General features: G+C 39.8%; 1 long non-coding RNA gene across 2 annotated transcripts; it reads left to right on the forward strand.

Moving 5' to 3' along the window:
* Window positions 1-16,536: 16,536 nt before the first annotated feature.
* Window positions 16,537-52,986, forward strand: LOC122459691. Of its 2 annotated transcripts, XR_006280536.1 has the most exons (5): window positions 16,537-16,709; window positions 23,178-23,241; window positions 23,345-23,462; window positions 40,950-41,049; window positions 52,957-52,986. It is a non-coding gene; the product is annotated as an uncharacterized LOC122459691 (long non-coding RNA). The 2 variants fall into 2 exon arrangements; XR_006280535.1 differs by lacking the exons at window positions 40,950-41,049; window positions 52,957-52,986 and adding an exon at window positions 28,734-29,600.
* The last annotated feature ends 19,103 nt before the right edge of the window (window positions 52,987-72,089 follow it).

Here is a 72,089-nt window from a genome sequence, read left to right on the forward strand (position 1 = left end):
ACCAAAAGAAAGCAGTTCGATCATATAGTCTGATCTCCCGTGTAGCACAGGCCATAGAGCTTCCCCAAAATAATTTCTAGAACAGATCTATTTAAAAAAACATCAAAACTTGATTTAAAAATTGTCAGTGATGGGGAATCCACCATGACCCTTGCTAAATTGTTCTGATGCTTAATTACTCTCATAGTTAAAAATGTATGCTTTATTTCCAGTCTGAATTTATCTCGTTTCAATTTCCAGCCATTGCATTAATTAAACCTTTCTTTGCTAGATTGAAGAGTAATGTATTAAATATTTGTTCGCTGGGTAGATACTTTCAGAATCTAATTGTCACCCCTTAACCATCTGTTTGTTAAGATAAATAGATTGAGCTCCTTGAGTCTGTTTGACATGTTCTTTAATCCTTTAATCATTCTCATAACTCTTCTTTGAACCACTGTCCAATTTATCAACATCTTTTTAAAATTGTGGGCACCAGAACTGGACACAGTATTCCAGCAGCAGTTGCACTAGTGCCAAATAAAGAGGTAAAATAACCTCTCTAATCCTACTCAAGATTCCCGTTTATACATCCCAGGATCACATTAACTTTTTTTGGCCGCAGCAACACACCAGGAGCTCATGTTCATCTGATTATCTACTACAACCTCCAAATCTTTTCCAGAGTCACTGCTTCCCAGGATAGAGTCCCCTATCCTGTAAGTATGGCTACATTTTTGTTCCCAGGTGTAGACATTTACATTCAGCCATATTAAAATCCATATTGTCTGCATGTGCCTAGTTTACCAAACAATCCAGATCTCTCTGAATCAGTGATCCATCTTCTTCACTATTTACAACTCCCCCAATTTTTGTGTCATTTGTAAATTTTAACAGTGATGATTTTTTGTTTTTTTTTTCAGGTGATTGTAAAAATGCTAAATAATGTAGGGCCAAGAACTGATCTCTGCGGGACCCCTCTGGAAACAGACTTACTTGATGACAATTCCCCATTTACAGTTACTTTTTTGAGACCTATCAGTTAGCCAGTTTTTAATCTATTTAATGTGTGCATGTTAATTTTATATCATTCTAATTTTTTAATCAAAATTTTAGTGGTACCAAGACACTATTCCTTTAATCAACCAAACTTATAATCACATAAAAAGATATCAAGATAGTTTGACATGATACATATTCCATACACGCATGTTGATTTGCATTAATTACATTACCCACCATTGTTCTTTATTAATCAAATTCCATATCAGCCACTCCATTATCTTGCATAGGATTGATGTCATGCTGACAGGACTATAATTACCTGGGTTATCCCTTTTTAAAAATTGGCACAACATTTCTTCCAGTCTTCTGGAACTTCTTCAGTGCTCCAAGATTAATGGTCAGGTGAACTCCTCATCCAGCTCTTTTAATACTCTTGTATGAAAGTTATCTAGACCAGCTGATTTTTAAATTTCTAACTTTAGTAGCTTCTGGTTAACATGATACTAGTGGTAAATGTCCATATATACTGGAATAAAGAGTGTTATCACCATATGATAAGACTATATCATCTGTTTCTTTCCCAAATATAGAAAAGAAATATTTATTGAACACTTCTGTGTTTTCTGCATTATTATTGTTAATTCTACCATTTCCATCTAGTAATGGACTAATACCATTGTTAGGACTCTTTTTATTTCTAATGTATTTTAAGAAACTCTTTATTATTGTCCTTAACTCTGCTGCTTCCCTTATCAATTTTCTATAGTTCCTAACTTCTTATATATATTCATTACTACCAACTTCCCCTTTCTTTCATTAGCTATATTATAGCTGCCTTCACTTCCCCTCAAAATCAGAATGGTTTAACCAGTACAGCCTTCTTCCTTGATTGTGATTTTTTGTGGATCCTTAAATGATTCCCAAAAAGAAAAGGAGTACTTGTGGCACCTTAGAGACTAACAAATTTATTAGAGCATAAGCTTTCGTGAGCTACAGCTCACTTCATCGGATGCATTTGGTGGAAAAAACAGAGGAGAGATTTATATACACACACACACAGAGAACATGAAACAATGGGTTTATCATACACACTGTAAGGAGAGTGATCACTTAAGATAAGCCATCACCAACAGCAGGGGGGGGAAGGAGGAAAACCTTTCATGGTGACAAGCAGGTAGGCTAATTCCAGCAGTTAACAAGAATATCAGAGGAACAGTGGGGGGTGTGGGGGGAGAAATACCATGGGGAAATAGTTTTACTTTGTGTAATGACTCATCCATTCCCAGTCTCTATTCAAGCCTAAGTTAATTGTATCCAGTTTGCAAATTAATTCCAATTCAGCAGTCTCTCGTTGGAGTCTGTTTTTGAAGCTTTTTTGTTGAAGTATAGCCACTCTTAGGTCTGTGATCGAGTGACCAGAGAGATTGAAGTGTTCTCCAACTGGTTTTTGAATGTTATAATTCTTGACGTCTGATTTGTGTCCATTCATTCTTTTACGTAGAGACTGTCCAGTTTGGCCAATGTACATGGCAGAGGGGCATTGCTGGCACATGATGGCATATATCACATTGGTAGATACGCAGGTGAACGAGCCTCTGATAGTGTGGCTGATGTGATTAGGCCCTATGATGGTATCCCCTGAATAGATATGTGGACAGAGTTGGCAACGGGCTTTGTTGCAAGGATAGTATCCCCGATACTGTCACGGCTAACCTGGTGGCAGAACTTTGTGACTTTGTCCTGACCCATAACTATTTCACATTTGGTGACAATGTATACCTTCAAATCAGCGGCACTGCGATGGGTACCCGCATGGCCCCACAGTATGCCAACATTTTTATGGCTGACTTAGAACAACGCTTCCTCAGCTCTCGTCCCCTAATGCCCCTACTCTACTTGCGCTACATTGATGACATCTTCATCATCTGGACCCATGGAAAAGAAGCTCTTGAGGAATTCCACCATGATTTCAACAATTTCCATCCCACCATCAACCTCAGCCTGGACCAGTCCACACAAGAGATCCACTTCCTGGACACTACGGTGCTAATAAGCGATGGTCACATAAACACCACCCTATATCGGAAACCTACTGACCGCTATTCCTACCTACATGCCTCTAGCTTTCATCCAGATCATACCACTCGATCCATTGTCTACAGCCAAGCGCTACGATATAACCGCATTTGCTCCAACCCCTCAGACAGAGACAAACACCTACAAGATCTCTATCATGCATTCCTACAACTACAGTACCCACCTGCTGAAGTGAAGAAACAGATTGACAGAGCCAGAAGAGTACCCAGAAGTCACCTACTACAGGACAGGCCCAACAAAGAAAACAACAGAACGCCACTAGCCATCACCTTCAGCCCCCAACTAAAACCCCTCCAACGCATCATCAAGGATCTACAACCTATCCTGAAGGACGAGCCATCGCTCTCTCAGATCTTGGGAGACAGACCAGTCCTTGCTTACAGACAGCCCCCCAATCTGAAGCAAATACTCACCAGCAACCACACACCACACAACAGAACCACTAACCCAGGAACCTATCCTTGCAACAAAGCCCGTTGCCAACTCTGTCCACATATCTATTCAGGGGATACCATCATAGGGCCTAATCACATCAGCCACACTATCAGAGGCTCGTTCACCTGCGCATCTACCAATGTGATATATACCATCATGTGCCAGCAATGCCCCTCTGCCATGTACATTGGCCAAACTGGACAGTCTCTACGTAAAAGAATGAATGGACACAAATCAGACGTCAAGAATTATAACATTCAAAAACCAGTTGGAGAACACTTCAATCTCTCTGGTCACTCGATCACAGACCTAAGAGTGGCTATACTTCAACAAAAAAGCTTCAAAAACAGACTCCAACGAGAGACTGCTGAATTGGAATTAATTTGCAAACTGGATACAATTAACTTAGGCTTGAATAGAGACTGGGAATGGATGAGTCATTACACAAAGTAAAACTATTTCCCCATGGTATTTCTCCCTCCCACCCCACCCCCCACTGTTCCTCTGATATTCTTGTTAACTGCTGGAATTAGCCTACCTGCTTGTCACCATGAAAGGTTTTCCTCCTTTCCCCCCCCTGCTGTGGGTGATGGCTTATCTTAAGTGATCACTCTCCTTACAGTGTGTATGATAAACCCATTGTTTCATGTTCTCTGTGTGTGTGTATATAAATCTCTCCTCTGTTTATTCCACCAAATGCATCCGATGAAGTGAGCTGTAGCTCACGAAAGCTTATGCTCTAATAAATTTGTTAGTCTCTAAGGTGCCACAAGTACTCCTTTTCTTTTTGCGAATACAGACTAACACGGCTGCTACTCTGAAATAAATGATTCCCAGTTATCATTCAGATTTTTCAAATTAAATTCTTCCTGCTGGCTGATTTGGCTGATAATTGTTTTCAGCTTTGTGAAATTGGCCCAATTTAAGCACCAAGTATATATATATCTGGTCTGGACTTTATTCTACTTAGCAAGGAGGTTGAGATAATATCTTTTATTAGACCAACTTGTGTTGGTGAAAGAGACAAGCTTTCAAGATACACAGAACTCTTTTTGGGTCTGCTTGCAAATTAGTAAAATCTGTTGTCTTTGTCTCAGTCTCCTTCCAACTAATTAATTTTGTAGGTGACCTTCCTTTACGTCATACCCATGCAAATAAAAAAAATAATATGGTGTCAGAAGTCCTCTAAGGACTTAAGCATCCTAAAAAAGGACAATGAGCCCAATTTATGGAGTCAGTTAGAGTCCTGATACCCTGATTGAACTGGGAGAACATGAACCTTTCTTAGACATGGAAGAATTTCAGTCATGTCTGCATGCTGCTTGAAATTCTTCAGTGACCCCCCTAGAATTGAAAAATGAGGAGGAACTATGATGTTCTCATTCAGCTCTGAACTGCAGAGAAAGACCTATTTAATACCTAGATAGATATGTCAGCTAGGAAACAAAAAAACCCAACAACAATACAGAATTGAAGGTGATGAATACATCACTCCAAAAGCTAAGCCTATGCTTGCACACTATCCATTTTATAAAAAGTGCAAGGTTAAACTAAAACCCACGTGTGACGACGTATACCTAGCCCTTCTAGGCTCAGGCTGGAGGCTCCCCGGTCCTACCACACCCTGCCAGAGAAAGAAGCAGCGAAGGTGGGTCCTCCAGAAACAGCCTATCAGAGCCCATCAGGCTCAGATAAAAGGAGCCACAGAGCCTGAGTAGCTCAGTTCCTGGCTGGGGGAACAAGAGGAGCAAGGAAGGGTGTTCCTTGCTGGTCACAAGAGTTTGAGAGAGAACCAGAAGATGGGTTCTGGGATATTTTACACTCAGAAAGGAGGAAGAGGCTCTGAGAACTTCAGCTCTGAGATAAGGGTGAAGAGAAGGGAGCTATGTGGGGAAATTCCCAAGGAATAGCATCAGAAAACAGGAGGGAGCAGTATACAGCAGCTGTGTATAGAGTCCCTGTGTTGTGATCTAGAGTAGTTGGTAGTCCTGAGTTTCCCCATCTCCTAGTGCTGGATTGGCCTAAGCTTCAGGAAGGGGACACAACTAGTTTTATAAAGTCTAAGAAAAGGGCTAGATTTAAAGAACCCAGAGACAGGACTGAAGACAGAGGGGGCAGACAGTTTCATTGAAATATTTCCTACCTTCCGGAAGGGGTTCATTCAATTCTGATTGTGTGACTTAGTCCGAGGGCTGAATCACTGAAGACCCACCTAGTAAGGTCAACAACCTGCAGGAGGTGCCGATGGCAGGAGAGCTTGCAGCATCATACCCAGCAGACAGGAGGTACTCCTGAGAGATGATTGTCCCCATCACGCCATAGAACAGTTTGTGAAAGAGTTAAAATTATTTGAAAAGAAAATCCCAGTTATGCTGCAATCTCCTTCTCTGGTTTGTATTTGTTCCCAGCAGGGCATGACAATATGGCGGAATCACTTGAGGCAGAAGTTTGCTTAGTCTTGTGCAGTTTGATTGTGTCAGAAATTAACAGAACTAAGAGTTGTGGCAAAGCAAGCTCTCCAGTTATCTGAGTCAGTATAAACTAGCCTTACTGGTTCGTCAAAAGAATTAAAAAAAGGTCTGCTACAAGTAACAGAAGGACATTCTGAGAGCAGTTAATGATCTCATCTTTGCTGAGGAAAGACTAGTTCTTTGGTGATTATTAAATAAAGAAGAAAGACCAGAGTCAGTAAAAACAAAACACTTTGATTTTACTCTTGTCATGTTAAAAAAATGACTGAGCCACTTTCATTCATACTTGATCAAAAATGTATTCTTAATCAAGGACACACATCAGTTCTTGAGACCTAATATTGGGTGGCATTACGTGTCCTGATAAGGGTTTGTCAGTACTCTCCATCCATGTTAAATAGATCATCATAAGTCTGACACTGTAATTAGCATGTCAAATTCATTTAATGAGCAGTACTCTTTTGCTAGGATTTTTCCTAACAGAAAGAAAACATTCCTGGACTGTCTTTCTTGTCTGGCACAGACGCCAAAGCAGAAATGTTCTGTTTTTCAACAAATTCTCACTGTTACTTTAAGGGGCAAAAGTAAATGTGTTTCTGAAACACTTTACCGCTTTTAAAGTGCTCCTGCATTTTAACTTGCCTCAGTATGACAAAATAAGAGGATATCTTTAAGTTTAGTAAGTCTCCTTTTCCTGTGTACATTAAGTTATTTTACAGTCATTTAAAAGTGACTGTGTGGCACTCTATATATTGTAAAAAAAAAAAAAAAAAGATCACTTCTGGTCATGTCAAAAGTGAGAATAATTGACCCTGACAGAGAGGGAAGTAGTAATTGGAATGAGATTTGTTTAAATAACTGTTTAAATTTTCTTTCCTTACTCTCCCGATTATATGCACTATAAAGCAGGATTTCTTTTTCCTTGGTTGTTTCACAGAATACTTTCTGTATGCAGCATGCCCAGTAGCATAACTCAAGTAGGGAGCTCAGCTACATTTTGAATTATAATGTGAATGTAGCTCCCCAACATACAAATATGCCATTCAGTTGGTACTAACACCATGACTTTAAATATGCAGTAGTATGAAACAGGACATGCTTAAAGCATCATAAAATATTTTTAAGTTATTATCATCCCTTTATTCTGAATGGTGGAAAGGAAAATCGGATGCAACACTTAAGGAGGAAAAACATACTTGGAAACTCAAGGTATGAATGCAGTTCATGTTCTGCTAAACACTCTCTACACTGTTAGCATCCACAAACGAGTCAAGTTACTATTTTTTCTCAGCCATTTCCCTCTCTGATATGTGTTGTTCTCAAAGATTACTTTGTTCCAGGCCATAACAGGTGTTCTAAATGATCTTAGGATATAACTCTGCTCATTACTCTACTTGGTATTTTCCCACTGGTTACAGCTACATTATACAAAGAGTAACATCTCTGTGACACTAGTACCACAAATCACATCTGTCTTAAGGTCATAGTGCTTGATTCTGATTCAGGGCCAGCACTACAGTTTTTGCCACCCCAAGCAGTGAAAAAAACTGCCGCCACGGACGGCAAAAGGGAGAAGATGCCGCCAATTTGCCACCACCGCAGAAACTCTGCCACCCCTTTTTGACTGCCGCCCCAAGCACCTCCTTGGAACGCTGGTGCCTGGAGCCGGCCCTGCTCTGATTGCACTTACACAGGAGTAAAGCTGCTGATTTCAGTGGAGTTACTCATGATTTATGCAGGGGTAACTGACAGTAAAATCAGGCGTAATGAATTTACATCAATGTAATTCCAGGTTAAGTACGATTAGAATTAGACCAATAGAATCTAGAGATGGAAGAGACATTTTATATTTTTTTCTTTCTTCTAATGCTGGATGGGTTCCTTGTTGAACACTTGTTAGCATTTTGTCTGGTCTAGTTTTAAATATATCAGTATATGAGAAGGCTTATACCATGTCACTTACGTGATTATTCCACAGACTGGTAGATCTCATTCTTAGGAAGATTTCCTGAATTTTATCCTAATTATAACTAATCAAAGTGTGTTATATTTCAACAAAATTTCAAATTTCAAACAAAACAGAATAAATGTTTACATTTTCATTATTTCTCCCTTTCCCTCTAATTTTTCAACCAACTTTAAAACTAGTTTAAAATGTTTCACATTTTAAAATTTTAGAGAAATTTTGATGTTAAAAAGGGGAAACATATTTAAAAACACTGATTTCTCTCTGTCTTTTGATGACCACCTCTAATCCTATATTTTTCTTTCCGTATTTTATCCCATTGCTCCTACATAATGTCTCTCCTACATTTGTGTTTCACACTCTTCAAACATGTATAGATTGAGAACGTCCCTCCGTTAGTCACTGCTCAGTTAAGTATATGGTAGATATTTAACACTTTTCATCTTAAATCACAATTCATTCCCTCCATAGTCCTGAATATAGCCAACTTGTTTTATGTTTTTCTAGTAATGACGAGGCAGGTACTACTCTAACTACTTGCTGTGCAACTCCTCAAGTGGTATAAATAATCATCATAGCTCCATTGATTTGATTGTCACTGTAGCAATTTACACCAGCTGATGATCTTCCCCATTGACTTCAAAAGTCTTGCAGGGATGTAAATCAGGCAGGATTTGACCTGAGATGCCTAGAAAGATCAAGTGACATTTGCTCTGAAATAATGTGAAATCAAACTTTTCTTCATTGTCACTGAAATCTAGGCCCACATTTCCAGAATAGCATGTGCAAAAATTCCCACAGAGTTTGCGGGTATTATTACCATTGGTGGACTTCAGAAATGTGGGCCTCCAATGTCCTGGTATTTATTTTACACAGCAACAAATAAAATTAGGCAATGAAGTCAAGTGAACAGAGATTAGGAGTAAAAGCAAAGAACTGCTGTGTGCCCTTGTGAACATTTTTTGAGGACTTGCTATGTGCCTGAGTCAAAATTTTCAAACTGATTTAGGTCACCTCAGTTTTTGGGTTCCCAAGCTGAGACATGGGCCCACTGAAGCCAGTGGTAAAATTCCCATTGATGTAAACAGTTAGTTCCACTATTCATATCTCAGGTTTTAACTAGATATCTGAATGCAAAATAAATTTAGTGAGGAGTACATGAACATAGGAATTGCAGTACCAAATCAGAACCCAGCAATGTCTGAGTTGCTACAACTCTCTTCCAATGTGCATTACCTTGCATTAGTCGTCATTGAATTTCATCTGCTTTCATAGTGCCCATTTACCTGGCTTTGTTAGGTCCCTCTGAAGTTCCTCATGGTTTTATCTGGTTTTGTGTCTTGTGAAAATGTTGCCATCTTGTTACCCAGGGTTTTCAGAACCCAAAGCAATGGTAACTTAATTGTTTCTCTCCAGGCAGTGCCAGTAATAAATCAAGGGGGATACAGTTCCTCCATCTGATAATGATTGGTACAAACGAGTTCTTTTACCTAAAACTACTTTTTATTAGGTCTCGAACATGCACACACATATATGCTATAGCAGTAGGTTCAGAGCACACAAAACATTGATAATTATCCAAAGTCTGAGATGGTTTTGAGAGATCAGCAGCCAGGCTTCTGGGAGCTCTCCTTCCATCCAGCTGCTGGGGAGCTTAGGTGTCAGATCTTTGCCCAAAGAAAAGCTTCTTCAGACTGCTCTGAGGTATTTACTTTTACCTAATCTTTTTTATAGCTAACTTAAGCAAAGCACATAACTCATAGTGACTCCTAGTGGGTCGCTATAGTAACCCCTAGTAGGTCACCAATCCTCCTAAGTTCAGCAAATAACTGATTATCTCCTATCAAAGCGTTTCTAGTCATAACAATAAAACTTATGTGTCAGGGGCACTTAAAACCAAGGTTAGCTGTCCAAACATTCCTTCGAGTCTCATAGTACATTAAGTTTTTGTCCCATCCTCCCATTCTGATTAGCAGGACTGCAAGCAGGCAGCTTTTTGGCCTTGCATCTCAGAGCCCTAAGATATTTCTAGCTATGTGGTATTTGGTTTTCCTCTAGCAGTGGCTGGACAAACAAAATGGCTAATGGCAGTAATGTCAAGTTCTGAGGTTACAGGAAGTAATGTCAAGTTCTGGGGTTATAATCTCACGGCTCACCCTCTTTTTCATGTCATGAATAAATATTAGAGCTTGTCAGAAAAATGGGAAGTAGTTTCTATGAAAAATGTTGACTTTCAAAAAAAGTTGAGAAACAATCGTGTGTGGCCAAAGAATGAAAAACGTTAATTTAGTTTCAATTTTAGCTCAGAAATGCCTCCACTGTGCCTCATGGAAGTTATTGTTCAGGAGCCTCATGCTCTTATTCGTCCTCTATGGGCCGGGCTCCCCAGCTGTAGTACCCCTCCCATGATACACAATGGTTTCTCTCGATGAAGCACTGTGGTGCATCAAGGGAGTTCCTGCCATAGGGCATTATGGGAGATGTTCTCCAGCTGCAGAAACCTGCACCATAGAGGAGAATCTGGGTATGAGGCACCTCTACTACAACTACTATGAATGTCAGCCTCCCAAGAGGTTCTTAGCTTCCCTTCTCATAGCATTATAAGAAATGGCTTGATTGGCACTGGTGTGTTGCATAGGTTCTGTCCCTCTTAAAAGCTGAAGTAAGCCCTGAAATTCAGGAGCTGCTGGCTTATTTGGGCCAAGGTGCCCAGATGTTTGAATGTTTCCAATTTGGACTAAATATGTCTGGTGTTTTCTGTACTACAGATTGAGAATTCAAGTATAAAATGACACTGTGATTTAAATGGGTAGTTGCAGCGTAAGCAGCAATTGCAAGTGCAAGAAGCAATGATATTGTCTAACAGTCATAACTATTTGGAAGTCTCATTTGTTTTTCATTAGTTACCACAACAGTTTGAGTAAAATCCTGTTCAATCTCAGGAAAGAGTACTTTGGAAATGTTAGTCTGTTATTCTTTAAACAAAGTTCAATGGCTATTAACAGAGTACTTGTTTATGATCTTCTATAAATATTATGTTTCTGTACTTCTTTGAAAATGTGGGCTTTTTAATTTCATTTTTATTTTAGTTAAACCTGTAAAATTGTGACTCACTAGCAGCAGAGAGCCAAGACAGGATATTTCTCAATATATGGGCAAACAACATTTTTATGTATTTTTGTTACCAATCATATAAAAACAGATTATTTTTGTAAATGGCTCCATAGGCCTGTGCCATAAAAGTTATATATAATTTTATCACAGTTTTGTGGGATTCTGGTGCCCATTACTTAGGAAATGTGAACTCTCATATTCCTGAGCAAAGTATGCATTTTAGTGTTCAACAACCCACCCTTTTTCATACACAAGTGACCACCTTTCTTCGACCCAGACAAGGGCTTACAACCAAGAAAAAAGGCTGAATTGGATGAAAAGAGAGCATGTGCTGCGATAAGGTTCAGATTCAACAGCCAAAAGGGAAGTTGCAAAATTAGCCTGGGACAAGTTATAATGTTTTTTCTATGGGAAATACTTGAGTGAATATTCAGGTACAATAACCAATGAGGGAGTCTACCTCCCCATCTATTTAAATACTCCACACATACTAGTGCCATAAATTTAGATTTTGTGAGGGCCTGTAGTGTTTTATTTGGATTATGAAGTGTATAATATATATGTCTGTAGACCTCAATAAGCTTTGTAAAAGAGAGATTTACTTGTTTGTGTAGGGGTGTTGTCAGGTACCTTAAGCCCAAAATGTAAGCTTGTTCAAATTTTTTTTTTTACCAACTCTTATACAGCTCTTAATTGAGAAACTGCCATTGAAGTCTCTGGGAATTTGTTCAGTAACGGAGCTCACCATTTGATGCAAAACTGTATGCTAATTATTTATCTTTTGGAAATTGGGTTTATACGTTATGTTCTAAACTGGATTCAAAGAGTGACAATATAAAATGAAAAAGAGATAATGTAGCAGAAAGTATAAGGAAGTCCCTAAGATAGGGATGGGCAAGCTACATCCTGCGGGCCAGATCCGGCCCACCCGCCATTTTAAGTGGGCCTTCGAGCTCCCGCTGGGAAGCGGGGTCTGGGCTTGCCCCACTCCAGCTCTCCAGCCGGGAAGCAGGGTTGGGGGCAGTTCCACACGGCTCGCAGAAGCAGCCACAAGGCCCACTCTGGCGCTCTAGCTGGGGAGCAGGGTCAGGGATCACTCCATATGGCTCCCAGTAGCCGTGGCATGGCCCCCCTCTGGCTCCTCCATGCTCCAATGACCCCACGTCACTGCTTCTGGGAGCTGCTTGCAGTAAGTGCTGCCTGAAACCTGACCCCTGAGCCTCTCCCCACGCCCCAACCCCCTGCCCTAGCCCTGATCCCTCTCCTGTCCTCCGAACCCCTTGATCCCAGCCCGGCACAATCCTGCACTCTAAACCCCTCATCCCCAGTCCCATCCCAGAGCCCACACCCCCAGCCAGAGCCTGCACTCCTTCCCACACCCCAACCCCCTGCCCCATCCCTGATCCCCCTCCTGCCCTCTGAACCCCTCAGTCCTAGCCCAGAGCACCCTCCTATACCCCAAACTCCTCATTCCCAGCCAGAGTCCTCACCCTTCCCTCTCTGCCCCCTCACCCCGCATCCCACTCCCCTGCCCCAGCCCGGAGCCCCCTCCCGCACCCTGAATTCCTCAGTTCTGGCCTCACCCTGCACCCCCAACCAGAGCCCTCACCCTCACCCCCTCCTGCACCCCAACCCCAATTTTGTGAGCATTCATGGCCCCCATACAATTTCTATTCCTAGATGTGGTCCTCAGGCCAAAATGTTTGCCCACCTCTGCCCTAAGAGCTTGTATGCAAATGCTAAGAGCATGGGAAAGACCCAAGAAAGTCAGAGGAGTGGTAAAAAAAAATGGAGAAGAGTGATGGGTGAGCAGCTAAGCAAAATATGCCTGAGGAATTTGTCTTGGAGGAAGAAATGAGGTATATGTTGATTGACTAATTTTTTCATCCACTCATATATGAAATTGCTTTTATTGCTGAGTCTCTGAATAGGTCAGGTTTAAAAATTATGGTCTTAATAAATACACTAGATTTATGACTTATTATAAGAATCTGTTCACTAACTCCCCTTCTTTTGTCCTATGACCACTTCACCTTGAATGGTCCCTTACAATATGTGTACTTATGCTAAACTATCTGTTCAATCCTGTGACATTCTGATTACCTTTCCCAGACCTGAATAAGAGCTCTGTGTATCTTGAAAGCTTGTCTCTCTCACCAACAAAAGTTGGTCCAATAAAATATATTTCCCACCTTGTCTCTCAGGTTTAAAGAAAGTGAGACAGTCTATTACAGTAGTATTTGCAACATCAGTACATGTCCTAGAATAGAAATATATCTTTAAAAGTCAGTTAGCTGGATAAGATGCAATGAGTGATCTGGGGTATTAACCAAAGGGAAATCAGCTATAGGAGATAAGACCACTATCTATCTAGAGTCAGAAAGGGTTTGTATCTGATCATAGTAATGCATGAACTAGTGAGGTGTTAAAGGTGGGGAATTGATTAGGTATAAGAAGAAGCTTCTAGTATGTCACCTGAGTGCCACATCTGGAAGGGCAGACTAGAGCCACCACTGACCAAAGTCAATCAAAATACCAAATGATCTAAAAAGGATGGTTCAAGAAGATGTGCAATGTTCATATCTCTACAGGAGAGCTATATCTGCATGAAGTACAAGGTAGCTGTCCCTCTGTAGCAGAAGTACAAAGACTTGAGTGTGAGTTGAAGACAATGAGAGTCATCACACTGTTGAACTCCTCTGGTTACGTGATCTAAGAGTCACTGGCAGGAGTCACACAACAGATGGAGACTGTGAAGAAAAATGATGGAGATTGAGAGAGGTTCAGAAACAGGATAGGTAGGAAGCAAAAGAAGAGAACTTGATGCTTTGTTTCACCATGGCATTTTGGAGAGATTTAAACCTTGTCTACACTTAAAAGTTTTGCCACTTTCATTGTGCTCATGTAGTTTAAGTGGCAAAATTCCCGTTATACCAGTATAAAAGTGCTTTTATCAGTATAGTTCATTCCAGTTTAGCAAAGTGAAATAAACTATACCAGTACATTACAGTACTCTAGGGCTTTTACCAGCACTGCCATGTGAACAAAATATCAAACCAGTAACTGACATAGTGATGCTGGTAAAACTTCTAAGTGTAGACCAGGCTTTAGTCCTAGGTGATCATGGAGAGAAGAGCTGCAAGAAATGGAAGTAGGAAATGAATGCACTAGGCTTTGTAAATGCTAGCTTCATATCAGTATTTTCCACTGAATGCATCCAATGAAGTGAGCTGTAGCTCACAAAAGCTTATGCTCAAATAAATTTGGTAGTCTCTAAGGTGCCACAAGTCCTCCTTTTCTTATATCCAACACTGACTCACTGCATTGCTTAGCTATTCCCCCCCCCCATATGTAAAATAGGAATGATAGTAATATAGTACCCACCTGTGGCTTGGAACACTTAGAAGACTGGAAACATTAAATCAGAGCTATTTATTATTAAATCATAAGGTTTTCTAGAGCCACAATAAGTTCATATAAGAAATAGAAGATCTCCACACAGGCTGAAATTCAATTCAGTACAGGAAGCTCACAGAGGCGCTAGTTATGCCCATGTTAGGTGGGGCTTAAGTGTTGCCTAGATTTGTGTGAATCGTCTGGGCTGGGCTGAATTTCACCCCAAATGAATTGATAAAGTTGAAGTTAATTTAATTTTGAGACCCGGCTCATTTTATGACCTTTCACTGTCACCCCATTCAAGTCACCACTGTCAGAAGACAGGATACTGGGCTAGATGGACCATAGGTCTGACCCAGTATGGCCGTTTTTATGTTACAAGTTAATTGCATATAGCAGTACCCTACCCCTTGAAGGGTGCTCATGGCATTTTTTTTTGTTAAACTACGAAATGTTGCTATGCCTAGCACCCACTCTTTGTCCGGCACCTTACAAGCCAGATATTATAGAAGTATGAACTTTCTTAAATATGTAATGAATGCATCTTTATTTTTCTCTTGCTATGTTAATAAAACAGGATGTAAAACATTAAAATTCAGTTTGGTTTTAAAAACTTTTTGAAAATCATGAAGCACCCATTCAGACACTCATTAAATTATAATTATTCCATTGCAAGATACAGTACTGTGCATGATTAGTTCAAATTACATTTGGCTTCAGTGTCTGACTCACGCACTGGATAATCTGATAGCCAGTTCTGGGACTAATCTTCATGTCCTAACAAATGGAAAATGTTTTGCTGTTCAATTCTGTTTAATGTTGCTGGAAATTACTTCCAGAACATATGATGCTACTGAAGTTTTCACCGGGTTTTTTGTAGCTGCAAACGTTTCTGCTTTCTATATTTTGTTACTTATTCCTATAGGAGCCCTGCCCCTTTTAATGTCTTAATGTTGGAATGAAACTTAAGCTGGCTGGATCATGAAAAAGTCTGTTCACAATCAGCTTGCTGAATTTAGAAAATAGATTTTGATGCAGCTTGTTTGTATCCTGTATTATTTAGTATTCACAAATATATGTGTGGCTGAAGTTTGGTCCAATATACAGATCATAGCAGAGATTCACTTAAACAGGAACAGAAATTGATTTAGAATGAAATTCCCGTATGTGCTGAGAGCCAGCAGAAGGCCTAAGAATCATTTAAAATAGAGTGCAAGTGGTGCATAGGTTTGTATTAGCTCTCTGCAGAGGGGTTATTTTTCACCTTTACTGAATTGAAATATGTTTCAGACAAAAGTAGGAGTACTTTATAAAGGTTAAGTCATCCAATGAGAACAGAAAGAGTACCATGAGGCATAGATTACAAAACTCAAGGAACAATTCCCTAATTTAAAATAGTCAGCTGAAAAATAACTATGGATGGTTCATGAACAATCCATAGCTCAGATATGTTCATTGAAACAAGCATAGAACATACCAATTAAAGGACTTAAGATGCATTTTAGGCTATAACTCTGGTATGTACTTCTGAACTTGATGTTTTTATAAATAAGTTCAAATTTTCCTATGCATTTCTCTGCTAATAATTGTAACACAGCTCATGCATGTTGGACTTTTTGTATTGTTTTTCTATCTTATATTTAATGGATACCTGAGATGCACTGGGTTTGAGAGACTTTTGTTTTGTGTAGCATGGTACTGTTTAAACAATTAGTGGTGATTTTCAGCTTGTCTGAGCAGAATATTCTGTGTCATTGATAAGTTATTTCTCCATATGGATAGCTGCAATTATTCAAAAAATCTGAATACAAGCTCATCTTCCTTTTACAGAGACCAATTAAAAGTGGTGAATTGGAGAGAAAAAAATGGGGAAATGCAAAAACATTCAGGGACACTTAATTGGCTGAAGGGAATTCCCATCTTTTAAGAGCAGACAGATCCCATGATAGACCCTTTAACTTTTTTCTTGATCCCACTAACAATTGCCATGCTGCTGCTTGACTGGTAGGTATATGCTTCCACAGAGTCAGAACTGAGCTTTTTCTTTGGGCTTCTCTTCACTACTGGGGAGATCGATGCTGCTGTTATCGATGCAGGAGGTGTCAATTTAGCAAGTCTAGTGAAGACCCGCTAAATCAATGGCAGAGCACTCTGCGGTCGACCCCGTTAATTTACTCTTCTTGGGGAGCTGGAGTAAGTCCACTAGAGAGCGTCTCCTGTCGATGCAGCACAGTGAAGACATCGGGGTAAGTGAACCGAAACTACGTCGACTCCAGCTACATTATTCACATAACTGGAGTATCATAACTTAGATTGACTTACCTAAGTAGTGAAGACAAGCGCTTTCATGCAATCACATTTGCCCTCCTTTTTAATACATTCTGGCTTCAAGAAGAGGGCAAGGTGATGGCTGAAAGGATTCAGTGGCACAATTATCATATGGCAGGATACAAGTAAGGTCTGTTGGAATCTTTTGGACTTATTGGATCATGTAGCAGGAGAATAGTGCCAGAAGCTTCGGCTCTCTCCAGTAACTCAAGAGGATCTGCATGTGGTAGTGCTACAGTCTGAGGCAGTGATCGGCTCTTACAGAGCAAAAGACAAAGATAAATAGATCATTGTAGCAATGATTACATGGCTATGAAATAGATCTTCAGAAATTGTCCTGATTGACCCAGAATCAATCCCCCCTCAGTTCTCACATTCAGTCTTTTCTGAGTTCATTCTTAATCTCAGAGTCAGCGGTGGTTCTTTAAGTTTTGTTTGTGTTCACCCACTTCCATATGTGTTTTATGCATACTTCCCCCCACCTTTGGGAAGAAGGGTATAAAGCAGTCAGAAGTCCATTTCATGTATAAATATAGTATTTCATTTTTAGAGATGATAAAAATAAATAATTAGTCTAATAAACATCAGATAAGTTATACATATAGCCCCCACTTCTACAGAGACAGCTTTACACTGTAAGGGAATTCTTCTTTTAGTAAATCCTGAGCTGAGCTCAGAACTGACTCCTACATTGACTCATAAGTAAGGCTATGATTCTGTCACAGAGGACAGAAATTCCATGATTTTAAGAGATGTCTGTGATTTTGGGCCTCTACCCCAGGCAGCAGGGCATGAACTAGGCTTCAGCCCTGAGCAGTGGGGCTCGGGGAGGAAGTGCTACCTTCACTCCCTGACTCACCTCAGTGGTCCTCTCAGCCTGTGTGGCAGTGTCAATGCCTCCGTGTTACACTGTAATATTTTATTGTTAAATTGTTACACATTTCGTTGCTATTTCTAGACCTTAATTTTGTACATTTTTAGCATGACTGTTCCATGAATTTTGCCTAATTTTACCATGACTAAATTGTATTGATACTCATAAGTAATGGATCCAACTTTATAGACCTCTTGGCTTCACCTCCCTTTCATATGTAGCCATTTAGCTCTCTTCAACCTTCAATACTTCTCTCCCCCGCCACAAATTCTCCAATAGTTTGTTTTCTCTTAAACATTACAAACAATTTGCCATCTTAAAACTTCCTCTTGCCACAGAAGGAAGGGGTCACCAACACCAACCCTCCTGGAAATCAGATAGCAAACAAAAATTAAACCAAAACAAGAAACTATAATTTTGCAGTTTCTCTGTTCATTTCAAGGGAGAAACTGCAATGCTGCATTCCCAGCACCAGGTGGTGGTACTGTGTCATGATATGAAACGCAACACACCCTCACTTGTCCCAAAAAGAAAAGGAGTACTTGTGGCACATGCATCCGATGAAGTGAGCTGTAGCTCACGAAAGCTTATGCTCAAATAAATTTGTTAGTCTCTAAGGTGCCACAAGTACTCCTTTTCTTTTTGCGAATACAGACTAACATGGCTTCTACTCTGAAACTTGTCCCAAAATGATACTCACTAGCATGCACATTTAGGGCTTTTTATAATAAAGGGAAAGAAACCCACTCTGTTGTTTCTCCAGTGTAGTTGGTTCTCCTTTATCTTTTCTGTTGTGGTTTTATAGTTTATAGTATATGGTTTCAGTGAGGTTAAATCTCTTCACTTGAGCACTCTCCTCTTCAGTGGTGGATTGCTCCATCACAACGCTGGACAGGGTGACCCTATTCCATCTGAACAGGAGGCTTGATCCTTAGCTCCACAGAAATGAGTTTCAGTTGATTTCTCAGATTGATGCTGGACTGAATTGAGCCCTTTGAACCTAGAGGAAATTTCTCCTAATTTTGGTATCACTAACTCTGTGGCAAGCAGTGGCCTAGTACATTTTTACATCTTGTAATTCTCCCAGTTGCTGGGAAATGCCTCATTAATTTCCATTTTGGCTCTTGCAACATTTCAGTTTTTACAAGAGGTGATCTGTTTCCCTGAGTCTAGAGTTGTATTGTTGACTCAAACACAAGGCCTTGTGTATGTCTAGCAGAGGCCTACACACTTCCACATCTCTCCCCCAATTAGTGTGAATTGTCTAGTTATCTTATGTTTTAGAGCACACTGTAATTATAGCCTGGTTTTACAGAGGGAAATTTTGTTTCCTTGAGAACAGAACTGTCTTATTGTATCAAAACGTACACCAAGTTTCATTACTGGTTCCAGTGAAAGAATGCAAAATCTGTTCAGTGGTCATGAATCCATCTAACACGAGCCTTGTGTATATGTTCACAACTAGATGGACTTGGGTAGATATGAATCCTTACCATATTAAAGGCCTACAAAGTTATGCAAACTGCTTCTCATGCAAAATATCCCAGTCCTCTGTTGAATAGGAAAGTCAACGTCTAGTTTGAACCCCTAGCTTCCCAGTCTTCAAAGTAGGAATATGGCTGTTATATTTTGGCATTAAAAAATTGCTATGTTCTTCTTTTCTCTTGGCAGCATCACTATTTAGAAGAGGGGAATCTCCATGATGTCAAATATTGGAATGGAAACCTATTTTCATGGGAAATCCTCCAAGAAAGAACTGTCCCTAAAATATGAATACATATTACTTCATACATATTATTTAAACTCTTCAAATCTTCCAAAATTCACATTTAAAGTGTGACTGAAGTCTGAAAAGTGATTCTGTATAAACAGCATGATAGGGTTTCATGTTTGTTTGTTGATTTTTGTATCAATTTACCTAATGACAGGTTTCAGAGTAGCAGCCATGTTAGTATGTATTCGCAAAAAGAAAAGGAGTACTTGTGGCACCTTAGAGACTAACAAATTTATTTGAGCAAAAGCTTTCGTGAGCTACATCCGATGAATGCATCCGATGAAGTGAGCTGTAGCTCACGAAAGCTTATGCTCAAATAAATTTGTTAGTCTCTAAGGTGCCACAAGTACTCCTTTTCTTTTTACCTAATGACTATCCTTTTAAACTCAGCTTGAGATCAAAGAGTTTCTTTCTTGCACATCATCAGGAGCAATTACAATTTTGCAGGCCAAACTGGGACCTTAGTGACACCTGTGAAGCCCCATTCAATGCAGTTTAGCAGATAAAATTCATTAAAATTTAGAAATAAATCCTGTTCATGATGAATAATGAGGAATGGAATCCATCTTACTCTTTCTTTGCTGTGTGGACACCATAGTACTAACAGGAGTCTAAAATGGGAAAAACATATTTGTTACTAAATTCAAAAGGTATCATTAGAGAAGCACTATATTTGAAACCCATCAATATTCCTTTGCTCTCTAATTGGCTGGACATTATATTCTTTGGAAGTTTTTGGTGCCCTTTAATGATGCTGCTATATAATATATCCCCCTAAATCATTCTAATGTAGAATATGTTAGAAGGGGAGCTTGAAAGAAAAAACTTTTACAGCTAAGTTAAATACTGTAAACCTATAGTCAGTGTCTAGAGAATGAACCAATCGGGTAAGACTAAAATAGGTCAACTTCTTTCAAAATTAAAATACCAAAAAGTCAACCTACTGCCAGCCAGCCAGCCAGCCAGCCATGTTCATTCAGGGAGCAACAGAACTTGCAACAGTGAAACTACCGTATCCCCACTCAAAGGAAAAAGTCCCTTAGTCCCATTTTCCTTTACAGAACTAGCTCAGTCTGGAGCAGTATCGTTCCAGATTGATCCTGAAGGCTACCAAGACATGCATTACATCAGCTGCCTTTAGAGGAGTTCCATGTTAATGATTCATTTCTGAAGAAAGGAGATGTCTGTGGAGGAAGGAGTAAATGCAGAACATACTTAAGGACATTAAATGGAGTTAGTCAGGGAAAGGGGGAGGAAGGAAAGAGAGAAAAGGAAGCCATTGCATTTGTGTGGATTTTGTTTCAGTAATAAATAATCTGGTTTAATCCTACTGACTTTATTTAATGCAGTGACAATACAACAGGCAGTCTCCATGCTCTTGAAATCTGGGTTAGAGGTTGACCACACAATACATGAATGGCGGAATGAAACACAGTCCATGAAGGGATTAGCCATGACCGTACCACTACCCATCTGTGCTATATATACACATGATTAGAATAAGGTCAAATAGGGCCAACTTTTCAGAAACAGACTCTAAGTGTGTCTGAAATTTTGCAATAGCATCTATATATGCAAACAGGATTTGTACATTCAGATTGGAGAAACAGCTAAATGCCTAACTTCAATAACAAACTGTATTTGTGTGTACCTTTTTTTTTTACAAATAGTTCTGCATGCTTCACTGTGTATGAAAAGTTAGAAGCTGTTTGTTTAAAAAAAATCAGACCCCAAAGTACCATTTTAAATGTGTAATATAGATGGTGCCAGCCTTGCAAAGGGTTCATGACTATTGGCCAATGCAACTCTCTTAGGTGCCAGCCAACCAGTAGGCATCACTCATAACTGGGAAAGGAGCAGCTTTGTTTCTTCATGGCCTGCCAGTAAGGGCTTTTGGGATGGAGGAAGAATAAAGTAGTGATCTTGATTTTGCTTTTTACTCCAACCACATAAAGTTTTCTAGTGCTTTGTTCAATCCAATTTTAAAGCACCCCAGAGATAGGGCTGTGACCAAAGAAACAAGCCCTGTAGGTGGCTATTTCACAACCCTAATAGTTTTCACCATTAGGGATTTTTTCTTGATATTCAGGATATTCCTCTAAAGTTCTTCTTTGACCTCATTACTCCTAGTTGTCCACTTCCTCCATCTACGACCCCTGTTCATGTTCTGTTCCCTTGTAGCCAAAGATGATTTGAGGTACACTGAACATCCAGAAATACCCACAAAAATATTAGCAAATTTCCAAATATATGTAAAGATGACTATTAACATGTAAACTTACTCTGAATGCCATCTGTCAATATAAGCCTTCAGTTTCCCATTCAGAGCCTCTGAATGCCATATCAATCAGTATGTGAAGTCCTCAGACATTAAACTTCTCTCTAAAGATGGTGTTTCAAGAATTATTAAGTATTAAAAGGTTAAAAACTAAGAAAACAGTAGCAAAAGAGAGAGAAAAAGTTCTCCCATCAGGCCAATTGATTCTAAGGGTAGGGTCACTGAATGTAGCATTATTTCTGCTGGTCATGTTTCTTTCCTACCAGAGCTCCAAAGTAAGCTAACTGTGTAAGCAGGATTGAAATACACAACCCCCTTGTGACTGGAAGCAGTAAAGCATTCTCCACTTGTGGTTTTCTTCAAATGAGCCTGCATGGAATATGTGTTTGAAAACAGTGAAACTCTTTATTAATCAAGTACTTCACTTGCCATGCCAGCATAAAGTTTCATTTATGTCAAAACTCCCTTAAAAATGGTTTGGAGTGGTGTCTTGTACTGAGAATTCAAAAGAAGAAATATTTTTGGAATTGTAAATAGAATAATTGAGGTAAATATTTGCACCATTTGAAAAGGTGCTGTAATATCTTCAGTCTTCTATTATAATTCAGGCATTTTGTTTTGGTTTTCTACTGTGTGGAAATCAGCATGCTATCTAAGTCCTCAGGTAAAACCCAGTGTTTAAATGAGCTATTAGAATGCCTAAGAAATGATGCTGCAGACCCTACCAAACTAACTGGCAGATGAGAGATTTTATTTTTTCTTAAGAAACATGTCACAATAAAAAGAAATAACAACTTAATAGAGACATGATAGAGTGATAGCTAATGGGGAAACTCTTACAGTTTAGTACACTGTTAACTTTAATTCTGCAATGTTCCTAGATTCCAAGGCCAGAAGGGACCTTTGTGACCATCTAGTCTGACTTCGTGTATAACACAGACCATAAATGTATTATTGATAGAGGGCCATGTTTTTCTACTCTTAGACATTCTGAGCATTGGCACCTTCCAATCCAGCATGAGTAAGGGGCAGTGTGTAGCTGTCCTAGGAGCAGGACGAGAACCAGTTCACAACTCTGAGAGACGCAATCTGAGCCTGCTTCTCCAAGGGGAGGTAAACTGCACCAGCCCTTTGCTAGCATAACTTACTTCTCCCTCCGTGCCAGTTCAGCTGTGCTGATCAGCATGTTGGAAGGATGGAGACAATGCTGCTCATACCTCAACTCCCTTTGTTCAGGGTCTGGCAATGTGGGCAGGAAGGGGTTCCTTATCTTTCCTTACTGCTTGGTGTGGGTAGAAAGCTAGGCTCATAATTGAGCCCTCAATGAGTAGTCCCATTGAAAGTAATAGGGCCACTCAATGAGTCAGGTACTACTCAACCCTACTAAGGGAGGCAGAATCTGGCCGTCAGCTAACGAAATGTCTTGTATACTTGCATTTATGGATTGTTTTCTTTTTCAGTGGCTGAAAAGGCTCAGCTGCCGCCTGTTCATTCACCAGAAAAGACCTGCTGTTCCTTTGACAGGTACAGCAGAAGTTATTTTTCATGGTGGTATGAATAGTTTGTTTGTTTTACAAAAACACCCAAAGCACAGGTAGGAATTATCATTCTTTTTATGCTTGTTCAGGTGCACTTTCTGAATTAGATGCCCAGACCCAGCCAGGATACTAATGGAGTGATGACACTAACACTACAACAATAGAGAGGACCTCCAGGAAACTACTCACCGAGGGGCTAAGGTGCAGGTAGGAATGTGCTTTTTAAGAGGGTTACAATTTGAAACATTCAGTGAAACTGACAACACTTTATCCCACCTCTGCACACTTTGGCTACATAAATAAACATGTGTACAGTATGGTACATCAGACCTTGTAGATGTAAAGTTACAAAGACCCGTATGTGAAAAAGTTCCTGAAAATGAAATAGGTTTACAACAGAATTAGCCTCAACCGATATTTACTGAACACTTCTGTTATTGTGCAGTGTTTTGGTTTATATGCTGTATCACTAATCACATTTTTCAGAAATAATGCCTATTCACATTGGGTGTGTTTGGGTGTGATTGTGTACAGCAATTCCACAGGCAAAATATGAAGTTGCCTGAGCAAAATGGGTAGCCGCAACCTGTTTATGAGAAAGCAAAGGTACGTACAAAAAATAACTGTCATAGGACAGTGGCTGCATTAATGAAGGCTGAAGGCCCCTGTGACTTTATCAGAGTATCTGAAGCATCAATACCCCAGGCAATTCATTTGGTAGTTACTCCTGGACTGGTGCATCCTTCTGATTCAGTTCCAGTAAAAGCATACTGTGCCCCTTTGTTGATGTTGTTGCTACACTGCATCTGTAACACACTCAATTACTATGTCATGCCCTTTGCCTTATTGAGGTCCTGATTCAGCAAGGTATTGAACACGTGCCTAACTTTAAGCATGTGAGTAGCCCCATTAACTACAATAGAACTACCCTAAAGACAGACACCTGCTTGGGTAACTTGATGAACTGGGGCAATATATACCTAAAGACTACAAGCATGAGTAGATGTGACCAATGGTTCATAGTACTTTGTGCTGGTAGAGATGGTGCTGCTTCAGACTCTTCACTATAATTAAATTTAAAATTCAGGATGGATCCTGCTCCTGCAACTTTAGAAAGCCCTTCTAGAGCTGACTTTGTTTTTGAATGTCTGAGATAAAGGTTATTGCTCTGTAGCAATTTGAAGTAGTCTGGAGAGAGGTATACTTACTGGGCAGTGTCCCTTTAATGATTTTAACTTCTTTAGCTATTGTTTTGTTTATATGACCTCTCTTTAGGTAACGTCATGATAACGTCAGTTACAATAGAGGTCTCATTTTAAAATGCTCCAAGACAAATAGTCCAAAATATTCCTTTCCTTCTGTGGCTTTTATGATGCATTCCACTGCAGATTGAGACTGAGGTGGTAGTCAACATACAGAATGTCCATTTAATTTCCTAGGCCTTAGAGCCAGTCTTTGTGAACTTGCCAGCTCTAGCGCTCTGCTTAGCAACTGCTTTGATTGTATCATCAGTTATGATACAGTATGTCTCATGCCAGGCATGGCAAAATGACATACAAGAGAATAGAAGACAAAGAACTGTTAGACAAATGAATTATCCTGTGACCAGGTAGTAGCATGGCTGGAGTTCAGGGGTGAAATCCTGCCCCAGTGAAGTCAATGGCGAAATTCCCAATGACCTCAGTGGGATCAAGATTTCATCCCCGATATTTAGGACCTTCTTCCAATTTCTTAAGAATTTGGATCACTCTTCTCCTTAGCTTTGCAAATGGGCAATTTTTCGCTGTCCTCTATCTCATTCTTTTTTATATCACCTCCTAAAATCTTCACTTATTGTAGTCAGGAAATTTTACTCTGATGGCTAAATGCCATCCAAGTGATAAGTGTTCAAAGTCTGCTTAGAAGGAAGCAGCTCAGAGGTACACCTTGGATGACAGATTTTTGGAATTTTACAAAGTAAAAGATTTGCAATTAAACAGCACAGCTCAGTAAATTGCTTAAAGTTTTTATTGAGTGGCTTTTTTTTTGGTTAATCTGCATTTATAACCCACAATATAGGCACCATACAGAAACACCTCTCTAATCTTTACAAAATTGTAATTAAAAAACCAAAGTGCAAAACCAATGCAATAGCCACAGATCCTTTGTTGTCCAGTATCTTCTCATTGTTATCTGGTGTTCCCCCGTCCGCTTTGTATCAATCTGCTGTCTCTCATTTTATATTTAAATTGTGTGCTCTTTAGGCCAGGAAGCATCTCTTTGTTATGTGTTGATATGGTGCTTAGCACAATACAGTCTTGATGCCTGATTGGGCTCCTAGCTGCTACCACAATATAAGTATGGTCAGACAGATCATAATAGTCCCATCTGGCCGTAAAATCTATCATTATAATAATGATATGAAAAGGAATTGAAAACACAGGAGTAACACTATACACCCAATTCTAATCTCAGAAAGAGCTATGTGAATTACCCTTGCATATGTATTCAAATTAAAGGTTGTTACAAGGAGGAGGGAGAAAAATTGTTCTCGTTAACCTCGGAAGATAGAACAAAAAGCAGTGGGCTTAAAATGCAATAAGGGAGGTTTAGGTTGAACATTAGGAAAAACTTCCTAACTGTCAGAGTGGTTAAGCACTGGAATAAATTGCCTAGGGAGGTTGTGGAATCTCTGTCACTGGAGATTTTTAAGAGCAGGTTAGACAAACACCTGTCAGGGATGGTTTAGATAATACTTAGTCCTACCATGAGTGCAGGGACTGGACTAGAAGACCTCTTGAGGTCCCTTCAAGTCCAATGATTCTATGAAATCATCCTCCAAGAACAGAATTGAGACTTTGTATTAGTATAATTAAGAAGAAGCATATACCAGATTTTATTATATCCAGTAATATGACTATTTACCAGGTACAATGGTGACTTAGCGACACAAAAGATACATATATTATTGTTATCCAACATATATGCCAACAGTGGCTCAGTCTATACTTTTTAGGATTGTGATCATTAACTGTTCTCCCAGGGAAGTTTGCAGATAGTGAGATCAAATTGGAGTGCTGTCACTTTGCAATACAGCGTCATTAAACCATGATACATTATCATCACTTTGCAATGCAGTGTCTTCCTCTTGTGTTGCAACATCAGAACACTGCAAAATATCATGATGGCACGAAGAAATGTTATGGCATTGCAACAAGTCAGCACAACATGTTGATGGTGACATTGCATGAGTTCTGAAAGTTATTTTGGGGCGTCTTTTAATATCTTGGCTAGGCAGCGCTAGCCAAAATGGGATGCATCCTTTAAAAAATGGGACGTGGCAATTTTACTTTATAGTGTCATGCAACTTAACTTCTCTCAAGACTGGGTCAGTCCAAAGTAGAACATAGTAATGTAATGACATGAGTTGCACCAAAAGGACCAATGTTCGGTGTCAAATTACACATTATGTTAGGCCTTAAGTTCTCTGAGGTTCAACATATCACCATTTTAAAATCATTTATGTGGATCATTGGATTTCCTGTTTCTAATCCCTACAAGCATTCTGGCAATCCTCATAACGAACAGAAACCACAGTCCTGTTCTCTACTGGAATCACAAATTGGAGAGGCCACTCAACCTACGGGCAAATTCCCTATTTGCACAGTTTGCGTCTGTCCACAGTAAGACAGTTTAAAAAATTGCTGGCATGGATTGTGATGAAGGTGCTCAGACACTGTGTGAAATGTGTCAGCAGTTACATCATCCCCTGGAGGTTCAAGACCAGTTCTGGTTTTGGGTGTTTGTAGTTAAAATAGGTCTCCAGAAATATTTTTGGAAGAATAACTCTGCTCCAAAAGCATTATTTGGCATTTTGCCTGTGCTACTGTACAGGGACAGATGGACAATGTTAGGGCTGTGCTTATATTCCCAATGGCTATAAATCCCTGAGAAGAATATGCTGATACAACAGAAACATTACAGATTTCATTAAATGTATACGTTATTAACATGATCATTTTCAGTTCTATCGTTTAGGTTAACAGTAAATATCAATTAGCAAGAGAAACAATAAATTAGTGGTAGATGTCTCAACACTGAACTTTCACGTGACTCTACATTAGGGCTGGATCGTCAAGGAGCTCAGATGTGCTACTGGAGATCTAGGAGAACACAACTCCTTCTGCATACGTTCAAAATTATTTTTAGAAATGCAATGAAGTATTTGGAAAATAATTCTAAGTTTTTGTAATGCAGAATTGAAAGCCTAAGGGTGAGAGTTTAAAAAGTACCTAAGTGATTTAGGAACGGGGGGGGTCTCCTTAAAAGTCAGTGAGACTTTTACTCTTAAATTACTTAGGAACTTTTGAAGCCATTCCCCCCTCTAAATCCTTCATTTATTGCTTAAATTATAGCTCTGCTCTAAGAATTAGCTTTGCAAAATTGGTATTGTGGTGTCCACATTTATTTTCTCTTGTAATCTCCAGATGAAATCTACTTTTTGTACAAGTTAAAAGATACTTTTTATTTTAACCACTTGCAAATTCATACAGAAATCTGAAAGTCATTGTGGGCTCACTTTGGCTCATGAATCACTAAAAATAAAGGTTCTGCAATTAGAACTTGCTTAACAGTTTTGTTGATGCACAATCCAGAATATAATATAATCCATCCCATATTTCCCCATTTATTTATTTTAGCTTGAAATAATAATTAAAATATATCAAGGGAATGAACACTTCTGCTTATGCAGGCACAGACATAACTGAGTGGAACCCATAAGTAATTTTGATTGACAGCTGGATCACCTTACTATAAAGAGGTAATTTTGAATTGTAGCCTTCACATAAATATTTTGATGTGTTATAAGTGAGGTGCACTAATTATTCTGGAGCAGTTGAAGGGAGAAATAATCTGGCTATGTTTGAACGCCATTGCTTTTTATAGTTCTTGCTGTGTTCTGCTACCACGATGAATTGTAAGGTGAACTTTGTTTTTGTGATCAAATATTGCTGTTCAAGAGTGTGCCTATAATAAATGAATTAGAAACGGATATTATATGCTGTGCTTATATCAACTGGTTTCTCTTCCAAGAAAGAAATAAGTCCTTCCTGGAATCCAGATCTTTCTGACAGTTCAGAAACTGTGACAGTGCTTACCTACCTCACAGGGCTATGGTGAATAATAATTAGTGAATTAATTTATGTTTCTAGAATGCTTGGAACAATAAATATATAGTAAATTCTTTGGGTCAGGAACTGTCGCTTGTTTCTGTGTTTGTACAGCACCTAGCACAATGGGGTCATTGTCCATGATTGGGGCTGCTTGACACTACTGCAGTATAAGTAATAACAATAGTTAGTAAATAGTATTTGTTAGCAATAATTTTGTCATGGACCAAAGCGAAGTTGCTAAGCTCATGGTCCTGTAAATGATATAACAGATGGAGAAATAGTCTTTTTACTGCTAATTAATCTATCTGTTTCAACGTTTATATAGTGTCCATCACAGCAGTACAAGAATGTCTCCAGGGTATAGGAGTGCCAAAGAGCATTTAAGATACAAACTTTCAGGATCTAAGACCCAAACCTCACACTGTGATGAAGCCATCTATTTCAGTTAAGATTTTCTCCAGAAGCTATCTGCAAGATGAACAATAAGCCTATGAAAACAAAGGTACTGACACTTTTCAAATAGGCTACAAAAGAGATTTTTTGCATCTTTTAAATGGACTAGTGTGATCTAACTGTCCACAGGAACTGGCAGCCTGATAGAAGTAGTGTAGTGCTTATGCAGAGTCTGAGAGTAGGCACGACCCAGAAAGTGTCTCTGATTAATGGGGTGAATACTAGAGCTAACAATTAACTTTTCATTCAGTCTCCCCTGGAAGGTTGGCTAGTTCTCTGTATCCTTAAAAATGAAATATTTATCACAAACAATAGCAGAAATATTTTTCAGGATGAGGAGAGATGGAAATGTCATGCACATTTCTTGTCAGCTTGCAGTAATCATAAACTATGATCAGGGGAGAGGGGGCATTTTAATGAGACCTCTTCATTTCTTTTTTTGGTGACAATAATTAATACTTCTGTTGCTTAAAAATACTCCTTCACCAACTCTTACTCAGTACTGGTTGGAAACTGGTAACTATAAGGGTTGGAATTAATTTGAATTATGCCTGGGATGAATTTGGCCCACGATGTTGCAAAAGACAAAATTCTGGCTTTTATAATTTGTGAAAGCTGCAGCCTTTCTCTGTGCCTTGCAAGTAGACTGGCATATGTATGATTCTAGAGAACATTACCGCAGAATCAGGCAGACACTGGAATGGTTCAGGATGGATACGGTAACAGCTTGTGGCAGGATGGCTGAATACTGGACACCTGGTAAAATTACTTGTATTCAAGCAAGTTCAACAGCAATCAATCAGAACTATGCAGTACAAACATTCAAATTAACATCAAGTTGACTGAACTCCTGTTAAAAAGAAATACTGAGTAGTTGGATTCTTATCTATAAGGCTTTAGGGTTCACACTAGGAGGGGTGACAGACACACCCCTACCCCCCATACACACATGGGGAGAGGTGACACACACACGTTCCCATACACCTATGGATATTAAAAAGAATAACTGAATTAATTTGTGGAAAACTATACATGTATAATTAAAATTTATAAAAAGAACTTTTCTACATGTCCACATTTTTCTTGCATTTCCTTTTGTTTTATACCCTGACTACAGCAATTCTACAATATTATCCAGTGGAGACGTTATTTTAGGATCTTTATATTGTCCTATTAAAAGCTTCCCCCCGCCTCATTATGAAATACTATGACTAGAGAATTTTTCATATTGGCAGCCAAAAGCACTTGCTCTCAAGTGACATGTTCAAGAAACTTCTGAAGGGGCACAAACTGTTGAAGCACAGATTTTTCTCCAGTATAGTACTTCCTACAGAGTAGTTGCATAGAGATACAGCAATTTAATGTGCCATCGTCTGTTTTTTAAAGAAATGTCACCTTAAATTTATTAATATTAATGCGGTATGGTGCATTTTTTATTTCCAAATGTCCTGTTTTGTCATCAGTATCATGCCCTCCATACTTTAATTAGAATTTAGCCAATCCGTCAAAATACTTTGGATGCTCATAAACAGGAGCTGTTTGCAGTACACATGCAACAGAATAAAATAGCAGCATGTTTATTTTAAAATGCAGACACATCATATCATGAAGCCATGCACTCCAAAATGCTAAATGAATGTACATACAGGGACATCACAATATCATTTATTATTGTGGTGTGATTCATTGAGTTACTTAATGACTTAGGGCCAAAGTCTGCAGTCGTTAATGGAGCAAGACTCCCATTAAAGCAATGGGAGCCTTGCTTGATTAGGGATTATGGCATTTGTACCTTAAAAAAAGAATAAAACTTTTCATTAGGTCCAATTCTTCTGCTCAGCAGAAGCAGAAGTGGCTTGACCAAAGTGACTTCTGTAACCCTTCAGGAAACAAACAAGAGGGTTTTAATCTTTAATCACAGAGCATACATGGACATACGCATTTGAGAGGCATCATGATATTAGTATTACTTTCATAACACACTAACCTAAATGTGTCCCTCAATTTTAGGAGCATGAATACTTATTTATTTATTTATTTATTTATTTATTTTCATCTGATGTTTTCCCTTATAGAACAAATGACAGAAGGGCACAGCACAGAATTCAGACATTTCCTCTAATATCGGATTTAAAAATGCAGTAAAACCTCTCAGAAATTGCATTGTTAATGGACCAATATTTCCCTCTAGTGGTCATCTAAAAGCAATGCCCACCAACGTTAATAAATCATACCATCATACTTTACAATGGTGCCTTAGGGTCAAATTCAATTTTAATAAAATCTTCTGTTAGACTTCTGTGGCTGAAGTGCATTCATGGTCCCACAGGTTGCCATATTTGGGGTCAATCACCATATTTGGGGTTGGGAAGGAATTTTCCTCCAGGACAGATTGGAAGAGGCCCTGGAGGTTTTTTTACCTTCCTCTATAGCATGGTGCACAGGTCACTTGCTGGAGGATTCTCTGCTCCTTGACGTCTTTAAACCATGATTTGAGGACTTCAATAGCTCAGACATAGGTGAGAGGTTTATCGCAGAAGTGGGTGGGTGAGATTTTATGGCCTGCATTGTGCAGCAGGTCAGACTAGATGATCATAATGGTCCCTTCTGACCTTAATATCTATGAAATACCAATTTTTAACTTGGTTGAGGATATTTGCAAAACCCTGGACAGTGCACCCACCTGAAATATTATTCATTGAATCTGTCCCTGAGTGTGCAATCCTATCCCCCCAGTGGTAGCTGCAGAAGGCCAGAACACAGTAGATTCACTGCACAGGAGCAGGGTGACTGGCTGTGCAGAGGCTACTCTAGAGGGCCCACAGGCTCTTGTGCACTGAAAAAGAACCAGGACTCTATAATTAGTCTAGTCAGCTCTGAATTTAAACATTGAAGGGTCAAATGTCTTCTAGGACCCTTTAAACAGACCCATACCATCAAGTACTAACACCTTGACATCACTACCTCCTACTTAGCGAATGAGGCTGAAGTTAGGTTGGTCCCCTCAGTCGGGCATGCAAGTACAATCCTGCTGCCCCTGCCTCATACAATAAGGATAACAACATTTCATTACCCGTGCACTCAATATGAAAGTGAATTTTAACCCGAAACAGCCAAAACTGATCACTTTGGCAACACAGGTCTGTCTGATCCCCTAGTCAGAGAAGGTGTGTCTATGCAAATACAGTCTGCTCCTGAGGTCTTTTCCCTCCAGTTCATCATTAAAGGTCAGGAGAGAGCTCATTCAGACCCAGCTTACACTCCCATTTGAGAAGTTGTTTTGCATGTGAAAACTGTTAGATGGATTGACAGCTGTCTGAAGCAGTGTGTCGGTGACTGTGCAAAAGGGAGAAGAAAGTGGTGTTGTGTATTGGATGTGACCCAGAGAAGGAGGTCTGAGTTGTGTGTGGAGGAACTGGATGAATGGAACGAGCAGTGGAGTGTGTGTGTGTGCGTGCGCGTGCACACGCAAGTGTGAGTGCCTTGGTGAAGGAAGTAGGTAACTGGTGGATGCTCCTTGGATGAATAGGATGTGTGTGTGTGTGGTACAGGTGAGTGGAGTGGTTGAGTGAAAATGGTTTGGGTGAGATGAGACTTTGGAATATAAAAGACTGGGGGGTTTTGATCAGACAGTGTTGAAAATATTTTTCAGGCTTTTGTATGTGTGTAACTAGAAATCAAGCATGTTTAGACTGCTCCTCTTCTGATGATAGCCCCTTGGTATTTAAAATAATGTATTTTGCTATTGGACTGATGTTGTCAGACACTACTGTATTATGCTGTAGAAGAGTCTTCCAGGGGAAGAAATGGAAGCCACACTGTATAAGAAATTGAAAATTAGACAAGACAAAATCTTTCAAAATTAATTCCAAAGAGAGGGGTCCAAGCCTTAAAGTTTGGTTCTGAATCTGTTAGGGGTCTTCACACTGAGGTTTTAGTCCAAAAGAGTCTAGTGGTTGGGATTATTTGCAAAGGTCACCAAACAGGATCCAGACTTCACCAGATGCTCAGATGCAGGGTTTTAGCCCAAGCCCACATTTACATTATATGTTGTAGAGAGCAATAGTGCACTGTCAGGGGGATGGAGTAGATAACCACTTGATTCTATGGTTTACTGATTTAGTTGACATTTTATATATTTTCTCTTAGCTATCATAATTAAAAGCCACCTTATGTGAAACGCTGCTATACACTTGCTTCATAGACCATTGGCTAGACTGAGACCTCTAAACCGTAATTTGTGTCTGTTCCTCTTACTCAAATATAAAACCCCATAAATCTGTCTTCTTTAATGCAGTCAATGAACTTGCTCCACTTAACACTGTGCATGCTTTCACGTACTTTGAGAAGCACAGTGATGAACCTGAAATTAGGAAGTGATCATCATCTTGAAAAGCACTGACACTTCTGACTGGTTCAATGTAAATTTAGGAAAATTGACCATGTTTTTATAGGGCCTAATCTTGGTAACACTGAAGTCAGTAAAATGAGGATTTGGCCCATAGACACTTTCTATGGTCTGTTAATTCTCAGATTTATGCTTCAGTCATTGCCTGTAGTGCTGGGAATCCTTGTTTTGTTTTCTACCACTTATTTCCTTTTATTCCACTTTCTACATCCTTTTTATATCACTAAATGCAGTTTATAGTTTGTCTTCACATTAAAAGCCCTGTTCCGTTCAGTATAGCAAGGGAACTGCTAGAAAGCATTGATGTGGAATACTGTTAATTTAAAAGACAATGGAATTATAATAATTATTGTCTGTAGTAAGGCACTACCTACACATAATGGGCATTTCAGCAAATTGAGTATCTCTTTATATGGCTGTAAATGTAATATCTTCGATCCTTCCTGTGATGTATGTTTGTAACAGTCACAACCGGGGCTTCAGTTCAGCCGGAGCTGTCCGGAATAGAGCACTGGTAAATATGTTCAAGTCCCCTGAAGTTTTTATAGCTTGGGGGGGGGGGGATGAGAGGTGTGCAGGGTCTGAGAGATACTCTTTAAGAATTTAAACCCTGATCACAACCAAGGAGAAATTTAGCCTTTCTGCTTTTTTTTCCCTATGCAACCTAATTATAACTAATTTACTTTTTGAAAGGCCTCTCTTCTTTATGTGGTACAACTGTTTGTCACCCTACAGTAAATTCTATTATAAGGCATTTTTCTGTGACTCTGTTCCACTTTTTAGATTTGCAAGAGAAAAGATATATACAGTATATATCTAACACGGGAAAAACAAAGCAAAAGAATGTAGAAATATGTAGCCATCTGGCTGCTTGTCCACTTTAACACAGGTTATAAGGGTCACTGAGACCCCTCAGAGTGCTGTTGATACCAAACTCTGACAGGAAACACTTTATCTGATCCCAACAGTATACAGATAAATGCACTCAGAGGTGTGTTACATCTTCACATATGGTAGCTGGTGACAAACCAAAGGAAACCTCTAGCTATTTCAAAATGCTCTTTTCACTGGAAACATGGTTACTATCACTTTGTGATTGCCTGTGTGCTGTGGCCTAGAGATGGCAAGAATCCTCCAGCCTCCTTCTCCTTTCCGTTTGTTAGTTGGGGTAAAAGATGAGTAAAATATAAAGCATGGATACATCATTATACAAATTACACAACAACCATAAATCAAAGTGTGATAAAACTTGTTTGATAATGGCGTTCCTACTCTGACATCAACTAGATGCCAAATTAAGCACAAGCTAAAAAACAGAAGTATAGATACGGCAGAAGCTGCAGGAAGAGCTAACCACCCTGGGTAGAATCTCATCAAAGATCCTAGGCACATACTGAGGGTGGCTTGCCCCTGCCTTTGCTTACATCACCATAGTTACAGTTCTATTGTTAGTGCCCTAGTTTGATCAGAACTAGCACGGGTAAATGTAATGCAAATGCAAAACGTACTCTGTCTTCATCTAACAAATCAACATAAGTCACTAATAACTAGGGCCCTACCAAATTCATGTCCATGAAAAACATGTCATGGACTGTGAAATCTGGTCTTTTGTGTGCTTTTACCCTATACTTTACAGATTTCATGGGAGAGACCAGTGTTTCTCAAATTGACCCAAAAGGGAGTTGCAGGGGGGGTCACAAGTTTATTTTAGGGGTGTTGCGGTATTACCACCCTTACTTCTGTGCTGCCTTCAGAGCTGGGTGGCCAGAGAGGGGCGGCTGTTGGCAATACGACACCATGCCACCCTTTACTTCCACTCTGCTGCCTTCAGAGCTGGCCAGCTGGAGAGTGGCAGCTGCCGACTTAGGGCCCCACTCTGTAGGCAGCACAGGAGTAAGATTGGCAATACCGTACCATGGCATCTTGACTTCTGCACCATATTTACTTCTGCGCTGGTGGTGGTGCTGCCTTCAGAGGTAGGCTCCCAGCCAACAGCCACTGCTTTCCAGCTGCAGTGCAGAAGTAAGGGTAGCAGTACCGCAAACCCCCCCCCCCCCCGCTACAATAACCTTGCACCCCCTGCTCACAACTCCTTTTTGGGTCAGGACCCCTACAATTATAACACGGTGAAATTTCAGATTTAAGTAGCTGAAATCATGAAATTTATTACTTTTACAGTCCTATGACCAAAATGGACCATGAATTTGGTAGGGTTCTACTAATAACCTTTCTCAGTTTCACAGTTTCCACCAATAAAATCTAATCTTTTGTAAAAACGTGCACAATTTTTAAAATAGCTGTAAAATGTCATGATAATGAATGTATGCAGGGTTGTTGTAGCCATGTCAGTCCTAGGATATTAGAGAGACAAGGAGGGTGAGGTAAAATTTTTTATTGGACCAACTTCTGTTGGTGAGCGAGACAAGCTCTTTGTAGCTCAGAAGCTTGTTTCTATCACCAATAGAAGTTGGTCCAATAAAAGATATTACCTCACCCACCTTGTCTCATGCAAATGAATACACACTTTGAGTGAGTCAGAAATTTGCAAACCATTGACAAGTAAATGAAACACAACAAAATCTGTTCAGAAATTACTTTGTTTCTGCAACAACTCTATGGCATTTTTCAGAACAGTCATACATTTTATCTTCTTCTTTGTCTTACTTATTATTTGCATTACTATAGCTCCTAGGAGCCCAGCCATGGATCAGTACACCTTTGTACCAGGGCCTGTACAAACACAGAACAAAAAGACAGTTCCTGCCCTGAGAAACTTACAATCTAAGTATAAGGCAAGAGACAACAGATTGATACAGCTAAGCAGAGGGTTACAAGGGACCAATAAAGCTGTATTGGTCAGCGTGATAGGCACTAATGTCAGCAAATTTCTATGCACTAACTGCTGAGTGGATAGAGTGGTTTCATTAATCTACTGGATGAAGTCTAAGTTTAATGGAGCTATAGATGTTGACAATGCATCTTGACTTGTTTCAATGTGCACAAATGAAGATAATTTGCATGCAGACTGGGACAAATTCACAGGTGACATAAAAAGTAGTGTGGGTTACCCATTGGAGGTCAGCGTAAGCCCATGTACAGTGGTTACCATGACAATAATTTTGCTGTCAGTTACCACAGGGGAATATGTAAGGTATTGTTATTATTTATTGTTCCCAGAGACCCCAGCCAGGCTAAGGCCCCTAAACACATATAAAAAGAAGGTCCCTGCTCCAAAAAGCTTGTAAGTGACATATAAAGATTGTGGGTAGAGAGGCGGGGAGAGGATACTATCAAATATTTAAAATTCATATATAGATATAGAGATTTGCTTTCTGTTTATAATTATAAATGGGTTCAATGTCAACTATCACCATCTACCTCTTTAGCCATCATTAACTGTTTGATTTCATGTAAGTGCAGCAGCAGAGGTGGGTCTTGAGCCGAGATGTAGAGGAGTGAGGAGTGGCCTGATGGATCAGTTCAAGGAGGGCGTCTTATATGTAAGGGGCAGTTAGGGTTGCCAATTTTGGTTGGATGTATTCCTGGAAGTTTCATCACATGACATAGTCTTTAATTAAAGATTAATGTTTAATTTTTGGAGACTCCAGGACAATCCTGGAGGGTTGGCAGCCCTAGGGGCAGTGTGGAAGAAGGTAAAGGCATATTTATTTGAGAAACTGACAAAAATGGGCAAATGAAGCTGGTATCATGAGGAAGATGAAATGTTACAAGAATGTGTAAGCGGAGTGGGGTGCAGTCACTTCCCTAATTGCAATGGCTCAGATATCACTGTTTTGTAAATGTTAGTAAAAGCTGACTTTATAATGGCAGCCACTGTAAGCAAGTTGGCATGCTGTGGATGAAAAAGATATAGGGTTGCCAACTCTTCTGGTTTCACCAGAAGTCTCCTGGAATCGGGCTCTATCTTCCAGAGGCTACTGAAGCCATAACGGGAGATTTTAGGCACTAAAAGTCCAGCGGTGCAGCAGGGCTAAGGCAGGCTTCCTGCCTGCCCTGGCCTTGTGCTACTCCTAGAAGTGGCCTAGAGCAGGGTGGCGGGGACCAGGGGTCTCCACATGCTGCCCCTGCCCCAATTCTGCAGCTCCCATTGGCCGTGAACTGCAGCCAGTGGGAGCTGCGGTTGTGGTGCCTGCAGGCAGGAGCAGCGTACGGAGCCCCCTGCACCCCCCCAGGGGCTTCTGGGGTGTGCTGGCTGCTTCTGGGAGTGGCATGCAGAGGGGGCAGACACTGCACAGAGCTCAGGGGCTCCGCTTACCTCAGGTGGCTCTTGGTCAGTGGTGCAGCTGGGCTAAGGCAGGCTCCACCTCCGCAGCTCCCGTTGGCCACAGTTCCTGGCCAATGGGAGCTGCAGAGTCAGCACTTGAGGCGCAGGCAGTGCGCAGAGATCCCTGGCCTCCTAGGGGCCACAGGGATGTGCCGGCCGCTTACGGGAGCGGAGTGGGGCCAGAGCAGGTAGGAAGCCTGCCTTAGCCCCGATGCCACCAACCGGGAGCCACCCAAGAAAAGGGCTGCCCGGCCAGCAGCCCACACCCGTCACTCCCTCCCACATCCCTGCCCCAGCCCTGAGCCCCCTCCTGCACCCTAACTCCCTCCCAGAACCCACACCCCCTCCTGCACTCCAACGCCTTGCCCCAGTCCAGAGACCCCTTCTGCACCCAAACTCCCTCCCAAAGCTTGCACCCCACACCCCCTCCTGCATCCCAACCCCCTGCCCCAGGCTCAGCCTGGAGCCCTGTCCCATACTCTGAACCCCTCAGCCCTAGCCCAGAGCCCACACCCACTCCATCACCCCAATCCCCTGCCCCAGCCCAATGAAAGTGAGTGAGGGTGGGGGACAGCGAGCAATGGAGGGACGGGGGATGGAGGGAGAGGGGAGGGGCCTCACAGAAGAGAGGGGCAGGGGCAGGGCAGGGGTTTTTGGGTTTGTGCGATTAGATAGTTGGCAACCCTAAAGATGAGGGTAGCAGGAAAAGTGGGGGATGTCAAAAGGCACAAGATGGAGTGAGGCCTACATCCCATCTATATCTTGTACCCTATCATCATGTAAATTAACCAATTAGGGTTATATAGGGATTAAGGCTGACCTGAAATGAGGACTTTGTAATTGTGCAAATTGATCTGATTTTATTAGTCAAACACAATTAAAGAAGGGAGAGCTGTTTGGCTGAAGAATTATTTATAGGGAGAAAAGCTCCATGGAACTTTGGTAGTATACACACAATTGAAACCAAAAGGGTTTGTGCTCCTAACTTCCTTTTGAAAATCCTGTCATGTGATAACTGTTTGTAAATGGTGACTCTTTCAGCGGTGAGCCTAGTATATTAATTTGCCTTCCAGGAGAATATATATATATATATATATATATATATATATATATAACTGAAAGTGAGAGACAACCAAACAAGGCCCTTGTCAGTTGTGGATTGCTTGGAAAGATAAAAGGGCAGAAAAAATCCCAACTGCAACATCCCTTTGGGAAATATTAACAAACATCCATTAGCAGGCATTATTAGTCCATGGGATCAGGCACTAGTCTTGGAGTTAGGGGGCCTGGATTCTAAACCAGGCTCTGCAGCTGATCTGCGGTGTGACCTTAAGGCAAGTCACTTCACTTCTATTTCCCCTTCCATTCTTTGTTTTATCTATTTAGAATGTAAAATCTTCAGGGCAGGGATTATCTTTCGCTGTGTTTGTACAGTGTCTAGCACAATGGGGCTCTGATCTCAGCTGGGGCCTGTAGGCACTACTACAATACAAATAATAAATAACCACTCCCCGTCTCCACCCCTACCCACCTCCTTCCTCCTGAAAGAGTTATTGCTAATCCAATGGATTAAAGCCAGCATTAACAAGTCTACAAATAGATCAGAACCAGAAACAGGTACTACAGAGAAAGTAGACTTGTAAAGAGATGAGCCAGGGAAGTATGTTAATGATTTGAAAATTGTCTTTAAGAGGAAAAATTACAATAAAAGCTTGAACAATTGGGAAGTAACAAAGAGCATGTGAAAATAGCTTTAGATACAAAAGTAAGTAATAGGCTACTTGGAAAGTTTGAATGAATACTGTGTAAATCTTTATGTTCCAATAATGTGCCTCTAAGAGTGCTAATGGAAATAGCTAAATGAATCACTGGCAATTTTTTTTGTATAATTGTATAGAACACAGGGAAATGCCAGCGGGATGGAGAGAAGTGAATGTGCTGCTGATTTTCAAAAAAGTAAAGAAAAATGTTAGTGTTAATTACCACCAAGTGAATTTATTCTCCATGACTAGTTTGAAAGTTGAAAATGCCAAGGAAGGAGTATTTAGAATGGTGCAATGGGGTGTCATTTGGAGTAATTGGATGGAGAAAATTTAGGCTGTATATCAATAAACGCTTCCTGGCATTCTGATCTATTCAACAGCAGGAGGTATAGAAGTTGCATCACTTGGGGATATTAATTTTAAAGAAGAACTACAAAATGTACAATGGGGAAATCCTACACTGGTAGGGAGAGGAGGCAGATGAATTTAAAGGTCTTTTCCATTTCTAATTTCTCTGGTTCTTTGATAAGATATATCTTTTTTAAAAATAAATTAGATTTAACAATCAAGGCAATGTATGTCAGATACATAAAACTCTTTGGGAAATAGGCAATCTTTTTTTCTTGGGATAAGTACAAATGTAATTTAAGAAAATTAAATTTGGAAAAATGTAATTCAAGTAACCCATCCAATAATCTGGGTGGACACACAAAGAAACATAGGCACAAAATTGGAGACATTGCTGATTGCATTCAGACTGTACCCATTCAGACATCTAACCCTCATTTGGTGCAACCATCATTCAGACAATTATGTATATGCAGTTTATGGCTGCAGTCACTATATAAATGGATGCAATTGCGGTTGCCATCTTTGCATATAATTCTACAGTTTATTACAATTAATTGTGTACCTGCAATATTGGAGGGTGGGTTGAGCCCCCTCCCTCCCTAAAGCTTATTAATTATATAGCAGGCTTGGTAATAATATGTATAACCAAAGGGGAGCAATCAGACACATCTACTAGAGTTGTGTGTTTCTGTTGAAATGGGAAGGAAAAGGAGAAAAGCAGCAGATTAGAACAACGCTGTTTCTGTGAAAAGTTACAGTGTGTTAAGGGTGCTGTTCATAACCAGCCATGCCTGCCTGATGATTTGATTAAACAAAATCTTTTCTAACTGAGGTAGCCAAGATCCCAATCATCTCTTGTTAAAAAGGCATAAAATGAAGGTTAGCATGAAGCCAGCAGGGCTCGTGTGATGGATTCTCTTGGCTCATCTTGAAGTGCTCCAGTGAGGTCTGGATTGTTTTGCACTGTTCAGGATAATTTCTTTTGCCACTCATGGAAGTCTCAGTGATTTAAAAATAATAATAGCACAAATAGAACACATGACCTCTAACCCATTCCTCTTTGATTAAGTCTCATTTTATAGCAAAACTATGACTAATGTCTCTTTCTTTGCCTTCAAGAAACTATCATATAATCTGTCTATTATTCTTAATATCCTCTTGCCCCAATAAGACATGTCTGTTTTGTTTGGATTCCCCTGAATGGGGTGAATATTATATCTATAACCTACTGGAAAGCATTTCTGCTTAGACATATTGGCAGTGCTAATTTTGTTTTTACAGGTGTTTGTACTTGGAAAGGGGTTAGCCACAGTCTTGAAGGCTCTACCGCACTGGTACATCAGAGGAGCACAGTGTGCTGTGGGTCCTGGAGCTGTTAACGGTAGGCAGGGAGAGAAGGCTAAATTAATCATTTATGCTTTATTTATACTTTCTCCTACTTGTGGAGCTGGTCAAGCGGATGCCAGTTTTCCTCAGTTAAGGGTTGTGTGTGTGACATGATGTTTGATAACTGGCAAAATATAATCACAAAATGTTACATTATAAACCAGAAAGAAGGAAATATACAGAAATTACTAGCAAGCAGAGCTGCTTCCCTATTTCTGTCGGCTCTATTGGCTGTGAGTTAAAAGTTTTTGGCTGGAAGAATCTTTTGAATTAAATGAAAATGACCAGTACCAATATTTTTGTTCTTTTTATCTTTGTCAGAGGGCTCATTTTTTAAAATTTTGTAAACTCATTTTGTTTACAAGTGGATTCTTGTGAGCAACCCACAGCAGATTCTTGTAAGATTCTGGAGTGGAACAATGTTTATTTCCCCGAATCAAGCTGAAAAGCAGAGCAAAAATAGACAAAACCAGATTGTTTTAAAAGCAAAGTGTCTAATTTTTTTCAGATCAGCTAAGCCCCGTCCAGAAAAGCAACCATATGCAGCAAAGCACTTAATCACACACAACTTTAAGCATGAGCTTAAGTTCCATAAAAGTCAATGGGATTTAAGCATTTGCTCAGTGCTTTGCTGAATAGGAAGGGACTTGAACACATGCTTAAGTGCTTTACTGGATTGGATCCCCAGGGATGAGACATCCTTCTGAAACAAACTATGCTCAAGATGAGCTGAAATCACCAGACAAGCTGTTCATGCTGAAAGAATTAATGAAGCATTATGTGGAAAAGCAGATAGGCATCAGTCTATCTTGAGTGCACTCACAGCTAGGATTTTAATTGCATATAAGAGTTGATCATTTGGAATGGTTGAAAGAGCAGGGAACCAAATTGAAGCAGTGAAAGGCTCAATCATAACATCAGATGCAAAAGTGGAACAAACATTTTAGTATGTACTGGTACATGTCTATCACTTTTCTCTTCAGCCGGGGCTAATCTGTAGTAGATTTGTGAGTAGTGGCTGAAAGGCCTAACCAATTTTTTGATTTCAGTATCCATAGGCAATGTACAAATACTTAATTAAAGACAGTCACTGAAAAGTTTGCATTATGATCGGACAATAGAGGCAAGGGGTGGGGGAATACAACAACATACAAGCAAAAGATGGGAAACTGAGTCACAGAGAAGTTAAGGGATTTGCCCAAAGCCACATGGAAGTCCATGGCAGAGCTGGAATTCAACATGGGCCTCCTGAGTTCTGCTGAGTCCTTAACCATAAGACAATCCTTCCTTCCTAGAAGATCATAGGGCCTAATTCTGATTTCACTTAATGACAGTGCTAATCAGGAATAACTTGTTTGTAGTCAATGGAGCTACACCACTGCACAACTAGTGGTATCAATGTAAAACCCAGAGTATTTAAATATGTGGACTGGCTGGCAAAATGATTGCAGATGTAGTGTTAATGGGGTTCTAGAGCTGGGCAAAATTGTTTCAGTGAACGGTAAATTCACAAAAAATGCATATTCTGGGGCTGAAACTATTAGCAAATTCAGGTCCAGTTTGGCAAATAGTTTTGGACTAAAAGATTTTTTTTTTAATTTGAAATGGTTTGCTTCAGCCATTTTGAAATTGCATGTTTAGACTTTTCATTTCCAAATGGTTCATTTTAACCATTCTGTTAAACCATTTCCACTTTTTATTTTGAAATGATATTTTGTTTAAAAATTTCATTAAAGTTTTGGGGGTTTTTTTGAATGGGTGAAAAACACCTGAAATGAACCAAACAAACAAAAAGTGGTTTTAGGTCAAATAAAACATTTTGTTCAACCCCAAATATTTTGTGATTGGTTGTTTTGTTTTGGTGAGAAAAAAAATTAGTTTTGATTTGGCCCCCAAATTGCAAAATCAGTTATCTCTTCAGCTCTATGATAGTCCCTTTTCTGGCTGGAAGTAGCACATCCTAATTTGTGTTTACTATGATTGCACGCACAGTCTGAGTTGCTGCATGTAGAATGATCTGTTAGATACCTTCCTAATTATCTGTATACAAATGCGTGTCTACTTGCACAAACATTGCCATGCAAATCAGGACTAAATGCTCATGTCTCCATAAATGTTTGATAGACAAAAATGTGGCTCTACTTTGATATAAAAATCAAGACCTTGAGTTCTATTCCCAGATCTGCTGTTTACCTCTCCATATGGTGTTCAATAGGCCACTTAACCTCTTGATGAAGCTGTAGTAAAATAATATATATTTACATACCTCACAGGGGTATTATGAGAATTAATTAGCTAGTATTTTCAAACATTTTCAAACTGGAAAATCATATAAAAGTACTAACATATTATTTTAGGATGACTGATGGCCTGGTCAATTATGTGTATACTGAGAACATTTTATAGTTCACTTTCAGAAGTGATGTGTTCTGCAAAAGTTTAATAACAGAATAGCAAGAGAGGGGGAATGTCAAGAACACTTCTAACCACTCAATATCTTGAAGGACATAAAGAATAATAATACAAAAATGAATCCTCAGTGTAATGTCATAAAGACTTCAAATTGAAAGAAAGATCAGATTTTCAGAGCTTTCAAAATATAGAAGTGTTTCAACGGAAGTATACCTCAGGCTTTCAGGGATGAAATGATGCCATGCACTTTACTACACACTCCTAAAAGCACAAAATATATGTTCTCAGGCAAATTTACTTAATTTTCCATTCCCTGAATTCTTACTTTTCCACTACTGGAAACATCCTTGTTTCCTCTAACTAATACAGGATATGGACAAGAACTATTATGACAATGAGAAGTCTTTAAAATATGTCAGTTGATTTCCTACTCTGCCCAATGAACATGACCACTATGACACTTGATGACTTTTTTGTGTTCAAACAATTTGCTGAATTTCAAGGGGTCTCTATGATAAGGGTTACTTAGGTTGTCTGTGGAGGACATCTAGACTTAGTGGCACTGTCTCTGATGTAAAGGGAATAGTTTATTCTTTAACTGTACAAACTGTAATGTGCTCTGGCATTCTATGGGCAGAGACAGCCAGCATTTGGCTTTGTCTCAATTCTGCCTGGGAATAGTCACCCGGTTTTGTGAGATCCTTTTGTGAGAATTCGCAGTCTGCTTTAGATTTAATTATCTTGAGTAATTTAGCATCCTCCACAAATTTTGCCACCTCACTGTTCATCCCTTTTTTCCAGATCATTTATGGCTGCTCACTTTGCTTAAGAGACTTTGGTGAGGGAGGTTGTCAAAGGTTTTCTGAAAGTCCACGTACACTATATCCACTGGATCACCCTTGTCCACATGTTTGTTGACCCCCTCAAAGAATTGTAATAGATTGGTGAGGCATGATTTCCCTTTACAAAAGTTGTGTTTACTCTTTCCCAACAAATCGTGATCATCTATATGAATGATAATTCTGTTCTTCACTATACTTTCAGCCAATTTTCCTGAAGTTAGGCTTACCGGCCTGTAATTGCCAGGATCACCTCTGGAGCCTTTTTAAAAAATAGGCGTTACATTAGCTATATTCCAGTCATCTGGTACAGAATCTGATTAAAATGATAGATCATGTACCACAGTTAGTAGATCTGCAATTTCATATTGGAGTTCCTTCAGAACTCTTGGGTGAACACCATCTGATCCTGGTAAACTGACAGGATGTAATTAGGAATAAATATGACCTCCTCAGATGATTGCAGTACTCCACCTCAAGCAGCAAGACTTGTTCTTAGATTTCCTACATTACATACAGATGATGGTCTTTAATTGTCATTATGTCCCCTTTTCTTGACTTTACAGAAGCCTGTCTGGTAGATTACATTACACAGGTGAGAGCAGCAGCATCCTATTAGAGACGTGTTGGAAATATATGAGAAAGATGGATCCCATGAGCAGAAAAAGTGGCTAAATTTGTCTGATAAATGATTCATCACAAATTACTTACTGGATTGAACAAAGAATGAGAAAAGGCACTCTAAGGAGCGATTCAATGTTGGCAGGAAGATGGACTAGATGAATTAATAGGTCATCTCATATCTTGATTATGGCATCCTTCCTTTTCTGGCCTTGTCAAATGCAATCTTGTCCCCATTGAGTAACTTCAGAATACTGCCAAGATCATCAATAATGTTAGTAATCTTGAAAATTCCAAATCATGGTCTACAGTCTTGAAATTCAACTTTTGGTCATATTGCCTCTAGAATTGTGTGCCTCATTGCCACTGTGCTACACACAGCAGCACTGTCAATATGACCTCTCCATTCCAGTATTTCTGGATTCTCACATAATATTAATGGCATTGACCCTGTTCAGCATTGCTTTATTTTAGTTTAGAATGTCAATTAACAATGAATTTTATCCAGGAGCAGAATTTTCTAGATCACAAACCCATTTTGGGTAATATTACCCTTTAACTTCTTATCCACAAATGTAAGAATGTGTGTAAGAATCAACAAACTGTAGTGTGTAAAATCTCTTATGCAACATATCCAAACTCTTGGTAACTGGAATTTAAAATCCATGTAATTCCCAGTGTGGAGATTTTTACTCCCTCCAGCAGCTGCTAGATCATATGATTTCCCACCATCTTCTTGAAGAATAAGGTACACTGGGAAAAAAGTAATCTCACGACTCCTAGAACAATTAAACCTGTCATTTGTAGTCCACTAGTCTGGGCCGTGGTTTCAGTGTTGCTGAGCTGTCATTTTTAGGGGTATGCAGTCTTAGGATTTAACCTGGCAGTGCGTAAGGTTCTCAGTGAAACTGGTGCAACTGTTTTATTAACACATCCACCACCCACCACTCCACTGACCCCCACAAAAAAGCCCAAACTACAAAAGCCATGGATATTTAAAAAACAAACAAACATGGGAATCAGGAATCCATGACTCCTGTAACATCTGTGACACACATGCAGCTTTATTATTATTTATCTCTATTGACCATACTTCCTGGATGCTCATTTCTAACACCAATTTCTCTGTCATGGAGTGATCAGCCCCAGTTCCTTACCAGCACTGTCCTTTGTCATCTAATTTGCATTCATTGCTCTGTCTCTCAAATTTTGCCCTGTGGCAAAACTCTCTGGCTTTGTCACCATAAACAATGTTTTCACATATTTCCAATTATATTAAAAAAATCCCACTCACCTACATGAAAGAAATGTCTAGGCAGCATAACCAAGCACTCAAAAGTTAGGAAATGCCAGATTTACAGTTGCCCTTTCTGCCTTCTTGTGTGTCCATCCTTTGCACTGAATGAGGGAGGGGTCCATGGGGAAAATGGCATTTGATCATATAACTGAAGACTGTACCATAATTCATATGAACCAGGGGGCAGAATTAAGGTTGCATGGACACCTATAAAACTTACATTTCCTGACTTTCGAGGATGTGACTTTGCAAGCTAAATGTTTTTATAATAGTTTAACATAATGTCCTAGGGTTTTTTTAAAAATAAAAAAGGACAAATCTGTAACTATAATGCCTCCCCCCATATTATGTGGCATGAGCAGGCTTTGAACCCTGAACATTCTTCACAGACTTCTGCCCCTTGAGCTACAAGACTGACTACATTGGCTAACAGCAAGAGAGGGGGGTTATTCTAGAAGTATGAAATGGTCTGATGGGGCTGATCAAGAGGAATCTGACTCTAATTTCTTGCCCTCCTATCTTCCTGAAGAATGCAAGTGAGAGAGGGAAATTGGTGATTTTTAACAGTTTATATATCAGCAGGAACTAAACAGAATTTAATGGGACCCAAAAAATAACACCCCCCGCCCCAGTATCACAGGCCTGCTGCAAACAATGGAGGTGTTAGAGCATCTCAAAAATGGTCCCGAGAACCTTTCCCAATGGAAAGTGTTAAATAACCTAAACATAGGGTCATTACCAGTCCTTCTATAATAATTCTGGGCTTGAAACATTTAGCAGATACCTACTAGCTAGAGCAGAATACAAAATATTGGGGTGGGAGTGTGAAGAGCTTCTGAAACACTGCTTTAGAACCCCTAATTCCTTCCAATGGGAAGCGAGAGGGGACTGTGTAAAGGGGAAGAGGATGCTCCATTTAGAAGCCTTAAAAATAGCCACGCTTTCCTGTGAGTTTCTGAGTGTACATACACTAAGAAGCAGAAAGGAGTTTACTTCCAGGCGTATGAAGCAGTTTCCCTGGGATATGGTTTTTACATGTAATGTCATGAGTTGTGGATCCGCATTAGAGCTGACTGCCTGACAAGGAGTTAAGGGGACAGTTTATCCCATTTCCCCATTATTACCTTGACCCCCACCCCCAGTTTCTAATCATCATTAATAATTATCCATTTAGCTCTGACAATACCCTTGGCTCTGTATAGCATGCAAAAATAAAAGACAGTGCCAAACCTACCTAGCTTACACTCCAAAAGGTGTATATATAATAATACAATATATATTGAGACAGTGTGCACAATTTTTTGTTCTAGTTGAAACTAAACCAGTGGAGCTCTGTATAGGCACAAGTGTTTGCTCATATATGTACAATTGCATGATAAGTGTTTTTGTTATAAATTCATTTTTAAGGTCTACACAGAAGTAGCTTACTATTGGTTTCTTTTCAATGTTCTCATATCCTGTAAAGTATACAGTATGCTCTGTTGTTTATTTCAATATGACTGTCTATTGCACAGCCCCTATTAATTTTATTTAAAGACAACATTTTATAAGCTTAGCTATCTACTATTTCTGAAATCAGTGACGGGTCTTCTCAGAGTCTTCATTCACTTATACTTACTCCTGATTTGCACTGGTGTAAGTGACTTGTGAATAAGGCCCCTTATCTTCAGAATGGCAGCAATCTCCACTGTGCAATTTTTGCAGTTCTCTTAGGAGCCAAGAAGCTGGCCAAAACAAACCCACTCTTTAAAAATTAGCATCAAATTTTCAACGTGCAAGAATAAATCCATTATAGTTTAAGCCAAGATAGAAAAGTGCCTGGCCAGTGAATGTATAGTTAAGGGTCTGTCTGCATTTCCATTAGAAACCCTGATTATTGATCTTTAATAACAAATGTGTATTAAAAATGGCTATGAAAAAGTAGCGGGTGCATGTGGTTAGTAATTGTTTTTATAGCTTTAGTACATAATACCAGCCATTTTTTCTTTCAGGCAATTAATTCACATTGTAGACTTATCCGATATAAAACACACTCATTTATAAATTCCAAGAACACAAAAAAGCACTTAAAGCTAGTAAGTGTGTATTGTGTTTTCCTCACCTGCCACTTAAAAATGACCAAAGCAATTATGGAGCTGTATCAATTAAAAAGAAATTGCTTCTGGGTGAACCCCTGAATGCCAAGTTTCACACTGAGGAAATTTTTTTTAATGTATGAATTTAAATCTCTGAAATTAGGTGTCTGTAATGGAAACTCTGGCTGATCCTTAACGATACTGGCAATAGTGGGCAAGCCTATATAATGAGTGCTGCCTTACAGAACATAGGCTGTGTGATCCAGGGGCACTAAAAGGTAAAAAGGAACAAGGCCTTGTTTTCATCCAGACAAAAATCTTTTGTAGGATGAGGATGGAAAGCTGTTTAAATCTGCTAGCACAAACATAGTCTTTATGTTTGAAAATGGAATCTAACACCAGTCACGGCAAAGGAGTCATGAATGAAACTCCACAAGATGGGAAGCAAGTGAAGCCTCAGGAAGGAGGAAAGTCCTAGCAGGGCTTGTGGAGCATTGACAGGCTTCGTGGGTCAAACTCCCCACCACCCCCAGTGCCCAGGTCTCTACTCAGACTTGGGACCGGGTATCTGCGTTTGTGGATTTGTGCCTGATTTCTGGATTTTGACTACCCGGACTTGATTTTGCTCCCACTGATGTCTAATATAAAATTGCTATTGACTTCAGTGGGAGCAGAATCATACCCTTAGTTTGTAGCAAGGTAGGAGATGTTCTTAGCTCAAGAGTAATTCACATTGGTTTGACAGAAATCAGAAATTAATCAATCTATGAAACCAGTTACTGTGAGAACTTGTAGGTTCAGCTGGGCAGAGATCTAATAAAATAATTTTCTAAGCCGCATATTCCTGGAACTGGAAGGAATGAGTAGGGAGTAGGCCTGATAAGCAGGTCTCTTCAGGAATCAGATAGATACACTAAATCTCTTATTAAGTTTAAATAAAAAACCTCCCCACCAGTGCCACAATTTCCTTCTATTGTAAGATAGAAACATGTAAGTCAAGGCCAGATATCATTCATAAATGTTGTGCAATTAATCTGTTGATCTGGAGAATTGATTGACTTGTTTGGAATAACTGGATATTAAAACTGTATATAATGCTGATTTCTGCCTGTAAATGAGTACGCTGTCCCTTCAAAACATGCCCTTGGTCCAGCACTACCCTTTTTCTGGTTTGATCCAATAATTGCCTGTAGGGAGTTGTATTAACCAGGGCTCTTGGGTTGTAGGCATCACAGCAAGGAATGTTGGCAAGGGAGGGCATAAATAGGCCTCTCCCATTTCTCAGCGCAAGGGAGAGATCAAAATGGTAATGAGTTTCTCTGCCAAGAGTACTTGGGAAGCAAGAAGCTGTGGATTTCTGCTGAGGAAGAGACTAACAGGGAGGGGAGCTCTGGGTCTCTCCAGTAAAGGAGCCTGCCCATGATCCTGAGAGGAGATTCTGAAACCTATGTGTGATTACTTTGTATGAGAGAGGGAGAGAGTGCACCTATAGTGTTTTGTACAGAACGTCTCTGACAGCCACTGGACCAAATTAATCCTTGCTAAACAGGATTTACATCTGAATTTGCCCAATGTAAACTCTCTCTGAGAATTAAAGAACTGTCATTTCTGAAACAAGAGGATTGTGGGTTTGTTTGTGCTATCGTGACACCTTCCAAGGCACCATGTTCAAAGAGATGGAGGGTAATCCTGGAAGTAGAAATTCAGTGCCGTTCAGCATAGCATTTTATGATGAAATGAAGTGAGGATTACTTGCTGTACCTGACAGTGTTTTGTGGCATCTCTAAGTTAAAATCATAAGGGCCATATTCTCAGCTGGTGCATGGTATAGTGCCATTGAGCTCAGTGGAGCTACACCGGTTTGCGCCAGCTGACGATTTGGCTCTTTGATCTATAAAAATCCCCATATAGGTTAAAATTAGAGAGGGACCTTCTTGGTTAGGAAAATATGGATACATTTGAACTTCCAGAGAGACATTGTAGGCAGGGGTTAATATAACGGGGAGTAGGCAGTGCACAGCTCGCCCTCCTATCCTTGGTTTAGGGAAGCTGTTCTCCCTTACACCACCTCCTCCTCCTTTCTTGCTGGTGCAGTAACATCTGCCTGGCCTATTTCAATCTACTTTAACCACTGTTCTTATGTTGTCCTAGGGAATCAGGTAGGTAGCCCATTCTTCTGAACCAGCAGTAATACAGGAAGAAGTGAACATGAAGCCAATTAAATCAACTGACTGCTCCATTCAGAACAACAGAGCAACTTCTTTATCGATGTCATACAGCTTCTCTGTAAGAGCTTTCTTGCTGACAGCCATTCCCATCTGTCTCTGAGTGTTAAGTAAAATCTCTTACACTAGTAGGCATTTGCTTAGTGAGGATATGAGAGAGAGAGTAGATTTTTTTTAAAATCTGAGAAACCCTTGATGTGCCCTTTAAATTAGGTTTGCAATGTACAAACCTTATAATAGTCACAAAGCTGTTCCAAAAGTTCAACTTTGAATATGAAGGATAACCACATCTTTGAAGGGCTAACCAATGTAGATCGACAACTATTTCTATCAGATGATATGACTTTGCATAGTACCCACATCAATTCTGTACATTTCAGGGCCATATCCTTTATTAACTGCACTGCAGAATTTAGACAAGCTATTGGAAAAATTGATCTTACAGCAGTGTGCAAAATAAATTCATAAACAATGTCCTGTAACCTACTATATAGCAGCTACAATGTTTTTAATAGATCTTATATTTAGGAATGTTGGCTGAGATTTTTAAAGGAGCCTGTGGTAGTTAGGTGCCTGTAGCAGGGTGGTCCTGAGAGGGTTAAAAGCCAGCCCTGGGAGAGGGCTGGGGCTGAGAGCCAATAGGAAAAGGCTGGGAGTCAGCCATCAGGGCCAGGCTGGGCCCTATAAAAGAGCTGTAGCTCTCTGCCAGAAGGCAGAGAGAGTCTCACTCCAGCCTTAGAATGAGAAGGACCTAGCTGCCTGGGAGCACAGGATATCTTGGGCAGAGCAGTGCTGGGGAAGTGCAAGAGGAGCTCCAGCCTGGCAACTTCCCCAGGCTGAGGCCTTGTTAAAGGCCGGGGGAGGTACTGGGGCTGCAGGAAAAGGCAGCAGGTCCAACCCCCTTGCCAATGATGAGTGGCCATCACAGACTGCAGTTTGCCCCAGAGAAAGGGGGCTAGATGAGGATTGGCAGTAGCCACTGAGGCAAGGTGGGCTTGGGGGTTCCCCTGGGAGTGGAGACCCTGAGTGTGGGGGTACTGCTGTGGGCAGAACCCCAAGGTAAAGGGCACCAGGGACTGGGAGGGACACGGGGCCTGAGGCAGGAGAGACACTGGCCAGCAGGAGGTGCTCCAGGGCTGGAATTGAGCTAATCCCGTAGGCAACCAGCAAGAGGCACTGCACCAGTGTCTCTCTTGCCTCAGGACCTGTGGGGTGGGGTGGAGTGGAGGCAGGAAGAGGCGGGGCAGGGGTGAGGCCTTGGGGGAAGGAGTAGAGTGGGGGCAGGGCCTGGGGCAGAGCTGGGGGCTGACCTCCCTCCCCCCCGGGACTTTGGAAAGTCGTCACCTGTGGCTATGACAATATATGGTGTACCTCATTCGGTATATTAAATGCCCCAACAACTATGTGGGTGAAATCAGACGATCACTACACCCTTGAAAGAACTCGCACAGAAAAATGATAAAAGACAAAAACTTCCAATCACTGTTGGTGAACACTTTTCACAAAATGATCACTCTATATCTGAACTCTCAGTCTTTATCCTCAAAGGAAACCAGTACAACACTTGCAAAAGATGAGTCTGAGCTTAAATTCATTACTTTTGGACTCCAAAGAGACTCAGTAGAGACACTGGTTGTATGTGTCATTACAAATTTATTAGAGCATAAGCTTTCGTGAGCTACAGCTCACTTCATCGGATGCTGTAGCTCACGAAAGCTTATGCTCTAATAAATTTGTTAGTCTCTAAGGTGCCACAAGTACTCCTTTTCTTTTTGCGAATACAGACTAACACGGCTGCTACTCTGAAATGTATCATTACAATAATCTGTAACCCACTGATCCTCCCTTGTCCTATGACTGGCTGCAGCGGTGTTAATTGTCCACTTCTTTTTAAATAATCTCTTGCAAGATGTTAACTCCTTATTCTTAACAATCTGTTCCACCCTGTATTTAGCTGTGACGCTCCTTTCCCAGACCTGAAGAAGAGCTCTGTATATCTGGAAAGCTCGTCTCTTTCACCAACAGAAATTGGTCCAGTAAAAGATATTATCTCACTCACCTTGTCTCTCTCTCATTATTTGGACCAATATGGCCACACAACACTGCAAACACTTTTGGCTTTAACAGCTTCTTCCAAGTTACAAAAACTCCTAAGAAGAAAGTATCTGACGTAATGGTATCAAAATACTTGTGATATCCACAATCCAAATTACTAATGTACTGGGAAAGGAGGCTTCCTATATCTCCACTGGAAATCAGTAGGCAGCCAGAATTTGGCAGATATGAAATACTTTTATTGTTAAGTCATACACCACAACAAGAAAAAAAATCTGAGCTGGAGCTCAACTTCCTTCATTAAAAACACACTAAAACATTGTGGATTTGAAAATTTGACTTGAACACAAATATTATTGACTTCATGTTCTTTTTTAGGAACAGTACTGATCTTAAAGAAGGCAAGAAGAGTTAAAGAGAAAAACAATTATAGAGAGATTGTGGAAAAAGGAGCAAAGAGACTTTCTAATATGGTATAGAGTATTTTATATATACACACTGATATCGTGCGTGTATTACATGTAATACACACAGAGAAATGTGTCCTCTTGTCATCACCTTCAAAACTCTTCATAAATCTCTCTCTGTTTATCCTCCCTTCTCAAGATCTGTGTTGCACCCAAACCTCTCTACTCTGCCAATGCTCCTAGATTTGTCTAATGGTTTCTCAGTTTTTCACACCTCTGTGCCATGTTCTGTATGGCTCGCTGGGGTATGCATGATACAACTTCCCAGAGCTCATCTGCTGATCCCCTGACCTGTCCATGTTTAGGTCCCACTTAACGACCCCATTTCTGTCATACTGACAATAGTGAATCAAGTTGAAGTGTATTTAAATTGTATATAATTTTTCCATTCCTGTTTCAATTTCCTTTCCCCTAACTTCTATCTATTTGTCTGGCCTAGGATTGTAAATTCTGCCATCCTTCTTAAGTGTTTTCAAAGTGTCTAGCACATGTAAATTATGAAGTAACCTATAATAATAGATGTGTTTTTCTCATAATATCTAATCTATCTATCTATCTATCTATATTTACTGGAGCTGTTTTTTTATATCCCTGCACCTGTGAAGCCAAGTGCCTTTAATTACTATAATTCCAATTGTACAGAAGTGGTATCATACTCCTAAATACTGCACTGTAGTTAGTAACATGTGAGTGGGATATGCTCTTTTATTCTTTTCCAAAAGCTAACCTTTATGGTGTCAAGGAATATTATCTTACCATGGGTGTTTGTTTTATTATGTGATCATAGTTCTGTAATATTTGTGTTGCAATTAATTCAACAATTGGGCGGGACATTCTGTTTTTTCATTCAGATCTAAATTTATTAAAATTAAATGAATTCATCTTAGAATCCATTAAATCTAAGTGTGACTGCAGGGCCTGTTTAGGGGTGTTTTAGGTTGTAAAAATATACCTAATGTGATTTCAGAAAGAAAGGAGTTTGATGTGGTCTCTCAGTAGCTTGAACAGCATCCAGGACCATAGTTGTGACAAGAAGCATAAAAAATCATGGATTGTAGAAAATATAATTTGAAAGTTAAGATGCACTTTTCTAGGCTGTCATTTGCATTCTGCTACAAAGGATACTATTGAATTAGATAATATTTAATTTTACCACAATAATTCAACAGAGCGAATCAAGTACATAACTCAGCATGCCAGAAATAGGAGCTATGGACATGTGTTGAGAAGAAGTTAGAACCTTGTTGGAATATTCCAGTGAAAGTAAATAATATGTTTAAATATTAAGACAGTACTGGGCTCTAGTGGCTTCACTAGTGGCTAATATAAATTCCTTCAGCGTTCTCCAACTTACCCCTGAACACATACAAACCATCAGACATAACAGATGAAGTTACCTAATACTTGTATTACAAACAATAAAGAAAAATAACCAATCTCACTCTGAGCCAAATCCAGCAGTTCTTGTGCAAGGACTACAGACATGGGGTCTGATTTTCTTTTCACTCATGCCACCTTTTCACTAATGTATCTATACTGACTTCTAATTGCTTCAGGACCACGAAATAAAAAATTCAGACAATTCAAGGGGGTTTCACATCAGAGAGAGATTCCTTTTGCCCAGCTTCATGATTTTCATGATTAGCAGAACAGTAAATCTGTATGTCATCAGCCCAGAACAGCAATTTAATGAATGGCTCTCCCCAGAGGCAAGGTGCACATGCTAAAAAATATACAAAGTACCGACCGATCCTCTATAGATCCCAATGGGACTGCACAGTATAAAGCATTATAGCAAAACTAGGATTCCCCATGTTTAGAAAGTGTCTCAGGGAAAAACGTGAGGCTTAAAAAGGCTCAAAATAAGATACAAATTATTCGCTCACTTTGTTCATGCCTCTCTCTCTCTCTCTCTCTCTCTCTCTCTTTCTTTTTAGAACAGGTTATACTTGTTATTGACAATGGGACAGATATTGCTTTAGGCTTCCCTTCTGGGGAGCACTGAAAATCAGCCACTGATATGTTTATTTGAGAGCTGAGGCTGGGGCAGAAAAAATAAACACTGTCAATATGTTTGGTGTTAAGGTGAATGGCATCAGGTCCTCTCAGTTTGACTTGTAAAGTCTCAGCAACTATGTTGCTGCACACTGGTGCTTTAGTAGGCCTTAGCCTGGCCTCTAAAAGGAAGGGAAAAGTACATGATGTTTGTACAGCTGAAAACAAGATGAAAAACCACAGGCCTCCTCTCACACTCCATTAGACCCTAAAGTCCATGGAGTACTGCACTCAACACATAAACACTCAGGTTGTGGAAAACTTTCCCAATGTGTGAAAGAAAGGAACAAAGCCATGAGTAAGAACAATGAACATCTATGTATGAAGTGAACACTCAATGCAAAATGCAATAGAGATCCCCAATTAAACAAATAGCTGATAGAGGAACACATTAATAAACACAAATAAGAATTCTGGGGGGTTGCAGGGTGTAACTGAGAGCAGAATTAGACACATGTAATCAATAAATTCTGTGGTCACAATTCTTTTCTCACTTACAGCAGTGGAAACCAGGAATACCTTCACTGAAGTGCATGGAATTACACAGGCCCTGTGTGTATTGTATAGTTAACACTACTACCAGATTATGTGGTATGAGTATAAGGAATGTAATTCAGCAAGTAAACAAGCAATCTAAATGCTAGGCTGTCTATACAGCAGTATTCATCATCTTGTGGTAGTGTTTAGATTCATAGATTCGTAGATACTAAGGTCAGAAGGGACCATTCTGATCATCTAGTCCGACCTCCTGCACAGCGCAGGCCACAGAATCTCACCCACACACTCCTATGAAAAACCTCACCCATGTCTGAGCTATTGAAGTCCTTAAATCATGGTTTAAAGACTTCAAGGAGCAGAGAAGCCTCCCTCAAGTCAACCATGCCCCATGCTACAGAGGAAGGCGAAAAACCTCCAGGGCCTCTCCAATCTGCCCTGGAGGAAAATTGCTTCCCGACCCCAAATATGGCAATCAGCTAAACCCTGAGCATATGGGCAAGATTCACCAGCCAGATACTACAGAAAATTCTTTCCTGGGTAACTCAGATCCCATCCATCTAATATCCCATCTCAGGGGATTTGGCCTATTTACCCTGAATATTTAAAGATCAATTACTTACCAAAATCCCATTATCCCATCATACCATCTCCTCCATAAACTTATCAAGTAGAATCTTAAAGCCAGATAGATCTTTTGCCCCCACTGCTTCCCTTGGAAGGCTATTCCAAAACTTCACTCCTCTGATGGTTAAAAACCTTTGTCTGATTTCAAGTCTAAACTTCTTGGTGGCCACTTTATACCCATTTGTTCTTGTGTCCACATTGGTGCTGAGCTTAAATAATTCCTCTCCCTCTCCTGTATTTATCCCAATGATATATTTATAGAGAGCAATCATATCTCCCCTCAACCTGCTTTTAGTTAGGCTAAACAAGCCAAGCTCCTTAAGTCTCCTTTCATAAGACAAGTTTTCCATTCCTCGGATCATCCTAGTAGCCCTTCTCTGTACCTGCTCCAGTTTGAATTCATCCTTTTTAAACATGGGAGACCAGAACTGCACACAGTATTCTAGGTGAGGTCTCACCAGTGCCTTGTATAATGGTACTAAAACCTCCTTAATATTATCCCTTGTCATGTTGCACTGGATCGCAGTAAGATGCATGGTCCGTCACTTGCTTAGAACTAATGGCAGCTAGAGTCACTACACTCTGTACTGTCTCAAGAAAACAGGGATATTTTTAATGATTGCTAGAAAGATCTTTCTTTCACTCTCTGGTTCTCCAAATCCTTCTTCTGGAACATCTTCTACCAAGTCCAAGAAATCTCAGAGTCTAAATGGCCTGCACATTTTGTCTCAGCCAAGTGTAAAGATATTAAGCCCTCCATCATACAAAGTGTGTCCAGACATGATGGGTCAAATAAGATGAAAATAAAAAATGGGGAGGTGGAGGTTGCATAGTTAGAATGCTCCTGCATCTCAAAGCTTACAGAGATGCTGTCTTATCCAGCTTCTCCATCTGGGTTGCCAAACTAAACCAAGAGCATCTTCCCCAGATATTTTTATTAAGTACCAACAATTTCAGTGCTGTACAAGATACAGCTATAAAAGTAGCCCACTGCTCTGGAGACACTACATCCCCAAACAGATAAGGTATTATCTCGATAAGGTTGCTGGAGAACTGTTGGGAGAATATGGAAGATTAGCTGATGAATTTGAATGGTCAGATGTCAATGGAAAGAAAAAGAATAGAAGTTCATGAAACACTGTTTTATGCTCAAAAAGCACATCACCTAATTTTTGTGTAACAGGTGTGGCTGGAATAACACTAGTATATAGCCTGCGTGGGAAAAGAATCAGGTCTTTAAACTGGCTGCATCAAAATTGGCTCAAGAGGTTCACAAATCTTCCAACTCCATAAGGCTTGTCCATCCTTAAAGTATATTCCACAGCCTGAGTCTCTGGTCCTCCTTTGTTTTTTCTGTACCACAGATCATCCATCCTTTTATCTTTTGTCCTTCTCTTGAGTTCCGCTTCTCTTCTCTTACTTTCTCCCTCACTACATTATGAATTTTAAAATGAGTTTCATTCCATAAAAATGTTGTTTATTTTTCTGATGTCATATTTATAATCAGTTGTTATAAGCCCAGAAGATCTGAGTGGTCTAGTGGCTAAAATAAATAATTAGAGAGCTAGAAAGATCCTGAGTTTTAAACCCCACTCAACTGATTTCTCATTTTTATAACCTTGGGAAAGTCACTTGACCTACTTCTGTTTCAGTTAACCCAAGTGGAAAACTAAATAAAAAGGACTTCTCTGAAATCCAGATGATGCACGTCAGCTCATATTTCCTGGATAAATCAAAGACAAAAAAAAAAAGAAATCCCAAATCTTCTCACAATCTTCCGGTACCATAACCGTTTCTCAGGTGGATCCACACTGAAAATAAATTTAAACTATATTCTTTAACTAAGAAACTGTTTAAGATTCAAGCTTAATTAATAGATGTCCAGGATTTCCCAAATTTTCCCAATCCATATTTAGCTACCTAAATGAATGGCCTGACTTTCAAAGGTGCTGACTTCCATTCCACAAAGGTTCTGCTGACTTCAATAAGACCTGTGGGGCTCTGCCAGCATCTTTGAAAATCATGCTACTCATGGAAGTGCCTAAAGATTGATTTAGCCAACATAACTTTAGGAACCCATTTTTGGAAAACTTGACCCTTGCCTCCAGTAGCCTTGGTGTGATTCTTCTGAGGCCTGTGAGGAAGACTGAGTCTGAAGTTTTATAGGGGCACCACTTGCTGAAGCTTTAAACATTGTGAAAGCTAAAGTCCAAAAAAAACCATTTGGGGATATAAATGTATTATTCAGCAGGTGTATATATATATCTGTTCAATAATAACCCAAAGAGTGGTGTAAGGTATAACTCAAGATAAATGTTTTCTTATTCTTTCCTAGTGCATATTTTTTTTCAGTGGCTGCTAATACAATCTGGTTACTGTTTTTAGTTCATCTCCTGAAATGTGAAATAGGGCTCTCTTGGAGTCTGGCCCCTTGCACATTCAGAGACACACAAATTGGCTGGAAACTGGTTGCAAATGGCCAGCAGAGCATTCTTCTGACACAGGAGAATTCAATGTTGGTGCAAGTATCCCAAATCCAGATAGGGTTGCCAACTCTGGCTGAAGCTATTCTGGGAGATTTTTTTTCCACAACATGAAGTAATGTCAGTTTTTTTAAAATATCCTATTAAAAGTTCCTGGATTGCTTTCAATAGTCACTGGGAGATCAATGCCAATTCCAGGAGACACCAGGCCAATCCTGGAGAGTTGGCAACCCTAAATCCAGGCCTTTCACCAGTTGCCTTCCCACCTTTGTGTAGGGGAAATATCAGGGAGGGCCAGAGAGCATAGGGAGCTCTGCCATGCCAAAGCTCTACTGACTTAAGTTCTGTTAAGGACCCACAACAGCTCTGAGGAATGGCTCAGAATCAGGGAGGTTGGATTGGCTTCCTGATTCCCCCATCCTTTCCTGTTCTGAGCACTGCTCTGGTGTGGCAGAGAATCTGGCCCGGAATGTTTATTTTTTATAGTGTTGGCAATTCTAATGTTTTTCTTGTGAATCTCCTGATATTTGTTTTACTTAAAACCCCAGCTACTGGAAGCATGTGATTATATGATAATTTTAGCTTAAAAATTAGTTTCTAGCTGTCATGGTTGTGGAGAAGAGCTTGAAAACATGAACGCAAAAGGCTCAAAATACAGAAGACAAATAAAAATAATTTAAAAATCATTCTTTTTAGACTCTCATGATTACAAATCCTATCTCATAATTTGGGGGTGGGGGATGACTCATAATTTCTGAACACATGTGGTGGTCAGTACTGTTTTTAATGCTTGTTCTCTCAGGGCTAGATTCTGCCAGCCTTACTCAGATTGGGTAGTACTTTTCTCTGTGAATAGCACCATTGATTCTAGAAACAGTACATACTAATTACACTATAAAGAATTATTTCCAGAAGTTTAAAATGCCATTTGTTTTTTTCCTGTTGCTTTTGGTGCAAACCCTTTTTTTTCTTTAGTACAAATTCATTATATAAAGGACTAATTAGCAGCCGGCCTCTTCAAAGGGTAGATTAATTTTCTGTGTTTCTAAGGAAAATCTTCAAATAAAAAGAAAGGTAAAGTAAATATTAACTGGAATAATATACATGAATTCTAAGTTTCAACCCACATTTTCACATTTACAGTTTAAGATACATATTTTTGTTGGTTAAGTTCTCTGCAGAAGAATGTAAAGAAACGAGTGGCATTTGCTGAATAATGTTTAAACATTTTTGTAATGTACCTCCCCCCATTTCTTTCATTGACAGTATTAAGTCTGTAATACAGAAATCCTCACATTTTCCAGATGGTAGCATAAATTTTCAGGTCAAGTGATATTAAAAATAGATAATAGCTTAGACCTCATGAGTCTCTACAGAAAGACTAAACAGTCACAATAGGGAATATCGTTGTTTTGGTTTTCTTTATGAGGTTTTATGTACTCAGCTGTTTCTCAACCATGCTCTCAGTGCAGTGAGACCCTGCTCATTCTAAATTCCAGTTCCACCTCACTTCCTACCCTTTATACTTTCTAAGCCCCATGCCACACAAGTCAAGGGAAACATATCCACACAGCTGCACCATAAGCTCCTAATGTGCTCTCCACTGGGCAATACTTCTGCTCTTCACATCAGAATACTTATTACAGATAAATGAGTTCTTGAATAACCCACACTTGCAAATTCTTTAGAGGAATGCTGTACAATTTTAGGCATTTCTACTATTATTAATGAATGGGACTTCTGTAAGAAGTCATTGATAAACGTTCTTAATGAGCTTTTTTATGAGCAGGAAGCTTTTAATGGGTGTAACAATGTTTAATCAAAGATGCATCATATTTTGTACGCAAAATTGGCTTTGAAAAACTGTTATCCCCAGCTGAAAGGATAAGCTAGTCCTTAATACTTCCTCTACTAAATCCCTCAGGGAGCTGAAGATTTATAAGAAAAACAAAGGTAGGGCTTGGAGGTGATGCAAGGCTCCTCCAGATATTTATCCTTTCCTTTATCTAGTCCTTCGTGGGTCAGGCCTTACATAGATTCCTCCAACTCATGGAAATGGCTATTTGAGGTTCAGAAAAAAATAGCTTTTCAACCATGAAGGCTCCTTTTCACACTCAAGTGGAACTGGCAAATAACCAAAACATGTGCAAGTTTGATATTTACACACTAGTAGCATTTTGGGGACAGAAAGAGGCTATTGTTGCTCATCAGTTTCCTTTGACCTATTGCCTCACACTTACATCTTGTAATTTTTTTCTAAGTTCATATTTTATGTACATGGGGGGAGGGATGGGAAAGCACAGAGTAGCTAGTATGGAATAGATACTGCGTACTAATTACTTTGCACTAACTCTTCATGTGAACACTCCTATTCTGCATTGAGTGCCTTTGGACTTGTCTACTTGGTAAGTTACTGCACTGCAAAGCAGAGTCTGAACCTACAGTGCAATAGCTTGCTGGGCAGTAATGTCCCATGTGGAGACTGCTACAGCACACTGAAAGCCCTGGAGTGTAGTGCCAGTGTCCACATGGGACATTACCATGTGACAAGCTGGTATGCTGTAGATACACACTCTGATGTGCAGCACATTAACTTGCTGTGTGGACAAGCACTCTGTGTGCGCTAACTTAGTACATAAAAAGGCACTCTTACTGTGGAGTAAGGGTGTCCACATATAGAGTTAGTGCAGAGTAGCTGGTGCACTTTACATTCATACCATATCTTACTCCATGCTAACCTCCCCATTTAGACCAGGCCTAAGCTTATGGTTGCTCTCCCATAATGCTAACTATCAGTATAACTGACTTACCATTCATACGTTTTCCCTGCCATGTGCCCTTCAGTATTGTCTGTAGTGTCACCAGCTCTCCTCTCCAAGAGATACACATACAGTTTCATCCTATTGTATGTGTTCAGGAACTCTGGTGATGGCCAATTTTAAATACATAAAATAGGTGGCATAAAATGGGAATAAAATTCCTTCCTGCATAAGAATTAACTTTGTTTTTTTAATTTTCAAAATATCAATTATCATTTTAAAAATCTGTATCTCCCCTGTCTCGCCTAAGGGGAGCCAGTACTGGATTGCATTGAGTCGGAGTATTGGCCTGGCAAAGTATGGAGAAAGGAAAGCTGCCTGCCATGTGTACTAGCTGGGTTGGCAAGTGCTGTGCTGCTGGGTGTGGGAGGTGCATCAGTGAGCGGAATGGACAAAAGCAATGTATTATGTACTGGTAACTCTGAGGTACAAAGTATGGATGGTAGCACCATGCTGTTATCAATGAAAGACAGTGCCACTCTACTATTGTGATAAGAGAGCTAGCCTTTTAGAAATACATTTACGCTTGCAATTTTTGTTACTGCCTAGAGTACCTACCTTTGCATGGAAATGTTCCCTTTCCTGTATGTACCTGGTTTTATCTTTCCCTCTGTCCACAGCTTAGAATCATAGAATATGAGGGTCGGAAGGGACCTCAGGAGGTCATTTAGTCCAACCCCCTGCTCAAAGCAGGGCCAATTCCCAATTTTTGTCCCAGATTCTTAAATGGCCCCCTCAAGGATTGAACGCACAACCCTGGGTTTAGCAGGCCAATGCTCAAACCACTGAGCTATCCACACCCCCCTCCCAAGCTTCTTACTTTGGAATCTCCCCTTGAATCGTTTTCTGCCACTCACTCTCTTTGTATTAATTTTCTATGACAGTCATGTTCCCAATACAAGTGGCCTGCTCCTGGTCCCATTATCCTTTTTGGTGCCCTCTGTTTTATATGTTACAGTGCCTGTTACATGAGGCCCCAAGCAGTGTGCAATTTTCCAGGTGTTATCAAATCAGCCCTTTGTACAATGACATAATTATCTACTTTGATTTGTGTTCCGTTCCTCTATTTACACATCCCGGTGTTTTGTTTGCTTTCCTAACTACTACCAGACATGGAGTTGATGGGTTTTAAGTGTCTGTCAACAGACATCACCAGATCCTTTCTCTGATCAATGTTTTGCAGCATGTGACTAAATAGAACAGAATCTCTATTGTGTTTTGTCAACCTTGTTCTCATGATTTTATGCTTTTACATAATAAACTCCTTAAACAGCTTCCTGCCCATGCCCCCCATTGTCTACAGGTCTTTCTGGATCCTGTCTTCCTCCTTGTTGCTACTGGCCCAATCCTCCCGGCTTCATCTCATTTTCATATAAGCAAATCTTGTTGTATATTCCTTAAGGGTACATCTACATAGCAAAAAAGACCTATGGCAGTGAGTCACGGAGCCTGAGTTACCTGACTCGGGATCGTGGGGCTGGCACTTATGGGCTGAAAACAGCCATGTAAACTTGCGGGCCTGGGCTGTAACCTGGGCTCTGAGACCCTCCCTCCTCACCAGGTTTTAGAACTTGGGCTGCAGAGCCTGAATGTCTATACTGCTATTTTTAGCCCTGGCATGTAATGCAAGTCCCGATACAATTGACCCAAGCTCTGAGACTTACTACTGCAGGGTGAAGGGTTTTTTTGCTGTGCAGACATACCCTGAGGGTGAGACCAACACTGGGGTCAGTAGTGATCTCTATTACCCATCATCTCAATCTTACTTGATCTGTAACTCTGTGCTAGCCCTTTTTGGTTTTGTTACCTTTTCTATCATTGATGCCATGCCCCTCCTCGTTCTGCGTATTTCTGCCTCTGACATGACTGTTTTTGACAGCCAATAAAACAAGTGACAGTACCTTGGCCATGCCTGACACCTCAAATTTCCCTGTCTCCCATGAAGCCAGATTTGCAAAGGAGGAGAGTTCAAGTGCCATGTAACGGTGGGTGTTTTAAGGAAGAGGGTTTTTTCATGGTGCTTGGCAAAGGAGGATAAATTAATTGTCTGGTGATGGTGACGGTTGAGTGGAAGCCTCCATGGCTTGAGATAGGTTTGACAAGCACCTAAACTTAGGGCTACTTATGCAAACTGAATTCCAACTCTTAAAAGGTTTCTCTATTGCTAGAAATGCATATATTTGGTATTGTAGGCCTATTTGACTCTGTGTTCGTGAGCAGCTGGACATCAGTATTCCCACCAGTCAACACTGCAAAGGTTAATTACAGCCGTTCATCTTCAGCTCTCCACATTCTTTGTGATATTGGAATGCATGAGAGAACTGTATAGAACAGCTCACCAATGAAAATGAGTTATTGCAACTTGCCTTTTTTTCCTCAGTTGTATATTGCCACGGTGTTAGAAAAGTAGTGCATGATTGGAGAACTGATGAAATTTGGATACTGAAGGAAGATGAAGGCCAATGTTAAATAGAGGGTCAGGACCCAGCAGTATGGGGAGCACTAGTTCACAAATTGACCCCCTTTTGTGCTAAACTCAATAATTAGAACAACGTGGCCCTGATTCCTGGATTGAGGACACTAGAGACTTCTGCATCTAAATTATGAGAGCTATATAGATGGCAGAAAATCCGTGTTGTAAAAGGATTTTGAGATTTCAACATTTGGCCTCATTCTGAATTGGAACAAACCCCCCAAAATTTCAAAGTTTTCCATGAAGGAAAGCTCTGGGAAAAATTGTTCTGAGTCAATCAAACATTTTGTTTTTTACTTCTTTTTTTTAAAATTGTATTATATAATGTAATACAATACAAGGTGCAAATAAATTTAAAACAATGAAGTTGTATCAAAGTGAAAATGGGACACTCAACTTTTTTTTTCTTTTTCTTCTAAAACAAAATTCTGGTGAAATCAACCTGATTTCATGAACCCTTTTGATTTGGACAGGACTGCATATTCTGAACAAATATAGTTCCATCAATGATTTTCCAGCCAGCTCTACAAATTATAAGTAAAAATGTAGACAAATTAGTCATATTACATATCTTCTGTCCAACTCCTCTGGCTGATGCAGGTAGCATATACATCAAAAACCAAAGATCAAGCCCTGGATTTTCAAAGTTGCATCCTTTAAGTTACTATATTATTGTTTGTTTATTTAGATCATGGTAGCACCTAAAATGTGGTATGTACTATCCAAATACAGAGGAAGGACTGAATCCCTCCCCAAAGACTTGATGACTTAATAAAATAAAGTAAGATAGGAAATAGAAATAGATGCAACACACAAACAAACCGGTCAGGGTGGTGGAAGAAACGTGTCTTATTTACAAGTGTGTTTGTTGCTGTTTTTTCCTAGTAAAAAGTGTTCCACGGTTCATCTCACTTGTCTTACCCAACAGCAATCCCAGCTGCACTTCCAGTGTGTCTCAGTCCCTAAATAGGTGACCAGATTTTGCCACTGACTTCACTAGAGTATGCAAGTTTTCAGCACCTCTAAAATTCAGGCCACTTAATTGGAAGACTAAATATGGATTTAGGTGACTGACTTAAAGCACCCAAGGTTGAAAATGTGGGCCATAGTAAATGGAGATATAGAAATCATGCAGGTTTGAGAGGATGTCTTCTGACCCTAATACATGGAGCCAGGAAGTGACTGTGATTACTCTTAAGCAAACAGTATGCCACATTAGCAAGAAGTCAAGTGACCCTGAGGGATAACCTTGGTGATCAGTAAAGGGAAGTCCAAGTAAGCAATTTGATAATACCCTTAAATTACTTGATTTTTAGAAATGTATTTAATCACTCACAAGATAGTATTAATGTAAGACTTGTAGGTCAATTTTGAAATGTTAGTTATTTTAAAAGGTCGTGAAATAGTACAAAAAAAATCAAAGTTGCAAAAACTCAGACCTCACAACTTGAGCAAATATCAAAGTCTGCAAAACCCTACAATACTGATACCTCCTGCAAAGAGCCAAGCAAAACTCTCTGATATAAAAATTATTATTTGAAAACTGGTTTCAAATTGCTTAATTTGTTAGAACTTTTTGTTGTTTGAACTGGAACCCTTTTCAATCATAACTTCATTAAGTTTCACTCATCCTTGATTTGCAGCACCTGTCAAGGATGGACGGAGAGAGAGGAGAGAGATTTTAAGAGACTCAAGGGATGAAAATATTAGTTGCTACTAGCTAAATGTAACAGAGCAAGATTTAGTACAGTCATGACACCTGAAATGTAACACCCACGCTGAAGGATGATCAAAACATTTAACTAGTTATTCCCTATTAACTATATGTGTAAGGAAAACATGTCTCAGTTTAGCCTATCATTGTAAAAACCTTCACTGTCATACCAAGGTGGCTCTGAAGCATGTACTCATCCCCATTAAAGGCACTGAGCCGCAGGCCAGGTGTTCACATGTACATGATATAAATGCTTATATCCAGTTAGAAAACCAAAGCTTGTGGAATCAAGCAAATACCACCTACAATGTGTACATGGAAAAAGTTTTCATCTGCTTTCTGTTTTAATACTATAGTCTATATTTTGACTCCAGAGTGTGATGACTGTATAACTTTTCACATGAATTTCATTTTTCCAGTCAAGGCACATTATTTTAAGGGTGACAATAACTTGGCTTCAAATGAGGTGAAACCATCCTGGTGATAAATGAGTTTCTTGAGGAGGGAGGTTATATCTTGGGAATACACTTGGAAAGACCACACACCTCTGCTTAACCAACCTTGTTAGCTTTACAACACATTACAAATGCTTGTTCTAATGCATATGGCAGTGAAGAGACCTGAGCACTTGACTTTCGAAAATAGAGTGTTTACTGCATGGTGAGATTAGTCTTGGTTTTCACACTGGCCTTTTATGAAGGTCTGCTGTTTAATAGCTAAAAGCGGTCTTTAGTCTCCTCTTTGCTGTGCAAACTTATTTTATTTATTTATTTATTTATTTATTTTTGTCAGATGCAGGAAAGATAGGTCAGGCTTTGACACACAATTGTTTTCTCTGAACGTAAGGGACAGCCTCATTTTATCTGTCTGAAAATCATATAGTCTCCCCACCCACCCCCATGCAAAAAACCCCCATAACAAATAATATAGAATCTTAGAATGGGGGTTCTAGTAGTAATTTTCCCCATTAGTGAAACAAGCTCTGCACAACCTGTTCAGCATGTGATGATCTCTGTATGCTGTTTCTGTGGGGCCACACTCGCATTGCAATTCACCTAGCACTGAAATGCTGTGAGGAGAACTTCAACATAATCCATGGGCATTTAATTGCACAGTTCCCATTCTCTATGGCAAACATCTGTATTATGTTGAAAATATATGACTTATACTTCAATACAAAGATCCCATGTATGTACTAATATATAATTGCAAATCTTTGACTGTAGCATCAAATAATGCTGATTTTATGCTTTTGTATACTATATTCTGCAGCTATAGATAAGTAAATGAAAGACAATTACATGAGATATTTTAACTTTCTTTATTTCTCCTTTGAGGTGTTATTGAAGGATAAGGTAACTTAGTTTCCTAGCCAACAGAAGCTCAGATAATTGCAGTGCTGGTCTGAGTAGATGCTTTCTTCTTTTCCTCACTATTCCCTCCACTTACCTTGCACAGCAACAGTGAAGTAGAAGACGGGAAGGATTGAGGTGTACCAGGACCCATCCCCTGCAGAGCAATCCAAAGATGTCTCCTCCCTTCTCCTTTTCCTGTTCATTGTGAATACTCCATCTCCCCCGTTCTTTAAATCTCTTTAGAAGAATATTGTCAAGGCCTACAGGCCAAAACATAACCGATTTGGAATGTTTTAAATCACAGGAACATGCATGTGTCCTGTTGATTTTTCAGTGAGACTTAAGCTCTTAAGTCACTTACGCACTTTTGAAAATGTTACCTGCTGGGCTTAGGGACTGATTCCATCTCCATAACCACAGTGGTTCCTAAGAGTTTCTCTCATCTGGAACCATGAAACCCTCTTTCAAAAAAGTGAGGTTCGTTAGAGCAGGGGAAATAGTTTTCTCAGTAGCATGGAACTGCCCTCTAGCACAGATAATGACAGTACAGATATTGCCATCTTCAGGAACAAATGCAAAATCCATCTCTGTGCAATATCATTTCCATTACATCCATTCCCAAACACTTTTCATATGTTGCAGGAGACTATCAATATGAGGGTTTGTGAGGAGAAGGAAAGGAAAAAGAAAGATGGGAAGAAATTCTTAAGTTATACTGTGGAAAGGAGTGAGAGAAACCAAAGAGGTTACGTTTTCGCCTGGCTAGCTGTATCTATAGTGAATTCTACATGTACTTGGAGCTGAGATGATATTATGGATATAGAAAAGACAACTGTTTGGCTTCCCAAATTCAGCCAAGTAGTTTTGGAATGATTTTTGAGTTGACAGATACTTGGGTTATATATCCAGCTGCTGGAAAATATCCTCTTCTTCCAGGTTTCAAGCATGATCAGCTCACTCTCTAAATGTCACTGCCCTATATTTATTCTTACCATAGATGATGACACCTTCTATCTGGATGGTAGAGTTAGTCTTTGTCATTTGTTTGTTCTCACTCATCTATATCTGTCCCATTTTTATCATCACACTGTTCCTGAATCCTACTTTTCCCTTTTTTCTTCAGGAGCCTCATGCCCTAAATGTAGTTGGTGGAGGTGAGGAGATTCTAGTAATATCATCCATTGCTAGTTTATCTAAAGAAAATGGCAAATACTGTTTATTTTAAGAGACTATTTAGGAAAAATCAATGCTTCAGAGAGCTGTAGTTGCACCGTTTTCCCAGCCTGTTCTGCCCTCTGCTGGTCGTTAGTAACATTGTATGCACGGTTGTAGCTGTGCTGGTCCCAGGATATTAGGGAGACAAGGTAGATGAGGTAATATTTTTTATTGGATCAACTTCTGTTGGTGAGAGAGAAAAGCTTACGAGCTTACACAGAGCTCTTCTTCAGGTCTGGGAAACTTACTCAGAGTGTCACAGCTAAATACAACATGGAACAGCTGTACGCTATGATTAAGTTTCCCAGATCTGAAGAAGAGCTCTGTGTAAGCTTGAAAGCTTGTCTCTCTCACCAATGGAAGGTGGTCCAATTAAAGATATTATTTCACCTACTTGTCTCATTAGTAACATTGTGAGAATTGGAAAACATGCACTCTAAAATGCAGACATTTTTTTCTGATTAAATTTGTTCAGGGAACATATATTTTAAAATAGAAATTGTTCTAAAAGTATTTTATTAATGCTTCAGCTGAGACATTTCATTTCATTCTCATTACACCTCAAACTCCATTTTGCTCCCTGGATGTGTTTGCAGAATAGGCTGGAACTAGTACACAAGAGTAGTTGAAAACGGGCTGGGGAAAATCTGAACTAGACCAAACACTTGCCTTTCTAGTTACACAAACTATTTTTTTAAATGTAAACTGTATGTGAATTTAGGGCTCACAAAAGATAGCAATGATTTGTGCCAGACATAGCATAGGCAGGTTGCACAAACAGTATAGCTCTGTCAATGCACCTCAGTCCTGATTTGCTATAATTTTGGGCCTCTCACGATGCACAGAATGGTATTTTTATTAAGTGTATAAATGCCGATTAAGATCAAGTCACGTTTGTCATAAGCCAAGAGGTGAGAGACAAACACGCTAATGCACTCTGTCCCCTGTTTCTTCCCATAAAACCCAGTCAATTAGTACCTGCTTTTCAGACCCCAGGCTCCACTTGTGCTCAGACATGTGTCCATGCAAGGACTTTTGGTGCACTCAGACCTGTTAACACAAGAGTTAGATATCACATCCACAATTAGACAAGGCTGAGTTGAAGCTCCATTGCAAGTACAGCCTTGAATAATTATTCTACCATGTTTAATCACTTCATGCTGCTTAATAGTTGTGACACTGGCAACGAAGTTGGGCTGATGACTGTCTGTAAGTAGCATTAACAAATGCCAAAACATTTCCTGGGAAACGCTGTTTTAGAGCGCCAAGAAAGATGCTGGAGAAAATGCCCCACAGTCTGAGCCTCCTAAAACTTGTTTGGCAGAAAAATAAAAGCTGAAATCTAGAAACACTCTCCAATTAATTATTCCTGAAATGTATTGTTTAATTGTGGAGCTAGATGAATTTGAAGTGACATTACAGATACAGCTGCAAAGTACCAAGGACATACAGACACAGGATTTGCCACAACCCACTGGCAGGGTGACCATATTGCAGCTTCCTCCACAAATTATCCCTTACCTTTTGTGTGATGTTAACTCTTGTCACAAGAGTGTGTAACATACTGGTTCATAATGGTAAGATGGTGAAGTAAAAGGCCTGATTTTGCAGGGTGTTGAGTGCCTAGTGAGGTGCTGAATACCCTTGAATCCCTTTTAGCTGAATTGGGAGACAAGAGTGCTTGCAGAAATCAGTCCCAAAAGGGTGGGGGGCGGGAAACCATGGGCCAATATAGATTAGTATGTTGCTATCTTTAAAGCACTGCAACATATCTTTAGCACTATGTAAATTGTAATTATAGAGTAGTGGGTATCTAACCGATGAAAGTGTAATAACTGTTTTCTTCCACTCTAAGTACAATAAAAAGCTTTTGAGATATTAATACGTTTTTTCAGGTACTAAGCATGAGTCTATGACACCCACCACCAGGACCAAAAACTAGGGGCTAGAGGTGAGTTCAAGGCATTGGAACAAATTATCTTGGGAGATTGCGGAATCTTCATCATTAGAGTTTTTTAAGAACAAGTTAGAGTTGTAATGATCTTGCAGTTCATTAAATAACAAACCAGTGAATGAGAAAGAAAGAAATAAAAAACTTTAATAAAACAAACTGGAGAACTTCTGTAGTGAGCTGCTGCACACAGCCATGTAGTGTTACCAATCCCTGCCTCCAGGGCACATCTCCAAATTCCCACACTCACAACACTACCCCTTATGAGGGAGCATCTCCAAATCAGAGTTTCATAAACATATCCCTACATCTTCCCTCTTACAGAAAAATTAATTAACTCTAATATACATATACACTGGACCCTCGCTAGAACGCGGGATTTGGGATCCTTGCGTGGTACCGTGTTAAAATGAATTGCAAGTAAAGTAATTAAATTTGGGATCCATAGCCACAACTGCGTTATATGCGAATTCGCGCTATATAGACGTGAGTTCTAGCGAGGGTCCGGTGTATATACAACTAATTTATAGCACATACATTAAATTCTCAACCCATCTAGTACATTTCCATAACTAAATGTGTCAACTACTTAGAGAGGAGAGGTTACCAGCACATCACTATCAAGTGAGTCTTTACCACTCACTTTCCTGAAATACCCCCTTCTCCAGGCAGGTTAGTAAGTCTGAGTCTTTCGAAACATTTAATCTCCTGCTCTGATCTTCTCAGTATCAGCCTTTCATTAGAGTCTGAGGTGTTCTCTTGTTCCTTGACAGATTCTCCTTTGTGCTTTGATGATAAAGGAACAGTCAGATGGCAAATGCCAGAGTCCACATCTACTGTCAGTGTGTTGTAACTTTCTGGGATTACAAACACTACAAAAAGAAGGTTTCAGAGTAGCAGCCGTGTTCGTCTGTATTCGCAAAAAAAAAAAAAAAAAAAAAAAAAAGGAGTACTTGTGGCATATTAGAGACTAACAAATTTATTTGAGCATAAGCTTTCGTGAGCTACAGCTCACTTCATCGGATGCATTGAGCTGTAGCTCACGAAAGCTTATGCTCAAATAAATTTGTTAGTCTCTAAGGTGCCACAAGTACTCCTTTTCTTTTAACTAAAAGAAGGATTCTAGATGGACTCCTCCTGACGGTCGAAATAACAGACTGGACTTTTACATAAAGAGCTTCCACCGATGTGCAAGGGCTGAAATTGTGGAAAAGCAGCATCACTTGCTCCATAACCTCAGCCGTGCAGAAAACAATGCCATCCACAGCCTCAGAAACAACATCATAATCAAAAAGGCTGACAAAGGAGGTGCTGTCGTCATCATGAATAGGTCAGAATATGAACAAGAGCCTGCAAGGCAGCTCTCCAACACCACATTCTACAAGCCATTACCCTCTGATCCCACTGAGGGTTACCAAAATATTCCAAATATTTTGGATTGTATTTGCTGTTTTAGTTTTTTTAAAGCTGTTTGGATCCTCTGTCAGGCCTTCTTTAGCTGCAAGTGGCAATCGACTCCCCTTCAGTGCCTACCTTTCCTCCACTTTTCTTCAGAAAACGGTCCATTACTAAAATTATTTCTACAGCAACTTTGCAAACTGGTTACAACACATGCGCTCAGTGGGATGCCAGGTAAACACAAGTGCCTGAGTACAGGAAGTGCCTGAGTAAAGTAAAGCTGCAGGCTGCGACTTCAGCTTCTCACCACCTCCGGAGCTGCAGGCTCGGGCTTCAGCCCCCCATTGCCTGGGGAGTCCAGCCTGCGGGTTCAGTCCCTCGCTGCCCGCAAAGCTCCAAGCTGGGGCTTCAGCCCCCTGCAGCATCCTGAGCTGCAGGCTGGGATTTCAGACCCACAGC

Source organism: Dermochelys coriacea, chromosome 4 (assembly GCF_009764565.3).
Source record: "Dermochelys coriacea isolate rDerCor1 chromosome 4, rDerCor1.pri.v4, whole genome shotgun sequence".
Classification (NCBI taxonomy): domain Eukaryota; kingdom Metazoa; phylum Chordata; order Testudines; family Dermochelyidae; genus Dermochelys; species Dermochelys coriacea.